This window comes from Platichthys flesus, chromosome 3, assembly GCF_949316205.1.
Source record: "Platichthys flesus chromosome 3, fPlaFle2.1, whole genome shotgun sequence".
Taxonomy (NCBI): domain Eukaryota; kingdom Metazoa; phylum Chordata; class Actinopteri; order Pleuronectiformes; family Pleuronectidae; genus Platichthys; species Platichthys flesus.
In genome coordinates, this window is record NC_084947.1 from 24,297,807 (window position 1) to 24,369,895 (window position 72,089).

Consider the following 72,089-nt stretch of genomic DNA (forward strand, 5'->3'; position numbering starts at 1 on the left):
TGGTGCCAGCTGCTGTGTTTTGCACTTTGCTAGAGGTGTTTCTGTTTTTCAGCATTCACTCTTCGATATAAACGGGATGGAGAGAATGATAGAATCACCTGTAAAGAGTCAACACTGGCAAAAAATACCTTCTCCAAACACAAAATAACTCATGAACCTAGGATTTAGTGTCCGGCTGTTGAATTAAACTGTATTAGCTTTAGATGGTGGGGCACTTGATAATCCGACATATGAGTGTAAATAAAAGAGGAAAATTAAACTGTGGATGCTTTTGTTACTTCTTTGCTAATTTTAACTAGACAACTGAGGGACAGGATAATAGGTGACAGAGACTGTCACCTGGACAAAGATCTGACTCTGCTTGAGGTAAAAGAGATGGCTGGACAAGGCAAGGAGATCAAATGACAGCAGAGCAGTTTCAAATGTGACAGAAGATAAAACACATCATGAAAAGAAAAGCTGCTGACTGTCAAAAGCAATGTTAAAGTCATACTTCAGTTGAATGTGTTCCTCTGGTAGGTCAGAGGAAAAGTACACAGGGTATGACTACATATTTCTGGGATCAGGCTGATGATGATCCACTGACGACTGACAAAACATTAAAGATTCGACACATACTGAACATGTTCAAAATCAAAACTGATGCAGATACCACTGTGAGCTCCAACTATCTGTTCAACTCTGTGCACAAGACCAAATTGCATGAATTGGAAAATTGTCTGCAAGGACCAGGAAGTGCCCCTCTGTAGTAAATGGGCATGACAGTATTGTTTCAGAGATGAGAAACCTGCATGCACCTTATTAAGCAGGTTGATCAGTGTAAGTGGGTAGAGATTGAAGAGCTGCTGCCACTGATGTACAGACTTTAAACATAGCCAAAACCTGTATAGTCTGCTTTGTCTCATGCACACATGTTCCCAAGGGTTCTTCAGCTGCTCCCAAGAGACGCTTCAAACTCATTTATCTGGAGGAGCGGAAATGCCATGTGTGCCACTGCTGACGAGTGCTGACTCAGCTCATGAAACACATGTTTGTCGATAACATTAATGCAAAGCTCTGTATGAATACCACCTGTCCAAAACAGATGACCCCAACATAAATACTTGCATAGCACCACTGAAAAAGAACTGACGATAGTCTTTTATTCATTCCTTCAACGATTGTCCCCTTCAGACTGGACAAAACACTCGCTAACAACTGGATTTGGTCTTGAGTTAGAAATGGTAAATTGTGTTAGTTCCCAGGTCGAATGACTGTGCAGAAGTGTCAGGTATTCATCAGCTGCGGGTTCGAATGGCCATGATGTGACAGTGATAGACACCAGACACACAGAGACAATAAAGTTTTCACTATTTCAACAATTATTTGACATGTCAGTCACACATTCAATTCAGGCAGCCTTTCAACATCATTCTGTCATTGTTCAGTTTGAACAGACTGAAATAAAAGACATAAAAAAGGAGCCGTTATGGCCAGGACAAATTTAGAAAAGGAATAATTTTTCAAAATGTGGGAATGAGCAATATTATAAGTCAAAATGTTTTTTTCACTGAGATAATATTGTGAGAATGTGAGACCATGAATCTGTTGTGAGACAGAAAACATTTTGCCAACATTTTTATTTTGTGTGGCTGTGGATATGGTCCTCACCCCTGCTAAAAGTTCAACCTAAAAGCAAAAATAATGTTGTGCTTATGGATTATAATTGTTAGAGAAATATTGACTTTTTTAAGATTCAGGTATAAAGTCTCTGTTTACCACAAGGTGCCCGGAATGCTCATTCTTCATTTCACAGTTCTCTGGAGCACCATTCAGGGGCTTTGCTTCCACACATTCTGTCCGAAGTCTCAGCAGAGCAATAGAGAGGCTGAGCAAGACGGATTGATACTGACAAGCTTTAAGACAGAGGACCCTTGCTAGTGACCACTACATCATAATTATACTCAAATACACATCAGAGGTTTATTTACTTTTTACTCCACCTCGTTCATTTAAAAGCTGTTTACTAGCTGCCATATGCGCCTCATGGATTCACTGTAACAGACTTATCGAGCTGCTATCCCTAAATAATGACTGTGCAATTATAAAGCTAGTCAACTCAACAATAGACCTGTAGAATTGCATTTTTCCTTATTATGCTAGCACAAGCTACTTTTTGTATTTCTTTGCATATGGTCATTTTCCTGACATGAAACTGCCAGAGGTCTAACCGTTACACGTATGGGAGAGATATTAAGATAAAACTACACCAGAAGAATAGCAATAATATAAAAACAACTCTAGAATGACCCTCAGTAAGCAGACTTACCATCAAGCCCCTCGGCTGTGGAATAATCTACCACTTTCAGTTCGGGAGGCAGTCACCATCTGTTCGTTTAAAAGTAGGCTCAAAACCTTCCTTTTTGATAAAGCTTATAGTTAGAGCTAATTAGTGCGCCAGAACGTTACTTGGTGTATTTTATGACACATGACACACGGAGCTTCTCTTTCCAGCTTCTCCTTCCTCTTCTCCATCCCTATCCCCCTTCCCCGGAATCCCTTTGCTTTATCACCCGCAGATCCAGGGCCTCTGTGGCCGCACCATGGATTACGGTTTGTGGATCGCGCACCGGGGTCGCGGTGTTGGATCCAGTGTGGCGGATTCTGAGTCATGTGGGCTGATCGTGGTGCTGGTGGCGGACCCTGTGTCGCGTTGGCATTGGGCACGGGCGGTGGACCAGGACCGCGGTGGTGGCTTGTGATGGGTCCTCCTGGTGGGCGGCGGTGGACGGTGACTGAGGACTGGAGTGGCGTCTGGTCTGGATGGTGGATCGTGGTCTAGATGGTTGCTGAGCATGGACTGTGCTTCATCAATGCTGAGACTTTGATTATTGATGATGTTCTCCTGCACGTGGCATCTATTGCACTTCTGTCCGTCCTTGGAGAGGGATCCCTCACATGTGGCTCTCTCTGAGGTTTCTACATATTTTTACCCTGTTAAAAGGGTTTTTTGTAGTTTTTCCTTACTCTTGCTGAGGGTTAAGGACAGAGGATGTCACACCCTGTTAAAGCCCTATGAGATGAATTGTAATTTGTGAATATGGGCTATACAAATAAAATTTGATTGATTGATTGATTGATTACAAAAGGGGCAAACATTTCTTCACATATCTGTCAAGCTGTCCTTAATAGAAAAATGAGGGAAGGAAAGTGGAAGTCAGATCATCTAAACAAAATTTTAAACATTTTAAATCAGCACAATTGTAAACATTTTACAGGGAAAATGATTTCCTGAAAAAATGGCACAAACGACCAGTTCTAGGAACATGACTTATTTCGCTATCCGTCGACCAATTTTAGGGCAAATCAGTTCAATACATTTTGTGTAATCATCCTGACGCATACAAGCAGACCTTACTCATGAGTAATTATCAGCCTATAACCATATATTTACCACATATTGGATAGATAAACATCCAGCATTAGATCCATTAGCGATAAGAGCTTTCTGCATAACCAGTGAATTAATCAGCTATTGACAAATAATAAACCACACAGCATCACATCAGAAGGGTCAGCATTAGCCACCACAGAACTATGCTTGGTCAATGTTGTAGATTTTAATGAGATTTCTTTTCAGAATTCGTAAATCAGTTTTAGATTATACTATATTAAAAAAATTACATATTTTATTTAATTGTGATTGTCGCTGGTAATGCTCAGGTCATTCGAGACATTCTTACAGTTCCTTAATCACATTCCTGCAGACCTTAGATTCCTGTGTCCTTCTCCATTACCAGACTGCAGGACAAGATCAACGGTTGCTTTAGATCTTTCGCAGTCTCCTTGGAGAGGACATGGGTGAGTCACACACTATTAGTATATCACAACTTTAAAGAAAGAGCATCAAATGGTTTCCATCTACGGATCAAACGCAAGCACAGCCCCCCAACAGGTGTGATTTAATGGGGAGAGATACGAGCCTCTGATCAATACATTGCTTTTCTCTGTCGTGATGGAGCAGACAGTTAATTATAGTATCTAAAAGCCCAAACAGAGATCAAAAGCCCAAACAAAAATCTTTGAACTTGGGTCCTCTTTCAAAAATAGTGTCTGAAAAATGGTTTGAATACTGACTTGTTGCTATAAACCCCATTCACAGACTCAGCTTACCATTTCCATGCTCCAGCATAATGGAGCTAAAAGAAGGGTGACTATCAGGTGGATGGATCCAAATCTGTGAATTAAGCCTACTTTGCATATATCTGATACATGTCTAGGCATATTGTTCACTAATACTATGATAACATCGTTCTGCTACCCCCAAATGGCCATAAAGATAAATCAGTCCTCCTTTAAAGAACCATCTGGTAGCCTACTTTATATAATCATTTTTGTTTGGTGAGTAGAAAGTCTGTCACTTCAGACACGAGGGCACCAAGCACTACAAATTAATGCAAGGCTGAATACTGATGACACAAGCATCTTCTTTACCCAGCTTCCCTGTGTCATCCATTACAGCTGTACATGCTGCTTCAGCTCTGACCCTTCACTAACTCCAGCTGTTGGCTGTTTGAGCAACAATGTTGGTAACAGCCAGATGTTAAAGGCACAGTGTATGAGACCAAGGTACATGAGCAGAGGTCTACTGTCACAATGCTGACAGATATTTCAAAACACAGAATAACCTGATTAAAAAATTCCTTCGTCTTTTAAACAAATCCTAGTCTCATTCCGCTCAAATTTATTGCAACAAAGTTCTTAAAAGGATAATGAATTTGGAATAAGTCGTTTCTTTTCCAGTAAACTTTAATGAATATCACATCTGAAGCATGACCAATTGCTGGACCCTGGGCATTAGAGAACCATTTAACCCCCATTCACCACTGCTTTTTTCCCGCAGCCTCACATGAAAAAAAAAGATCTATGATTTTGACATTAAAGAATCTTTTTCTTTTTCTTTTTTCCATCCATTCTGATGCGGATGAAAATGCTTTCAAAGGGGGTTTCTGTGCGCAACAAAAACTTTCAATTCATCCAGATAATCAAATTAAACAGAGGATAAGGTGTAGCTTAATATTTCGTGACCAAAATAAGATCCAGTCCATTTGCTGCTTTCAGGATCTCTCCGGCAAATCCTGTTTCATGAGAAGCCCTGAACACAGACTCCCCTCTCTGCTTTATCGACTTTATTCTACATTTGTGTGATTTTGTTCCCTATGCACATTTAAAAAAATTTTTAGGCCTTCGATGTAGGTTAATTCCTGTGCATGTTGCATGCTCACGTTTCTTCCCTCTCCTTTGCAGAGGTGCAGAAGCTGTCCAGTCTGGTGCATCCCAGCGAGGTGATCATTGCGCAGAGCTCCATCCCCGGAGATGGTCTGGGCATCTTCTCAAAGAACTGGATCAAGGCCGGGATAGAGATGGCTCCTTTCAATGGGAGAGTCCTAGCCCCTGAGCATGTGGACCTGCTCAAGAACAACGACCTAATGTTGGAGGTGAGCTGCGAAAAAAGACCTGACAGACAGAAATTTGATTCATCAGATCAGATGTCTATTTTATCGTATGTTTTTTATATGAAAGTATCATTTTTTACACTTGTGCGCTCAGGTGTTCAATGAAGATGGCATGGTGCGTTATATCATCGATGCCAGTCCTACTGACCTACTTCAAGTGCGCCTGGAACGAGCAGGAGCAAAATCTGGAGGTGGTGCAGATCGGCAGCAGCATTTTCTACAAGGCAGCACCGATACTTCACTGTGGCTTGTAGAGCTTGTAGCTGATTATTATTTGAGGCCTGGCAAGGATTTACATGTCCTTTAGAAAAGCGCCACCTGCTGATGAGCAAGGAGAATTCAGAATCAGAATCAGAATCAGAATTCTTTTTATTGCCTTGTATATTTTCACATACAGGAAATTGCCTTGGTGTGGTTGGTGCACTTTACAAACAACAATATAAAAAACAACAATATAGAGCAATATAAACATCAATATAAAAAACAACAATATCGAAAAAATAATATATACAGTAAATGTGTTGTGTTCGGTTTTAAGGTGCAAAGATTGGTGGTAGTGCCAATAATGTAGTGTTATAAATTATGTGCGAGGGTGGGGGGGGGGGGGGGTCAGCAGAGTCAGTGTGATGGGGGGGGCTTGTTTGTGAGCCCCACTGCCATGGGGAAAAAACTGTTCAGGTGACGCGAGGTTTTAGTCCTGACGGCCCGGAACCTTTTCCCAGATGGAAGTCTCTGGAACAGGTGGTGACCGGGATGGGAAGGATCAGCGATGATCTTGCCTGCTCTCTTTCTGGTCCTGGAGTGGAACAGGTCTAGGAGAGCCGGCAGGTCACAGCCGATGACCTTCTCAGCTGACCGAATGATCCGCTGCAGTCTGCCCTTGTCCTTGGCAGTGGAGGCAGCGAACCAAACGGTGATGGATGAGGTGAGGATGGACTCAATGATGGCTGTGTAGAACTCAACCATCACTTTCCGCGGCATGCTGAATTTCCTCAGTTGCCGCAGGAAGAACATCCTCTGCTGGGCCTTCTTGGTGATGGAGGTGATGTTCTCCGTCCACCTCAGGTCCTGTGCTATGATCGTCCCCAGGAATCTGAATGACTCCACTGTTTTAACTGGGGAGTCGCACATGGTGAGGGGGGCGGTTTGGGCTGGGCTCCTCCTGAAGTCTGCCACCATCTCTACAGTTTTTGAAGCGTTCAGCTCCAGGTGGTTCTGGCTGCACCAGGAAGCCAGGCTGTTAACTTCCTCTCTGTAGGCGGCCTCGTCCCCATTGGAAATTAATCCAATAAGGGTGGTGTCGTCGGCAAACTTCAGGAGTTTGACAGAGGGATGGCTGGAGGTGCAGTTGTTGGTGTAGAGGGAGAAGAGGAGAGGAGAGAGCACACAACCTTGAGGGGCTCCAGAGCTGATGGTCCGGGTGTCAGAGACAAGCTTCCCCAGCCTCACGCGCTGCTTCCTGTCGGTCAGGAAGTTGGTGATCCACCTGCAGGTGGGGTCAGGCACGCTCAGCTGGGTCAGCTTGTCCCGGAGAAGAGCTGGAGAGATGGTGTTGAATGCGGAGCTGAAGTCCACAAACAAGATCCTGGCGTAGGTGCTGGGGGAGTCGAGGTGCTGGAGGATGAAGTGGAGTCCCATGTTGACTGCATCGTCTACGGACCTGTTGGCTCTGTAGGCAAACTGCAGCGGGTCGAGGAGGTGGTTGGTTATAGTTTTGAGGTGGGTCAGCACGAGTCGCTCGAAGGTCTTCATTACTACAGAGGTCAGGGCGACTGGTCTGTAGTCATTAAGGCCTGTGATCCTCTGCTTCTTGGGAACGGGGATGATGGTGGATGTTTTCAGGCAGGCGGGTACAACACATTCAGCCAGTGAGGTGTTGAAAATGTCCGTGAACAATGGAGAAAGCTGATCCGCACAGTGCCTCAGTGTAGAGGGGGAGACAGCGTCTGGTCCAGCTGCCTTGCGGGGGTTCAGTTTCTTCAGGAGCTTATTTACATCTCTCTCCTGAATTGAGAGAGGTGTGAAGGGGGGGATGGAGGTGATGGGGCAGTCTGGGGCCATTTTGTGGGGGGGGCTAGTGTCTTTGTCCAGGCTGGGGAGAAGAGGTGTGATAGATGCGGGGGGGGTTTGAGAGGGTCTATCGAATCTACAATAAAAGTCATTCAGATCGTTGGCAAGTCTCAAGTCTTCCACAGAGTGGGGGGATTTGGTCTTGCAGCCAGTGATCACACGAAGGCCCTTCCAGACAGACGAGGAGTCGTTGGCTGCAAACTGTTGTTCCAGCTTCTTTGAATACAGTCGTTTGGCCTCCTTAATCTCCTTGCCAAACGAGTATTTAATTAGTCTGAACCTATCCATGTCCCCACTCTTGAAGGCCACCTCTTTCTCCAAACGAAGCTGTTTGAGTTTTGCTGTGAACCAGGGCTTGTCGTTGTTATAACACACCCTGGTGCGTGTTGGAATACATCGGTCTTCACAGAAGCTGATGTAGGACGTCACAGCATCTGTATATTCGTCCAGGCTGTAAGTGGCAGTTCTAAAAATGTCCCAGTCTGTGTTTTCAAGGCAGTCACGCAGCTCCTCCACAGCTTCTCTGCTGCTCCAGTTCTTTGATCTCAGCACAGCAGGTTTAGAAATCTTGAGTTTCTGTCTGTAAGCCGGGATCAGGTGAATGAGAGCGTGGTCGGACAGACCCAGGGCAGCGCGGGAGACTGCATGATAAGCCTTGCTGATGGTGCTGTAGCAGTGATCCAGGGTGTTCTCCCCCCTGGTCGGGCATTTAATTAACTGTTTATATTTTGGGAGCTCCTGAGATAAGTTCCCCTTATTAAAGTCCCCAAGGACAATAACGGGGGAATATGTGTTCTCTCTCCTTCTCTCCACTCCCAGTATCTGCTCAGCGAGTTGTCGTTGAGCCTCGCGCACGTCAGCTTGCGGGGGGATGTAGACTCCAGCCAGGATGAAAGAGGTGAATTCCCGGGGAGAGTAGAACGGTCTGCAGGTGATGAAAAAAGTTTCCAGGTCCGGAGAACAGGACTGTAAAATGACTTTCACGTCGCTGCACCAGCCCTGGTTTATATAAAAACAAATCCCTCCGCCTTTTGCCTTGCGTGAGAGGATCGGGTCGCGGTCCGCGCGTAACAGCTGAAAGCCGGTCAGCTGTGCGGCGGAGTCCGGTGTGGCTTCGGTCAGCCACGATTCAGTAAAACAGAATACAGAAGAGAGGGAGAAGTCTCTATTTGTCCGGATGAGAAGGCGCAGTTCGTCCATCTTATTGCACAGCGAGCGGACATTAGAGAGGAGAATGCACGGGAGTGATGAGCGAAATCCTCTCTCCCTGAAGCGCACCAGAGCCCCAGCGCGCTTTCCTCTCCGTCTCCGCCTCAGTCTCGCTGCGTGGCCGAGGAGCACCGCACCTTTGACCAGTAAATCAACTAAATCCACGGAAGATGCGAGAAAGTTGGGACATAAATCAGATGGTGTTGTGTCCCTGATGTTAAGAAGCTCGTCCATCGTGAAAGTAATCCGAGTTGGGTCGCAATTAACAGAATTAAATACTAAAAACAAACACAGCAGTGCGCACCAACACACCGTGGCAGCCGTTCGTGGCGCCATCTTTATTCGCCACGAATTGCGTTTGTTCGTAATGCAATTTGAAGTTGATTGTCAGGTTATCTGGCATTGTTATTTACTGAGCTTGACCCTCTTCTCCTCCTCCTCTCAGACCATCCCTCCAGACCAGGAGCTTCTCGTCTGGTATGGAAACACACACAACACGTTCCTGGGAATCCCTGGAGTTCCTGGAATAGACTCAGCATTTATTCGTCCCAAACACATGCACAGACATGCAAAGGCACATTCATGCAGGTAGGGAAATTTAGTCTCTGCTTTTGACCCATTTGGTGCAGAACGAGCGACCATGTACGGCGCTCGGGGAGCAGATGTTGGGGGAGTAAGGTGCCTTGCTCAGGGGCACTAGACAGGATAGGAAGACTCTTGGATTTTTGGACAGATCAATCCAGGTTCGTCTTTTGTTGTCTCTCCGTGGAGTCGAACCAGAGATGAACCAGAGACCTTCTCTGCCCATAGTCCAAGTTTCTGCCACTAGACAACCGCCTCTCCTGAAGAGCACCTGAAGAAAAGCAGGAATCGTGAGTAGCTTTTACGCATCAACTCAATTTTAAATAGTGTGTAGATCCTCCTCTGTGCAGCAGCACACACCTGAGACATTTAAATAACCCCACTCCTTGTTTTCTCTTCCAGATGAATCCCACTCCTGTGCGGGCCCTATCTCATGCTCTCCCACTTCCTCCTCCTGGTCCTCCTCATCCTCCTCATCCTCCTCCTCCTCTGCGGGTCGCATGCGCTGCGTCATCTGCCACCGCGGGTTCAACTCCCGCAGCAACCTGCGCTCTCACATGCGCATCCACAGCCTGGGCAAGCCCTTCGTGTGCCGCCTCTGCAACCGCCGTTTCAGCCAGTCGTCCACGCTGCGCAACCACGTCCGGCTGCACACCGGCGAGCGGCACTACAAGAGCCGCTTGCAGTGTTGCCAACTCCTCAGTAAGGAAAGTAGCTATTGGCTGTTCTTAAAGTCGCTAGATGTCGCTAAATATTGCATCGCCTAATTTGCATAATGTATTGGTCGCTATAGGACGTACAGAAAGTGAGAAAAAAACACCCTAAATATGTTTAGAACTTAAAAAAAGCTTTCTTCTACAGAAGCGTATTACATTTACTTAAAAAAAAATTATTCTGTTTTTCTGGGATAATTATCTCGGAAATTCCGAGACAAATGCCCAACAATATAAAAAATAAAAGTGAATGCAATTCGCTTCTGTATTCTTGTGCTGTTTTTTTTTATCTTGCCATTGAAATAGGCCATCACTTCTCAAATAACTTCATGACTTTAATGCTGTATCTAAACCCACATACATGAATCGATTTTGTCCTGTATTGTTAAATGTTAGCATATCAAATTTAATCAAAAGGCTGCAATGTGGGGTGGAACTTCTAGCTCTAGGTCCAACCCTCCTCCTTTGATGTGCGCAGCAGGATGATGTGCGCAGCAGGATGATGTGCGCAGCAGGATGATGTTCCCCGCAGAATGAAGTGCGCGGCAGGACGATATGCGCCGCAGGACTAAGTGCGCTGCACCATGATGTGCGCCGAGGACGATGAGCGCCGCAAGACGATGTGCGCCAATATGCGCCCCAGGATGATGTTTCCCTCACAGGATGATGTCCGCCACACGATGATGTGCGCTGCAGGATGATGTGCGCCACACGATGATGTGCGCTGCAGGATGATGTCTGCCGCAGGATGATGTGCGCTGCAGGATGATGTGCGCCAGGTTGATGTGCACCGCAGGATGATGTGCGCCGCAGGATGATGTGCTCTGTTAGACTATGTGCGCTGTATGATGATGTGCGGTGATGATGATGTGAGCCGCAGGATGATGTGCGTGGGGGGGCGCGCCAGGAGTGAAGCTTGCCTAGAGGCTCACGGCAGCACCCGCTGCTCGTTGAGGACAGTAACTGCAGAACGATACGTGCTTTCATGTCAGTCTCCAAAACACCAGAAAAAGTCGCTAGATTTGTCGCTAGTAAGTTTTGACAAAAAAGTCGCTGTGAGGGTTTGGAAAGTCGCCAGATTTAGCAACAAAGTCGCTAAATTGGCAACACTGGCCACGTTTGCCAGTGCGCGTACTCGCAGCTGGCGGGCCTCAGGGCGCACCAGAAGAGCGCTCGGCACAAGCCGGTGCTGTCCAATGCCGACGTGCCCTTGCGTGTCACCCCTCCTCCCACACAGATGACGGCCATGGTCCACCAGCACCAGATGCCCCTGGTGCACCACATCCCCTCCATGGTGCTATGATGACACCACCACAGAGGGACAGTCGCTCAGAACAGCGTTACACTTTGGATTAGAGCTGTTGTGGAGAAGAGGGGGGGGGGGGAGGGGGGTAAAACGTCACACAGACATTTCATTTGTTTTCTTATTCCAGCAGAAAGACGTTTTAAAGGGGTTTTATTGGTAAACTGAAATTTACAGAAGAAACACCACTGTCCAGATTTTAATAATAATTATCAATGTCTGGTCTTATGAAGATGTGTCAAATATAAAATGAGAGATGAGATATTTTCTACACTTTTACATCATGTTTCTGATCCTCACCAGCTCAGGTGAACAGTTCCTTCAGTCAGAGGTTTGTACAGTTTCCACCTCGTCTTCATCGATCCACAGTGTAAATTCAACATTTGTCACTTTAACCCTGTACAGACTTTGGAGAACGCCGTTATTGTAAAGTTGTCTTGTATTGTATGCCACTGTACATGTCAATGCAGATACACTTGTGCTTTTTTCTATTTTAAATAAACGATATGACGTGATATTACACAGAGTGTTATATTGGTTTGTGATTTATAATCGCCTTAACTGCTGCATCCTGTAATTATGAAGGAAGAGAAGGAAACATAACCAATCCCAAAAACAGAGTGATATTCATACACTTTCTGATAGTGCAGCTCCAAGTTGAGTTAATCTGATCATGTTGTCCACTTCATTCGTTTCCTTAAGAACTAACTAGAAGCCTTCTTTAAGATATATGCTTAAACTCTTTATATAAAACTTCTATCCACTTTATAAATCTGTATTTATACAGTTGTTATTACGATGTCTTACTTGCAAGGGAAAAATCTGAATAATATTTCCATACATTTTCTAAACTGTCTTTCCCATTTAACATCTCAGTGGATGGAGCACCAGAATCAAATCAAAACTTTTTTTTTATTTGTATAGTCCATATTCACAAATCACAATTTGCCTCATAGTAATGTAAAACACTTTACAGAACAGTAGAGTTCAGTTTATTTACATGTGTTAAAACTTTAATAAGAAGAATCACAGCATTGTGAAGTTTGAATTTGTTGTTATTCTATGCAAATTACTGTGTAAACAACTGACGATTTATATGATCAAATTAATAATTATATTCAATTTATTATATTATATATATTTTGTATTCCTTGTATTTTATGTAGTTTAGTATGTAGGTTTATTGGGGAGCTGTTCCATGCACTTCCATGCACCTCCCATGCACTGATGCATTAGGAGGCTGTTGCAGAAAGGAGACGGGCCGTCTCTTGAGAGCCTCTGTGAGCTCCTCCAGCAGGACCTGGAGGTTGTTACGTCAAAGGAAGTGATAGACACCTACTATAACCAGCTGGACTTTATCGCAGAGAAAGGGAAGAGGGCACCAAGACTCTCCCTTTTGTTGAAGCACACAGCTGACTAAAGGAAGTGAACAGGCTCCACCCCCACTAAGATTTCAATGGAAACTCATGTGGGAAATATTACAATTATTATTAGTCATTTAGCTGACACTTTTGTCCAAAGCGACTAACATTTTTTTAGTACACTCAACATTCAGAGGGGCCATTTAGGGGTTCAGTATCTTGCCAAGGAAACTTAGGCATGCAGATGGGAAAGAGTGGGATTCAAACCTGCAACCTTCTTGTTGCAGAGCACCCGCTCTATCCCCTAGGCCACGCATTCCCCTATTAGAACCTGGACCCCTTTCTTGTCATAATATATTACTTGAAATTAATAAAATATTCATATTTAATTTGGGTTCTTCCTCACATTTCAATTATTAAAACATACATGGGTACTATAACTTTACATTTCCCCTTTTCCCAAGAATCAACAAAAAGCACGAGGACTGCAGAGTTCCTAGGACAATATTTGACAAAAGTACAATACTGAACTGTTTTAGATCGAATCTAAATGAGAATTCAAGTAAAACAAGAGTAAATTTCACTGTCACGATTACCTGTCCTATTTGAAGCAGTAGTAAGACTATAGTGATGCAGCCCCTATAGCCCAGACAAGCACTCACATGCTTATACACAAAACCACAAGGGGTCAAAGTCAATTGATAGGTCATCAGTGTTCATCAAGTTTAAGGTTTAGATAAAGAAAAATCAAATTAAATAAAACAACTCTGGCTCCAAATGATGGCAAAAGCGCAAGATAAGATAAGATAACATTTACCACTCAATTACAGCCGATGGATAATGTGGAGAAAACATTTGCAGCAATCTAGAGGTGGCACCATTTCTAGTTACAATGAGCATTAAATTAATATACCATCTACTATAAGAAGTTAATGTGGGTTGAGAAAGAACCATTATTGAATAATAAATAAATATAAATACAATTTCTAAAAATGTTAGGACTGCAAAGCAGCACTGAGCGGGCCCGAGCTGAATCCAGCTTTTAACAATTTCCACTGCTGGTCAAGTCATTAATCTTGTTATATACCTTAGTTTAAATATACTAATTTGACTCTTTAAGTGTTCAACACACATCAATGAAAAATCCTCAATTGACTATAACGGAAATCCTTGTTGTAACTGAACTGTAAAACATATCCCTATTAAAAAAAATATATATATATATATATATTAAAGATCTACACTCTGCCTTACCTTATGAGGCATCAGGTCAGCTTTGGGGGTTACTGCCAAACAGTGCATGACAGCATTATTCCAATTAACAAAAGCTGTGTTGTCTAGTATTTACACATCCAGCTCAAGCATCTTGACTACTGTATAATGTTGATACCTCCTTTCTGTGTGTGTGTGTGTGTGTGTGTGTGTGTGTGTGTGTGTGTGTGTGTGTGTGTTTGTGTCTGTGTGTGTGTGTGAGTGAGTGTTACAAATATGTCCCTCAAAGATTTCAAATACATATTGGTGGATAGAATGTGCGCTTTAAAGGGGTCAATATTCTTTAATTGGGGGCGGATGTCCCGGGAAGGACAGGTGGGTCTGGTTGGTCTGTATGTTTGACCGTCAACTCGCAGCGGATGAAACTCAGTGACAGTGGATGTACCTGAGAAGGCGAAGAGGGTCGACCAATCACATTAGATAAAAAATCAATACCAATTCACTGTAAATAAAAGAGAAGTGTCTCGGGTCAGAAAGCAGTGTTCCTAGGAAAATCTGCAGAACCAAATTAAAGAGCAGCCTATGGTCCGATGACATAAACCTTTTATTATCTAATTAACTTATGTTTAAATAGGCTTTTTTTCTCAGGATGTTGGAGGGGCGGTGCCCCAGCGCCCTGTCTTAACAAGCTACCACTGCCCCATCTCCACTTTTCTTGCACCAATCTAAAATTTCTGCCACATTTGCAACATTTGGAATGTCTTCCAGCAGAAATGCCAAGTATTTCCTAAGCTTTCTGAATATTAAAATGATTGGCGTGTTACCACTCACTGTGACAGCATGCTTCACCCTTTCTGACCTTGACTGCGGCCTTTATGTTTAACACTTTTTTATTGGTTTTCTTTGGGTAATCAATACAATTATACAATTACACATCTCATATCTAATGGTTATACCCCTACCCACAGAAAGACCCACCCACCCCCAGCCAGCCTACCCCATAAGTACATACATTAGGAGAGACTTTAGAATGTATATATATGTATATAGGAATATTAGTTTATTACAATAGAATTACATACATCAATGCTGCAAGACAAAGCAGAGAGAATAAACAAAGAAGGAAATAAAATTAAGATAATAAAAAAAAAAAAATTTTAATTATAAAAAATAAATAATTAGGTAATGAAAATGAAAATATAAATAAAAGAGGGGGGGGGTGGTTGCCATCTAATCTGTATCTTGTAGTGGGTTTTGTATGCTCTCATATTACCACAAGAAAAGGGTCCAGGTTCTCTCAAAGCTCTGTATGGAACCTTTCAGAGTATATCTGATTTTCCCAAGTTTCAAGAAAGACATGGTGTCTCTAATCCATCTACTGAATGTGGGAGGTGTTTGTTCCTTCCGTGAGAGTAGTATCAGACGTCTGGCAAGCAGAGAGGTGAAAGCTATGACAACATGGGCCCTGCCCTTAAGAGGACGAGTTGCATTAGTAAAGCCGCAAATGGCACAGAATGGATTTGGAGGGATGACCACACCAAAAATTGTAGAGTAAGCATGAAAGATGTCTGCCCAAAGTTTTCTGAGGGGAGGGGATCGAGCTGCCGACCTTCCGGTTGGAGGACGACCACTCTACACCTCATCCACATCCAGCCCCCCCCCCCTCCATTAAGCTGTGTCTAGCGCAGGGGCATGACGTATGTACTAAGTTTAGCGCAGCCTGCCACTGTGATTGCGGCCTTTAGAGACAACTATGCTAACCCGGCCGATTGTATGTCGTTTTTTCCTGCCTGACTCCTACCACCTTCTCTTTGATTCGAAAAGAACCTCAGGAGCTATTCACACAAGCTTAAGCTGCTCAAAGTGTTAAATGTGACATGAATGTCAATTCCAAAAAAATCCCTTTGGCAAAGAAAAGCAACATTTAATGCAATGGAACCCAACGATCAATTATAGTATCTCAAAATCGGACAGTTCAGATGTGGTCCTCAGGTGCATTGCTGCAATAAATTCTTCTGCTTTGATTACAAACTGCAAAATGAAAAGAAAGCCTGTTGCTCCACATATCAACACATGCAAATATCTCCAAGAGTGGGAGGCAGAAACACGCGCACATCGCCTTTGGGTTACCACAAAACACACACGCAGGGCCAACCATACATGCTTATATGCAGCGTGCTGCTACTTGAAGAGAATTACTGGCCCTCATCCAGAACTGTAGGCTATGAAAAGAGCTGCAATGAGAGGACTTTGTTTCATGGTATAAGTCTGGATGTACTTCATCAGCGGATGTACTTTGGACCCACAAAGAAGTAAGGAAGGAAGGAAGTTAGAAAGTTAGAAAGTTAGGAAGTTAGGAAGGAAGGCTGTTGTGAGTAGATTTCAGGTCATGGCGAAGTTTGTCGCGTACTTCACCCTCCTCATCTCTGCAGGTCATGCAGGTCTGCTGAGACGGAGACAAACGTGTCCGCAGGTGTGTGATGCCTCTCGGTGCCCGGTGCAGCTCCAGGCCTGTTACTACGGCCAGGTGACGGACGGGTGCGGCTGCTGCGCGCTGTGCGCCCCCGGTGAGGGAGATTGGTGCGGGCAGCGGAGCGGAGGCGGCCTGACCTGCGGTGAAGGACTGCGGTGCGACTCTGTGCCGGGAACTGGGACCGGCGAGGGGCCCCGCAGCTCCTGTGTGTGCGGCTCCCCCGGGCCGGTGTGCGGCAGCGACGGCAGGACGTACCCCAGCATCTGCCGCCTGGACGCGGAGATCAGGAGAGCCGAGTTCGATAGGACCCCTCCGGTCATATTGATCAGGAGGGGTCGGTGCGATTCAGGTGAGCTTTCTTTCTTTCTTTCTTTCCTTTCCTCTTCTTTCTCTAAACTAGTTAGGTCTGGCTCTAACTCTAAACAAATCAATTATAGCAGCTCTTTTTACACAGACAGTACATACAATTAGATATTACACATCTCTGTTTCTGGACATGAGCCATTTGTTGTTTGCAAGCTTTTGGCCAGCAGGTTATGTTTTATTTCTTTTTTAAATTAAAAAGTGAACGCAACCCTTGCAGAAAAGATACATTATAAATTAACCCTAAACCTAACCCTAACCCTTCAGTCTGTGTCTCTTGAAGTGGCTCATTAACAAAACATAAATTTATGAAGGAATTTTTTTGTGGTCTTCTACCTGTACTGATTCAAAGAAAATGGAGTCATTACCTCACGTTTAAGTCTGAACACATGTATTGGTTAAAAGCTGCATATGGTCCTCAGTGACTGGTTTAGTTCACTGTCTACAACTAAATTAGGGGTTTGTGGAATTATTAGTATACTATTTATCTGAGATCATATCAGAAAACAATGTTTTCCATAACAATACACCATCAGTATACAAGCTGCTGCTCTGGGAGGCAGTGCAGTGGTGCTTCGAGATAATTGTTGTCAGCAGTCTAACATCCTCACAGTGAGATGCTGTTGTAAAAACACCAACTTAGTGTATACACAACACAGTTAAAGCTGATGGGAGTGTCATTACTCACCTAAACAAAAACTGTACCTGATTAATAAGGGAAAAAAACAATTTAGAGGACTAACAGACATTAGGGATTCATCACCTGGGAACCATTGAATCCTATCACAACAAAATCATTGACATCAAAGTGGATGCTTGCCCAAACAACCAACTGTCATGTGTAGAAACTGGTGAGGACCCAAATGCAAACATTTTTATACCAACTTTATTGATACTACAAAAGCAGCCTGTAGCTACTTTGTGCTGTGAACCTGGTAAGCTTCTTGTTTCAAACAGAATGACATGAAAATATTATTTATTTATTTATTTGATCAAGTTCATTCCACAATCGGGGGGTTGGAGTATCTTTTATATTTGTATTTAATTCTCATCATGATATAGTAAACTATAAGTTCCCTAAGCTTGTTGTTCACTGAGACTTCTGACAGATGTGAGGATTTAAATCAGTTGTGGATCATGTCATGAGAAATAAACCATAGTGTTTTCTGTCCAGGTGACACGACAGCGTTGTGTCGCTTCAAATGTTGCTGCCACTATAAATTGTGGGATTGCATTTTCTTTTTTTCTTTCATAAAGGAAGGGGATAAGTTACTGAGCAGCCCCTATACTTATAATTTAGAAGATTAAAACAACAATTATTATGGTGGCCACTGAAATACCTCTGTGTCATTTCACTCAGTTAGGAAAGTTCCTAAGCCAAATTGACTATTTGAACACAGCCTCTATAGACAAGCGATGCAGCGATAACTTCAACTCCAAATGCAACCAGAAGAGCAACCAAAATGGAGCCCCACACTAGTGGTCAAAAACAAGTTAAAAAAAAAATATATAGCTTTTTCCATGATTTAGAACATCATTTTAATGTGATCATACAACACAGATCCGTAAAGCAAACTTGAATTTCGTGTGTGAGCTGCAAGTCGGGCTATGAGCACATTTACATTTGTTCTGTGACACATTGTGTCCGAGTGGTTTTCATCTGATGGATGATCTACCTCTTAAATGTTGGCATGGCCACACAGTGGGATGGAGAGGACAGTCAAAGCTGCAGGTTACCAGGTCACATCCTGGTGATTTTTTAGTAGAGCTCTCTGACAGGCAAAGAAAAGCCTGGTGTACTGCCAAAGTAGCTCTTGGCAATGGACACACTGTTATTTGAATTTAAGGCTGTTTCTGCAGAGTCCATTTGGGAAACTCGATAAACACAAAATCTGTCCGAGAAGGTGTTGACATTTGGAGAGAACCTCTGTCATTGCACGGCCTCAAATGTGCTGCTGGTTTTTAAAAGAATCTTGGAGGCACTCAAGCCTCTATGTCAGATAGAAAACTAAAGCTAGGCAAAGTGGAGGAAGGGCAGAGGAGACGGATTGTGGCTATGGTGTGTACAGACCTATAATCTGATCTTTTCTTTTAAAGATATTTTGTTCATGCTTACAGTTCCAGGACTCAAGTGAAAGAAACACTTATCGTAGTAGCTCCCTGCCGGCAATGATGCCAATATCCTGCCTGTAGTTTTGTATCTCTTTTCCATCATACATTTAAAAATGTTCATGTCTTCTGTTTATTATACTGTCAGCATTTTTTGTACAGCTAATATGGTTATAGGTGTCCATGTCACTTAGAGACTCACATCAAATGATATGACCCCATTTAAGTCCAGTTAGTGTTTCCAAATAGAGCAGATCTAATCTAGCTCAGTTGTTCCTGCTAAAACCAGAGAAAACTTTATATATATATAAAGGCTAGATGTCTCGGCCAACCGCGTTGAACGTCCGCACATGGCGGCCATTTTGCCACAGTCAGTTCGCTCACCCATAACATTGTGTTGTAGTGGTACGTACTTTTTAAATAACCAGAACTTGCTCAATTTTCTCGATTTTTAAACAGTTTGGTTTGTTATAAACGTCAGAGATGTAGTTATGACACTGCATACTTATGAATAATTATGTTATTTTCTAAAGAATAGAATAATGTTCTATATAGGTACAAGATTTCCCTTTACAAATATATATCAAGAATTATTTTATTTTATTTTATTTAAAAAGTACATGTTCCACTACCAACACAATGTTATGGGTGGGCGAGCCACCTGTGGCAAGATGGCCGCCATGTGCGGACGCTCGTTTCCGTTGGCCCGCAATGTGGACGAGACATCTAGCATTTATATATTTCTATGCACGTGAAAGGTAGGGGGAGTAAAGTGGCAGATACTCACCACTGTCACAACGTTCTTGATATAAGGACCCCACATACCATCTACGATAATGCTGTTACCGCTTTTTCTGCAGTGATCTCAGGAGTAATCGTAGGTAAACCTCCGTTATTTTTTTATTTACAGGATGTTCTTTATGGTCCAAGTTCTGTTGTGTACTATCTAGTGGACTGCATCAGTAATGTGTGTTGTAAAGGGTAGAACATGCATAGAATGTGGAGAGTTATGCTTACCACATAAAGTTTTGCCTACCTGACCCAGCATAACTACAGCTCCTTGTGCTGTTCACTACAGAGCAGCGAGTCATTCAGAAGCTGGATTCACTCACATGCTACCTACATTAAACCTGGCTCTTTCACACATGAATTAACATTGTTATTTAATTATTTAAACCAGTTTCTTAACAGATAACGTTACTTAGGAACACATAACTTTGCAAGGTATTTCTCAGTACTATTAGTGCAACAGATCGATTTTGATAATCAGGAGCTATAGTGTATGGTTCTGTCATATATCTTTTTTGTTTCCACAAGTAAAATATTGTGTGAGTGGTCAAGATTTTATTTATATCACAGTGTGTTTGTGAATGGAACTACACCTGAAAGCGAACGTGCAAAGAAACTGAACTAATTGACTAATTGATATGTTTTGCTGGCCAATGATCTCCTTTGCTCCATTCATTACTAGAACAGACAATTCGGCAAGCAAAAAATGACGCTGTCCATGGTTCTGAAACAACAGCTGAGCAATAGTCAGGTGACTTGGCGAATAATTTAGTTGACGATTGACCCCAGAGCAGACTATTACTGCATATATCATACCAACAACAATTATACTTACTCACCAGCCTCTCTAAATGTTATCGCTAATTTAAACATTCATTATTTAGTTAAAGGGGGTGGTGCTGCACGGGTTTCTCACAGCGCAGAGGTTCCCAGTTTGGCCGGGGTCGTTCTGGGTGATGTTATTCATGTCTGTGTGGGTTTTTCTCCGGGAACTCTGTAACTGTGAGATTGACAGGTTGTTGCTCTCTGTATGTTAGCTCTGCGATATGCTAATGACCTGTCCAGGGTGTACCTTCCTTTAAATTGCAATGCCCCGTGTTTGCTGAGATTGGCTCCAGCTTCCCCCAACACCCTCAAAGGATAAGCGGTATAGCAAGCCGATGGATGGATATTTAGTAAGTAGTAAGTAAATTGGTTAAGTAAGTGTGTTTATTAAGTGTACATTTTTGGTTCACAATATCCTATAGGTATATACTGTTTTCTCACCTGCAGAATTTGTTGATTTCCATGTTTTATCAATTTAACATGAATTATTAAAAGATACACAAATTGACACCTTTAGTATAATAATGCCGCTGATCCTCAGTGTAAATGTTTTAGGAGTTGCAGCCCTGCAGGGGAGGGAAACAAAAATTGGTGTAATGTTTGTCATATTTTCAAAATGTATTAAACTTTTCACTGCAGCATATTAAACCATTGAAGGATCATTAGTAATAGTACGTGGCAGGACTGAAAATATATAAAAGAAAGTCTGGATGATGTAAAAATGTGAATTAGAGTCTGAGCATCTGCCATCGATAGAAAAGACCAACGTCCATCTAAACAGAGGGTAGGATCAAATAGAATACATTCTTCATACTTTGAGAAATCACACAGTTGTGAAAAGTTACTGTTAGGCTGGGCCAATGACCAGCATTTCAGTTTTATATGAATTAAGGAGCAGGATGTATTATTTTAGAAAGAGAAAAACATTGTGTTCTTTCATATAAATAAGTATTAACTAAATATTGAAAAATGTGTAAGATACAGCATGTTAACAGAAAGCTGTGAAGATTTACTGATAAATGAACAATGTTTATGCAAAAATCTGAGGCTTTTTTGGTAAAGTTTTGTTGGTAGAGGGTCGAGGAGATAAATATGGCTGTTTTTGGTAAAATTTGGCTACAGCGTCAAAAAGAAATGTAGGATTTTGTTTATTGTTACTTATTAAGCTGGTTTTCTATGCTGTAGCAGAAAACAGAGCTATCTTGCAATTCTCCAATTTCTTCTTAAAGCTTTATTTGGTCTATAGAGCCAGTTGTCTTAGTCCCGGAACAAATAACTTATAGCCGATGGATATAGTTTAATAAAAAGCCTCAAAAGATTTAAAAGTAATATCCCCTTTGAAGGGTAAATTAAAAATAGAATTGTAGCTTTTTTAATTGCCTGGGCAACATGGGCATTGGTGTACTCAGCTAGGGAAACTTCATCTAATGGCATGAAAACATAAAAGCCATGTCACAAAAAACAATCACCCCCAGATTATTCTCGAGAATCAATCATGTCAGTAGGTAACAATCAATAATTGTTTAGACATTTCAGTATGGAGAGAAAATAACACGCTGATGCTGACATTCCCTCATTTGTTCTACTTGCGTGTCTGTTATCTTAATCTTTTATCTAATGTTTTGAATCCTCAAAGGAGTGCAACATCCAGGAAGTATACGCTACAAGTTCAACTTCATCGCAGATGTAGTCGATAAGATTGTCCCCGCTGTGGTGCATCTGGAGCTTTTCCAAAGGTAAAACTACGTGATGAAAGACTTGGATGAATGTGTCACCTTTACAGCTTATGCTCCTGCAGTTACCGTCATCTTTTGCCTTTTCTCATACCAGAGGGCCATTTTCTGGCGAGGAGGTCTCTGTGTCGAGTGCCTCTGGGTTCTTGGTGTCAGAGGATGGCTGGATCATTACCAATGCTCACGTGCTCACCAACAAGCAGAAGATAAAAGTCCAGCTGAAAAGCGGTGTACAGTACGACGCCACAGTCAAAGACATGGACCAGAAGATGGACATCGCACTTATCAAAATTGAACCAGATGTGAGTGCTTGCTGTTTCCTCTCAGCCTCCCGAGGGCCTTAGATTAGAGTTCTGTCCTGTGTTTTTCTCTGGCCTGGCAGCCAACGGCTAACATCAAAGAGTATTAATCCTGCACACTAAATCGGGTGCAAATTCGCTCTCATCACAGGGTATTTGTCCTCCAAAATTAGATTTTTTTCACATGGACAGTTTGTCATCATAATTCCTCTGGGTGGTATTTGGTCATGTCTTGTAAATTCAAATCTTGAAATAAATTGTCTGAGGAGAGCAAGTGCTGTTCTAAATAAAACATTTCTCTGCTCTGACATGGGGGTCTCTGCTCCCGAACACTATCATCACACTCTGTTTAGCATGAAGCACGGTAAACATTTTCAGTACTGATCTGAATACAAGAATATGTCGAGATGACGAGGAGTAAGAGGAGACTCTATATTTGACTGTTATAAAGGTGAAGAAATGTGTCTTTTAACAACCAAGAAGCAGTGACAAGCTGTGCAATGTCATGTATCTCTGGAGAAGTTTTAAAAGATGCCCAAAAGGCAGATTTCGTCATGTAAGAAAGCTCCATGCCCTGAGGGAATTGGCTATAAATTCAGCTGAGCATTGCAATCCACCCCAGAGATAAATGGCCTCAGCCTATAATGGGAGGAAGCAGGCACAGACAAGCTAAGACGTAGTTTAGATTGCTCTATACTAACCACGGCCCATGTTGAAACTACCCAGTCTGGAAGCTTATGAAAGAAACAAACACTTATTTCTAGTGGAGATCCTGGTTTGAGGAATGTAGTATAGATTATACTGAGCCCCTGTTATCACCATTGACATAAATTTGGCTTGATTGGGAATAATCAAGAGTAAGGTAATTATTACCTAATAATAATTTTGAAAACTACTAACTAAGTACAGGTTCTACCGAGTGCAACCATTCACTCACACATTTGAGGTCGAATTGTAGTCAGAGATAATTTTACTGATGGAATCTTATCTTAAACATTACTAAAGTACATAAATATGAGATTTTAAGAATAAAGTGGTGATTTTCAAGTATAAAGATACAAATTTACAAGCAAAACTGAAGAAATAATATAAGGAGGTTATATAACATACATTAAATTTAGAAAAGTTGAGGAAAAAAAAATCTATAGAGAATTCTGTCAGCTTTTACATGTTAACTGATTTATGACCCAAAGGTAAGATCTTATCATTTATGACCCTATAACCAGATGTGTTCTAAAGCAGCAGCTGCAGCTCTCCAGGGACTTCAGTAAACTGAGCTGCAGAACATATTGATGGCATCGTGAAGTGATTAGCTCGTAGTGGGCTTTTTACAAATTATAAGAAAGACAGAGAGAATCAAGTGTCACAATGCATCAAGAAAAATTGTCTGCAACCCACAGTCAAATGAGCATATATATATACTATCATACATTGCTTTCTGAGCTCACTATATAGAGCTCTATAAAGAACACCCTAGTGCATTGATTCTCAAATGGGGGTACTCGTACCCCTGGGGGTACTTGAAGGTACTCCAGGGGGTACTTGAGATTTTTTTTAAATATATTTAAAATTAGCATCCATTCAAAAATCCTTGAAAAATTGTTATTTAACAAATATTCAATAAAATATAAGTGTAAGTTCATGAACTAAATTTTATATTCAGTAGGCTTTTCAATTTAATTATCCTAAAAACACAGAGTCTCCCCCATACCGATGGTTTGACCCAACCTGGCACACGCCACCTGTCATCACCTGTCATCACCTGCCTTGAAAACTTCAACAATGGAGTCGAGTTGAAGTGCAGCAGCAATGCTGCTGAAACACGGAGGGACAAGTACCAAAGATGGCGAAACCAGAGTAGAGAGCCTTCCCTAAACAACACCTTGAGAGCTTGTGCCTCTTCGGAGGGGCGCTAAAATGGAAAAGTTTTCCGTTGTGAAGTTAATGATTCATAACAATAAGTCCGCGTATCTACCGGTACCCTTTCAAAATAAAAGCATGTAATACAAAAGCGGAAATGAAATTGTATGACCCTAAAGCGAGCAAATATGTCACAATAAAATAACAGAGACACTTCAATAATATTAACAATAACATAGATTGGGTTATTTACACTTTTTGTTTTTTCTGTGGGGAGAGATTAGCCAGCAGTGGCATTAAGCCACCACATCTTCAGCGGTATCTCCAGACAAAACATGAAAGTCATGTTGGTAAGCCACCTGAGTTTTTTAAGAGGAAACTTTCTGAATTCAGGTCATCTCAAGACACGATGTGAAAAGCCTCACCGAAGCCAATGGAAACAAGCTACCTGTCAGTATTCTTTTCAATCCTTAAAGAAGATATTTTAAGATGATGAATATTAAAAAAATGTTTTGAGCTAATCTTTTATTTAAAACTAAGTTAATGATTTATTTTTTGGGAAGAAGTGTTTAGCTATAATTAAGTTAATAATAAAAGTCTTTAGTTATTTTATATCTTTTTATTTCGTAATAGTTCAAGTGAGACCACTACAAATGAGCAATGTTATGGACATTGATGGAGTTTTAAATTTGAATGTGTCTAGTTACAAGGCTTAATAAATCACATTACATCTTTCTTTGAACCAAAAATGCTTTGCGCTGGTTAGGGGGTACTCGGCAGAATTTTTTCTTCGAAGGGGGTACTTCACTGAAAAAAGGTTGAGAACCACTGCCCTAGTGAATAAGTTGGTGATTTGAGACACAGCCAGAGATTCTTTACACTCGGAACATTAGGAGCGTAATTTCAAAATAAGATGATTGATAGCTCAGAGTGAACCACCGATCTAAACACAAATTAGAACACAAGGTAAATGTCTATTAACTAAAAAGGCGCTGCAAATGTAATCAGGTCCAAAAACAGTCTATCAATCTGTCCTTGGGTTCAGGGCCCAGAGTCATGACATTTCCATATAAAACTGAGCTCTTATTTATCAAAGCAACATTGGAAAAAATTCGATTGGAACTGCGAGTAAACTGTGAAGAGCTACAGGGCAACACTTTGGTTTGTCCAAATAGCACAGCTTGTAAATCAAGCTTTATTTACCAGAGGGCGAGCCGCCTCAGTGACCATGGAATTAGAGAGAAGCTAGTTAGCCTGCTGACCTCACAGTTCACAGGTCAGATGATGAAATAATGAATGGCATGTGTTCCATTAACAATATGAACCTTCTCTGTGGGTCATCCTGTCTTTGTGCCCCGGTGCAGACGCCCCTGCCTGTGCTGCATCTCGGCCAGTCCTCAGACCTGCGTCCTGGTGAGTTTGTGGTGGCGGTGGGAAGCCCCTTCTCCCTGCAGAGCACCGTCACCACCGGCATCGTGAGCACTGTCCAGCGCACCGGCCAGGAGCTGGGCTTCAAGGACTCCGACATGGAGTACATCCAAACTGACGCCATGATTAATGTCAGTGGGATCAGAAAATGACTCATCGTGGTTCTGTTTTTGATGCATGTTTTTGTTCTGCATTCACGATGAGTAAGAACATGTTTCTGTTGCTGTGTTGATTCACAGTACGGCAACTCTGGCGGACCACTTGTCAACTTGGTAAGAAGATTTATAGTGCGGCATCATGTGTATAGGAATAATATCCTAATATTTGCATACTAGTTAAGCTTTCTGCTACGTAAGAGGTTTTTCTTGTTTTATTTATGACAGTGAGGACTAAGGTCATGATTTCCTTTTATTTAATACACAAAATCTCAGGTCTACCCCCTCAGGTTCATGATTCAGCCTCCCTCACAGTATTTTAGGACAGGACCTGATTATAGAGGCCTTTGCTTTGTGGCTACAGCATGACATCATGCAGATGATGCATTCATCAATCAAGGCTGCTGCCTCTAGAAGTTCTTACTAACAGACAGTCCCAGTCACCAATGGTACACTTTATTAAATGTTTAATTTAATAGACAATGAGCTATATTATGTGAATTAGAAGGAAAATAGCCAAAATATTACCTCTGTTCTGTTTCTCCATTTTGCAAAGCTATCATATCAGTGACACCATCACTGCCCTCCAATGGCTGTCCTTCTACTCTGTGTCTGACAGGACGGAGATGTAATCGGCATCAACACTCTGAAAGTGACGGCAGGAATCTCTTTTGCCGTCCCTGTGGACAAAATCTGCCAGTTCCTCTCTGAATCCCACAGCAGACGAGTCAATGGTGGGCCGGATCCCACGCAGCTGTTACAGATTAGAGAATTACACCTTGACCGCTTTCAATTTCTTTTTCTGTCAGTCATCTCTAATTTTAATATTCATTCGTTTTTTTAGGACACACGATGCAAAAAAGGAAATACATCGGTGTCCGGATGCTGCAGCTCTCACCATCGTAAGTTAACATCACAACTCACAATTGACTGAATTCCAACATAGCACATATTCATTAGAAAAGCCAAGCAGCTCTGTGAGGCTGCAGCATGGACGTGTCTTTAAAAACTTGACACCAGACGCCCAGAGAGCGTCTATGTTTACACTTGATTATATACTATACACCAGATTTGATGTATAGTATATAAGGTCAGATCATTTATCACTGTCAATATTGCAGTTAGAAGTACATGTCGTGTATAATATGTTACGTGCATTTCCGTGAATGAAAATGATTCGTTGCTGTGATTACACAGCAATTCTTAAGAGTCATACAAGTCTGTAGCCATATAACATGGCATACTGTTGAATAGTGTTTCTGTGTCTTCTGTGTGTTTCTCCCGTTTGAGGTTGCTCTGTTGGAAAATGCTGTTTATGTTTGTGTCATCCATTGTAATGTTTTCTTTTTGTGTCCAGTTTGATCGAGGATCTCAAGGAGCGTGAAGACCAATTTCCAGATGTGAGCGCTGGAGTTTATGTTTATGAGGTGATGCCTGGAACAGCTGCATCCACGTAAGTGTCTGGTTAAATACTCCAGTAATATGTGCTGTGCAACATTTCATTGAATTTCATTAAGCAAAAAAGGCTGAAAAAAACCACACTGATTGGCATTTACAACAACAGCACTGAGTGTGTGAGATGCACCCCCAGCAGAGTTGACAGTGTCCAGCTCTGTTATCATGGACTTCTCCAGGACAGTGTAGGTCAGTGCACAGGTTTCTAACTGGCAGAATTTATATTCACAAGGAGGGAATAACTTATTCCTGAAAGCATCATTGGATCCAGAACGAGACACACCTGAGTGCAGGGGGAGTTACCAAACAGTTGAAACCCTTTCACAAGAAGATGGTCACACATTCAGAAGACAAAGAGCAGCATGAGCATTCATTTGGAGTTAAGTGTCTGTGGTCATCTGATGAAAATTCTCTCTGGGTTCATTACTACAACTGCTTTTAGTTCACAAATTAGTTATTTATCTATCCCTAATAAAAAAACAAATTGGGTTTTTACATTGGATTAAATTAGTTTACATTTTACATATATTGAGACCTCCCCAGCCTATAAAAATAATTTAGGTATGACAAATTAATGTGATCAAGTTTATGGATTTCTTTAATTTGCAGTTTCATTTGTGAACATATCAGCAAAATGAGTAGTCTTCGAAAAACACAGGTCACAGTACTGGTAAATATGAGAGAGGTTTTAAAGCTACAGTGAGAATAACATACAAATCCAGACTCTCTCCACTGTTGCTATCACCAGAAAATATAATGATAATTTAAAATAACTTTGTCAACATAAAATGAAAGTTTTTACCTCATGAAATGTTTTTATATTTTGTTTGTTCCCACTAGTGTGGGATTCAAAGCAAGGCAACCACACTGCTGAGTTGTTTTTGTTGGAAAATGTTACTTGAGCTAATCTGTATGATACACAGTCTGAGCTTGCCGAGGCACTGGGTTTTACTAAATGCAACAGCGGTGAATTGCACCTGCTTGTGGAGGCTTCTGGATCTTTTCTGAGGTGTTGAATAAGAGCATCCCTGCAGTTCTCAAGGCTGCACTCTACAACTTTGGTCCTGGCTGCTCATTATAATCGTGCTTCCCACAGGCACAGTTCTGACATCTGGGTGACGACCAGGCGAAACGATGTATCTGTTCGGACTCTCAATGTTCTTAATAGTCCGGCATCGTCTCCTGTGACAGTGAAGCCTGAAGCTTTGAACAGCAAACAGCAGCAGTCTAACATACAGCAGAGTTTTTCATGACTGTGTTGAATTGTCTGCTGTGCTGCTTCTTGTGCTCCTCAATATTGTCTGGGAAGATCTGATTGACTGGCTCTACAGACCTGCACATTTTGTTAATCAGTCTCCAGAAGATCATCAGTCAGAATAATGGCCTCATATATAAATGTCAAGCAGTGCAGTGAATTACGCCGTGAGCCCACCGCCTGTTTACTCTGTGTTGGAGGAAGAAAACTGACACAGGAGCAGACTTGTCGAAAAGGTCAATGATATTTTCCTGAAGGTATAGGATCCACCCTGCCGGGTTGGGTCTGTTCTAGTTAGGCTTTCCGTGTCACTCAGGTATGGCATTCTTTTCTCTGCAGCGCTGGCATGTTCGACCACGACGTCATCATCTGGATCAACGGGCAGCCTGTTCGTGCCATGGAGGAAGTGAGCGAAGCCGTCCAGAGCAGCGGCGTCCTTTCAGTGGTGGTGAGGAGAAAGGATGGCGATGTAACACTGACTGTTGTTCCCAGGGAGGTGGACTAGTTTCAGTGACTAAATATCAAACATAAAATATGAATGTACCCCAACATACTGCACTGTACAGTACTAAGTGGGAAAACAGCTGTGGGTGATGTGCACTGTATTTCTTGTTCTATTTTTATTTATTTTATTTTTTTTTTTGACATTGTAAAAAATCCAAGGGCAGACACAAAGATGTCCTCAATGAACTGGTGGTGAATGACTACAATTATATACACCTGCTTCTCTGGGGGAAAAGGGACAAATATATAATTGTTATCCATCAGTTTAGAAATGTGACAGGACACTCTTCCTCGATGGCACTCAGAGTTTAGTCAAAGGGAAATTTTGAAATTGAGAATGACCATCTAAAAGAAGACACAGGGCGTTGCTATTGCTGAAATGTAATGCTTAGTGCTTGATTGATGGTTAAAACCTAAATGGTCAATGTTATTAAGTGTTCACAAATACTTAAAATATATATTTCACTTTGGTAGAAAAGGTGAAAATCTAATATTGTGTTACTGCATCTGTTGTTTTTATGTCTTTGATATAAGGTGCCCATATAAAAACAATATACAAAAATAATTTGTTTTTACCCAACGGGGCTAAAGCTCCTTAGGCCATTCACTCATTCTGCCTCACTATCGCCCCCTACATTACCAAGAAGTAGTGTGGAAGTGGAACTCCTCCCTATGTTAGAAACTCTCTTGTGTGAAGACATTTTGTCAATTTCTCTTTATTTATAGCTTCTCTGTACGGCTGTCATTTTCAGCAAATGAAAACAATAACAACACCAGTGATCACAAACCACTGTACTTAACTTGACTACTCTTTCTTTTGTAGAACATGGAGGACATTAGGGAAATTAATGATGGAAATGAAACCAGAGAACTGCAGGAATGCTCTGTGCTTCACAAACCGGTGGTTAAGTGGCTTGTTTGACTCCAATTGATGCTTGTTGATGTTTTATTATCTCAGGTTTTTAGAGATCCATATCTGCCCTAATGCAACAGAGATGAATGAGTTCCATGTGTGCTGCTCAATCCATTGAAAAAACTGATTCCTGCATCAACTTGTAGGTCCAGAGACAATTTACCGACAACTCAGAAGTATTATTATCACTCAACTGTGAAGTATTATATAAGCTGTTGAATGCTTGTCCTGTGGATTATCCATTTAAACTTGAGTTTACAGGGCAAAACAATGGCAACAAAGTTGTTAGTACTTCAAGTCAGTTTCACCAAATCCTCAGCCTGATAAATCCCAACCCGTTTATGAATGATGTAAATATATACTAATATAATATAAAATAAATAAATAAAGTTCTAGAGTGATGTGTTTCTCACCATAAAGTCCCTGCTCGATGGAGGAGGAAAGAGAGCATACTAAAGACAACAGAAGGTCATATGACAGAGTCCTGCACTAAGATCCCGAAACAGTGACGAGAGTTGGAGGCTTTTTTCTCCATTAACAACTAATATGTATTTGCTTTATCAAATTATAATGAAGATCTAAGGATCCCCAGTTCAATCAAGAGGTACATATTTCTGAAATGTTTTGTCATGCAGGACAATACATTTGCGTATAGGAAAGGATCGCAGAAAGGTTAAGGATCTGAATAAGAGGATATAAGTGGACTGAACCAGGGCTCTGGATATGGAGCCCGGGGAGGAGGAGGGTTCGCAGTGTGTCACTGAAATGACACCTGACAGCAGCTGAGAGGAGCGCAGATTCAAACTTTGACAGCAACGACAACATCGGGTGATTGACATCATGGCAAAATCGGATTGGATTTAAATTAAACATCCAACAGTCAGCTGATTGGAAGAGGCGGGGAGAGTGAAATAGGGTTAATAATGAACAAGACATAGAGAAAGCATTCCTGAGTGAAATTAGACCGATCCTAATTAAATTGGCAAGACATGGTGGTTACGACGATATTATAAAGGCCTTTTGAGTTTTTATGACAACTGCAGGCTACCCAGGTTCTCTCTCATGTTGGAAGGAGAGGGTGAGGTTAGGGGTATTCAGCTGCAAAATGCAACCTCACCACTAGATGTCACTAAATTCTACACACTGAACCTTTAAGTAAGAACTTGTTTCTAATGTAGGGGAAACGATCCCTCAAAAGTGAACTGTGTGCTCAACATTATGTGCTGATCTTACTGAGGACTGACTGAAACCCATGAGCTGGATGTTTATTGTTATTACGAATGATCAGAATGAGTTTGGTTGAAATATTGAGAGCACAGGTCAGTGCACTGAGCCTCTGACATCAGCACGTGTGAGACTTCATGTTTTTATGAAGTTCATGCATATTTACTCTCCCATAAAATATTCCATTCACTCTTTTTACCACAAGAGAGATTATGATTAAGGCTGTGTTATAGCCCTTATAATACTTATGTAAATAAATATTATATATGGCCAATCCTTGTTCTTCAGTCTTTCATTGACATTCTACACCTCACTGAGCACAGCCCATTAAATCCAGTCAGAGAATGAAGAGGACACACTGTACCTGATACTTTTTATTGAGTCATAATGACAGTTTTAATACAACACTCCTTCCTCTGCATTGTTACAGGGGAGATACTCTTCCTGGAGCATGTGTGTAGTTTTAATAAAAAAGTTAAGGACAAAGCTTAGCCTATTTTTATTTTAGCAGAAGTTGAAAAAAATTACACAAATTTACCAGAGGACAAAAAAAAACTCTATGCTCCCAGGAACATGTATGCCTCAACACAAAAACATAAGGCAATGATAAATAGTACAGTGGATTAAAGTTAAAGAATATAAAACAAAGCTTCTGCTGGGCAGGTCGATATTATATACAGTATTTTACAAAGCACAACATTAAGGGTTCACCACACACCATGTTTTATACAAATGCAGGGCGACTCAGCGGATCTGGGTTTGGATTTAACAAAGAAAAAACAATACATTCAGATTGAAGACAAGACCTCGGACATGGAAAAACTCTATAACTATAAACTATATTTGTTTCAGCTTGCATTAACACTTTGTGAATTAAATGGAAAATTGCAATATGGAAAGCTGCAATTTACTGCTCCCCCTCTCCAAAAGATGTTTAGTCGCCTGAAAATATATTGCCTGCTAAAAGCAAATTGCTGCTGCAGGATGACAGCGGTCGACACGTTGACGATCATGTCTCCTTCAACCTTTTATGACAACACCTCAAAGGGTTTTTATGGATCCTTGGGTAATGAAACCTGCTCCAAGTGGAAGGTTTATGAAAAGCACATAAACCTTCCACTTGGGTTAAAACGAGGAATTTAACAAAGCAGGATAAAAGGTGAGGATTTTAATATTTAACGCGAGATCTGAGCTTAGCTGGAATAAGCTGATGAAAATCTGAATTTGATAAAGTTTCAGACATTTGGACAGGGCCAAGCTCAACTCCTGAATGCTAAGGAGAGAAGTGCTTCCACACAGCTCAGAAGTAAGGTTTTTGTTTTTTCGATAGAGGAAGATTCTGCTTTCCACGTCTCAAAACTACTAAATCAGCACCTCAGTTATGTGATCACCATCCATTTGTAGTTCTGCGTTCTAACTTGCTCGATGCTGAAAAGTGATCAGTCTAAATACAGTTGAAGGCAGGAGATCAACAGAGAAGTTCAAAAATGTGATCGCCTCCAGCAGCAGAAGACCGTGAAGAGCCGAAGCCGTGCTACTTGGGAAAGGAGGAGGAAAGCACGGATAATGAGTCTTGTAGGATGTTGCCCTCAGGCTGTACAATGGTTCTATAATCACTGCTCCAAGTTCAAGTGGAGAGGAGGATTTTCGGTTGACATGCATAATCCTGAAAATGATCAGACGATGTCAGCTATGTTATGTGAACTTTGCAGAATAAGGAGTTTATCAAGACAAAATTGTGTTTTTTTACCCAAAACTCTCCAAGATGTGGAAAACAAAGCAGGACATGCTTAACTATCTGCCGTAAAAATGTTCTGAGAGATTATAGGTCAGGTCAACACTCAATCTAGGAAAAACTATTCTCGTTAAATACAACAAACCAAGAGAAGTGAACATGATTGATAGATTATTTGTTGATTGGACAGTCATCATCATCAGCACTACCACATTGTTTTTTTTATATATGCTGCTTAAACAGGATAACTTGATAACAGTTGGCAGCATTCCAGGAATTGCTGCTAAGATAACACAATGCCTCCTCTAAAAAAAAAACTACTCACCTCATCTTAATAACTTTCCTGAGGCATCTATGAGTTTCTGACTCTGGCAATGTGTGAAAAGACACATAAAAAAACGCTCTCTCTTTGACCAGATTACTTCCATTCCCAGAGCCTCCCCTGAAACTGTGGGGTGGCCCTCCTCCCACTTTAAAACCTCTGACATGGCGTCTACGATAACAAAGTCCTCTGGTTGGTCATCTTGCCTCTGTACCGCACCAGTCACCTAGAGTCCAGCTACGTCCACACAATCTTTCACACTACTTAGAATTAGTCACACCTAAGCAGGGGCTCTGTGGACTGTACAGTGTTTGCAGTTAGTTTGTGGTTTTATGAGTTTATAAATGCAGATATGTGATTTTAGCATTGATATAAACACTAAACACAATTATAATTCAGCAGTTCTACAGACCTTGAACTTTTCAGAAAGTATTCTCATGCGCAGCGTATACATTAATGTTAGAAGGTGAACTCTGCTTGTGTCCTCATCATGAATTACAGAATGAATCACAGCAGCCACACAGGAAGTACAGACATAAGCTCAGCCGTCATGTTTTTTTTTTCAATTTAATTTTCCATGTGGGTCACCGCATTCCTGATGATGCAGGATGACAGATGCCAAAACTGTCCAATCAATAAGCTATCTGTCAGTCCATGTGACTTCCTGTTGATATGTAGGTTTGTTTGTAATAAATCAATGTGAAGAAACCAAACAGATCAGAACTAAAAGGCGACGATAAATCACTTTTTTCTGTGGCTCAGGCTAATTGAACAAACCAAGGTGACCTTATTTTTACGATTTAGTACTAAAAAGAATGGACTGAGAATCTGCCTGGAGAGTCATTCGGAGGTCTTTTCTTTTTAAGGTCGTAAATTTCAAGTGAATTCAATTTGAATAAGATAATTTTTCCCCGGACTACTCAGCAGGTCCTCGGACTCAATATTAAATTGATCGAACCGGGAGGTGGTCAGAGTCCTTGGTAACACCATTCTTTTGGTGTCAGTAGTATGTGCACCAGTTGCTGTAATCACTAGGCATCAGGCCGCCGGTGATGAGCAGAATCAAGTCGACAAACCACCAGATCCCCAGGCCTCCCAGGGTGAGCAGCTTCCCCACAGCGGTGCCGGTGTGACCAAGGCAGAAGCGATCAACCCCGAAACAACCCAGGAAGAAGGAGTACAGCAGCGTGGTGATGAAGTAGTGTCCAGTGTATCTGTGGAAAACCAGCGGCCAAACACATATAGGGGAGAGAGTGAGAAAGAGGGAAAAATCAACATTAGTGTTTAGAGTAAAATAATAAATATCCTAATATTCACGTAGAAATTATGGAAATCAATTATGATAATTTCTCCAGTATTAGCATCGCTACACTGGCTTCCAGTTAAATCTGGAATAGAATTTAAAATTCTCATCCTCACCTTCAAGGCCCTTAATAATATAGCGCTCCCAGAATTCAGGATTACAAAGTCTCTAAAAGTAGAGTAGGAGCCAGAGCTTTTAGCCACCAAGCTCCTCTGCTGTGGAAAAATCTACCACTTTCAGTTTGGGAGGTAGACACTATCTGTTCGTTTAAGAGTAGGCTCAAAACCTTCCTTTTTGATAAAGCTTATAGTTAGAGCTAATTAGTGCGGCAGAACGTAAAGGCTCAAGGTAAATCTGACTGGCTACTGGTTTGTATGGTAGTACGATGAAAACCATGTGGCCCACTCAGTAGAGGTAATGGGCGGATCCTGTGTCGCGTTGGCATCAGATAGGGGCGGTGGACCAGTAGCGTGGCAGCGGCTCATGATGGATCCTAATAAGCGGCAGTGGACTATGAGTGGCATCCGATCTGGATGGTGGATCATGATCCTGCTGGTTGCTGACCATAGACTATGATTGCAGCAGGACTGCTTGATATATAGTATTGAAGTTATCCTTCAAAATGTTTACCCTCATCAATGCTGCTAAAAACTATAATCTTGATGTTTTCCTGCACCTGACATCTATTGCACTTCTGTCCGTCCTGGGAGAGGGATCCCTCACATCTGGCTCTCTCTGAGGTTTCAACATATTTTTACCCTGTAAAAGGGTTTTTAATAGTTTTTCCTTACTCTTGCTGAGAGTTAAGGACAGAGGATGTCACAACATGTTAAAGCCCTATGAGACGAATTGTGATTTGTGATTATGGGCTATACAAATACAATTTGATTGATTGATTGATAATGAGTTTAAAGATGCAAATACAGACTCAATCAAAATAATATCTGTTGCGTACAGTATAAGGATGTGGATGCGATACAGAAAGCAAACAGGACATTACAGACTCTACTAAGGCAGTATGCAACCCACAGCTGGATTTTCTTTGTACAGATGTTGCTTTGATAGTGTCCAGCTGCTGCATATCTCTGATCTGGGTGCAGTTTATATAGAGATTACCCTCAAGTGCTGGTGAAGGAGAGACGCTGAGTGAACATGGGGTGCTGTGGATAAAGGTTGAGGTGGTGGTTCTACACGTTAGTAAACATTGCCCTCTAGTGGTCAACATGACACTACAGTATTTTTATGTCATCAAACTGAATGACAGTTTCAAATATAAGTACTGAGTTAATTTGCACATCTGGAAACATCCAGTTTAGCTACAGTCCATAATAAATGGAAGGAAAGCATTACTTACAGTCAATACTAAACATATTTTTGATTTACGTCTACATGCGCGTCACTCTGTCACTCTTCTCATTCTTTTCTGTATTTATTGTATTGAATATCTGTTGCTGTCATGATTACCACATACAACTCGATGATGTTACGAAGATTTTCTTATGATAATCGAGGGGTTAAAATTAAGAGGGTGTAGCACCTTTTAAAAATTGTGCCCTATTAGGCAAGTTGTGATTTGTGCATAGAAAATTTAATTTGATCATGAAGTACATGCAAACAAACTCATTTAAAAGAAAATGTTAATTAGTACTCAGCTCTGCCACCTTGTCCTTAGCCTCACATACATGCATCCACATATTATAACCAGCACTTCTTCAGGATAAGGACAGATGCACATTAAAAGTCTTTCACCGTGTCAGGGTCTCTTGTCTGAGTGTCGTCCCTCGGCACCCCCTCTTAACACCAACACTAATCAGAAATTATTAGGACCTGAACAGCAGAGTTCATGACACATGTATTTAAACACGAACCGTGCACAGTCAGGACATCAGAGCTTAAGCGCCTGGAACAATCCAGATTCATGATCTTTCATCAATGATAGATAACTAAATACATGTGGTCAGTTTTTGTGAGTGACAGAGACACACACAGGCTGCAGACCGGAGAGAAGTACCTCCCGCAGATTATCACACAACACAGAGTTTTTGTTTAACTTCATTGTTGTAGAAGAAGTTACGTCCCATTTATCCAGGAACATAAAAATGAATTCAAAAGGTATTTATAAAGATCGGATCTAAGTGTGAGGGATTATAAAACATCAAAGGAGCAGAATGTCTTGTTGACCAGCAGAGTAATGCACCTCCATGCTGCCGAGGGGGACAGGCGGGGACACCCTGATTCACTAAAGGCTACAAACGTAGCTCACAAGTCTTAAACTGAATGGGTGTCAAATAAGTGTGGAGAGCACTGACCACTGTTACAGACTGATGTAGTCAGATTTTTTTATTGAAAAGCTCTCTTTGTGAATTACAACACACATTAACAGTCTAAAATACTTAATCAAAGCACAGATCATGAGGCTGGTGAAGATGCATCTTTAGTGGTCACACAGTGAAAAAAAAAAAAAAGGTCCAGAAGCAAAAAACTTTGATCCAGATGATCGATAATTAGATAAAATTCCCTCCCCTAGGATTGAATATATAATGTGAATGCCTCTGCTGCACATGTTTCATTAGGAGTCTAACAAAGTAGCACAATGCAGTATTATTTTATCCTTATTAATATTAACATTAACATTAATATCTATATGTTCTCCTTTACTCTGATATACTGTGTGCTTACAATTACATGATCTTAATAACCTTGCATATTCCCAACTGTATATGCAAATAAATAAGTAGAACTAATGTTTGCGAAGACCATATTAAGTTGTTGCAGACGTGTCTGATGACAATGCTTGTGTAGGTGTGTGTGTGTTTGTGTGTGCGTGCGTGTGTTGGTGCGAGCAAGAGAGGGAGAGCTGAGTCGGGAGGGGCTGAATGAATGATTATGCACAGCTAGAGTACAGCAGTTGTCCTCCAACCAGAAGGTCAGCAGCTCGAATCCCAGCCCATGCTGAAGCGTCCTTGGTTAAGCTGCGGATTCCCCCCCCCCACAAAAAATTGCCCCTCATAAAATGTTGAATGTATTAATTGTAAGTTGCTTAGGATAAAAGCTTCAGCTAAGTGACATGTAAGGATGAATGTTAACACCAGGTCTGAATGGGGTCTCAGTCTTCCTCAAAAGTTCATATAGTTTTTTTTAAATTGAATTGGGTGTGACAGTTCTGTTATCACTTACTTGATGCAGGGCACTTCTCCTCTCAGGAACTCTCTGGATCCGGCACACTCTATATCATCGAGTGCAGTGCATATCACACGAGTGAGGTTCACTTCTTTCTGAGTCTGGCCGCCCCACTGATGATACAAACAAACAAAGAACCTGTAAGGGAAGTGCTTTGTCATTGACAACATGACACCAGCCTCACAAACAACACTTACCCCGACACAACCGTGGCCCAAATCCTGCAGAGCACTGTAGTTTCCTGCGTGATCCACAGGGTCCTGACAGTAGACAAACTCATCAGGTCTTCATCGTCAAACGGAACAAAGAGATGAGAGAGTGAGGGATGTGGAATGTCTCTGTATTGGGAAAGTCTGATCATCTGTAACAGCATATTCACGCCAAGCTCTGTACATAAAACCTGACAACCTAACAATTCCCCTCATTTTTTTGTCAAATGTAGAACAACGCTAACGACCAGCATTTGATTATTAAGTTCTAGCAGTAGGTTCGGGATACAATGTATAACAGTTCTAATACTTATTATGGGTGCCGCCTAGTGGCTGCCACTAGGCGGCACATATTACATATTACTATTCCGTGGTGCTTATTATTATTATATCTTCTTCCGTCTTTATTTCTGCGTGCTTCTCCTCCCACAAATTTTGACACACATTCACGAGACCTGGAAATAAACCTGCGGAATTACGTCGAATAGCGTGCTATTACTTTTATAAGAAATTCGTCCAACAGTTGGCTCAAAGATCGCGATAACGCGGAAAAAAACGACGAATGGGACTCAAGGTCTCTCGCCCTAAAGAGCAAGAGTGTGAAAATGACCTGTTTTGAGGTACCCCGGGTGCACTAAAACTGCTCTCAAATCCCCAAACGGAGGTCCTCAGACATGATTTTTAGATATTTGAGGTGGTGAGATTGTTTCCTTCGCAGACATGTCACTCTCAAATCTCTCAGAACTTTGCTTATATACGCATCGAAAAATCAAGGAATTATTTCCGGATCCTTCTCCCATTGGAGCCCCATGTTAATTCTGAAGATTTTTCTGAAAAGATTAAAACTGAAAAATAAAAAGTAAATCGCCCCCAGGGCTCCATTTCTCAGCTCTCACGAATAAAAAATATATCTGGTTTTAGTGTAAACTCTTGTGATTCTCAAAATGTTTTCATTTTCCATGTAGGACTTATAGTTTTTGAGTAACAAGTATTTGTTTGATGACGGTGCTAGAGTGTGAAAAAATGTCTCTTCCATTAAAAGTAATGATAAGTCTCAGAGGAGAATTTATGAAATGAGAAGTACGTTTCTAAACTGCTCACACGGGCTCACGCCTTGTGATTCTCACGGTGTTTTCATTTGTCGGATAGGAGTTATAGTTTTTGAATTAGAGCATTTTGTTCGGGACGTTCTCCTGAGGTCTGATGTCTCCCTCTCTCACGCCGCACCTGGCGTAATCAGCGAGCCACACACGCAGAGGGAGGGGGGCCAAAGGGGGAACAGGGGACAGTCAGATCTATTTTTAGACTTCACAGGTGTTAATCAACACTGCAGGTAGTGCATTCAGAGGAGCAGAGGGACAGTAACTCAAAATGGCGTGTTCCAGTACCAATGTGGGAAAGATACAAAACATTGAGTTTTTTTCCTTGTCTTTCAGGGGGGAACTGTTGAATTCTTTAAATAATCAACTGTCAATGGCTCTAAACAATAATATAGATATGTACTTGTTCGTCCAAGCCTTGTAATTCTTACGGTGTTTTCAATTCACGGATAGGAGTTATAGATTTTGTATTAGAGCATTTTGTTCGGGACGTTCTCCTGAGGTCTGATGTCTCCCTCTCATTTCCCACACCTGGTGTAATCAGGGACTCACACACGCAGAGGGAGGGGGGACAGTCAGATCTATTTATAGAATACTTCACAGGTGTTGATCAACACTGTAGGTGCTGCAGTCAGTAGAGCAGAGGGACAGTGACCCAGAGGTGGCCAGTTGAAGTCCCAGTGTGGGCGGGGCTTAAATTGTTTTTTTTATTTTCATTGTCTTTCAGGGGGGAACTGTTGTAGTGCAATGTGATTGGCTCTTGATCAGATTCCTGTATTAGTGTGTATGAAGTGATAGTGTTACCGCCACCTGGTGGTCGTTGTGAAAATGAAGTTTTAGCAATCGCCCCCAAAATCCTGTCACATGATCAGAGCCCTGACCTGATCAAGTCAGGACTATTACTGCATACACATTATTAGTGATAGCGCCACCTAGTGGTCCGTCTGAAAATGAAGTTTGTGCAATCGGTCCCAAATTGAACAACCTTCATTAGATTCAAGACCTGAACAGAGATATAAGTGCGTATGCAGCGATAGTGATAGCGCCACCTAGTGGTTGGTGTGAAAATTAAGTTATAGCAATCGCCCCCAAAATCCCGTCACATGATCAGAGCCCTGTCCTGAAGAGGCCAATGAGTGTGTATGCAGTGTTAGCGATAGCGGTAGCTACTGATCAAGTCTGTCGCTCTCTCTTTTATACCAGCCAGTTTTTTCTCTCTCTCTCTCTCTCTCTCTCTCTCTCTCTCTCTCTCTCTCTCTCTCTCTCTCTCTCTCTCTCTCTCTCTCTCTCTCTCTCTCTCTCTCTCTCTCTCTCTCTCTCTCTCTCTCTCTCTCTCTCTCTCTCTCTCTCTCTCTCTCTCTCTCTCTCTCTCTCTCTCTCTCTCTCTCTCTCTCTCTCTCTCTGAAATTGACACAGTCTGTCTCTCTTCCCAAAAAAATAAAAATATTTAGTCTGGAACCGGCAAATTCTAGGCACCCATTCGAAATTTCTCGGCAGGAGGAATTTTCTAGTTTAGGTAGCTAGCGTGCTAATGCATCAGCACGAGATTGGTGCTTGACCACAGACTGTTTATAAGGGACACTGGCACACAGACTGTTTATAAGGGACACTGGACCACAGACTGTATATAATGGACGCTGGACCATAGACTGTATATAAAGGACAGGTTACTCACAGATAGCTGCAGAGGACCACGGGGGACAGGGGTCTGTACTCGTACGTCTCGGTGTCGTTCTCAGTGTCCACCGGGATCTCGTACTTCACCGGGTCGGGCGGCTGCTCGCTGAACGGGAACCCGGTGGCTCCCCGGGCCGGAGAGGAAGCAGGGGTCTCGGTGGTGGAGGAGTTGTGGGAATGAATTCCACCCAGACATTGTAACAGAATGACGGTCAGCAGCAGGAGGAACTGTCCGCACAGCAGAATGTAACTCACCGAGATCATCGTTGTTCTCAAAACGAAACATTCATTCTTATCAACATCCACGGGCGCAGCGACAGGACTGTTTGTTTGGGGCACTATCTTCTTCACATGTATTGGCGGTTGGCAAATAATGGTTCAGCGCACTACCGCCACCAAGTGGTGTGAAGTGTAGATTACAAGTCTTAGTATTTAAATGCTCTTGAAACGACACATTCAATATTGAATATATACACTTTTGATGTACATATGTTCCAGCATCAAAAGATGTAACTTTAAAATAAAGATGTGCAATTATAAAAAGAATGATGCAGGCCAGCACAATGCTAATACATTGATATCACTTCAAGAGAAAAGCTCAGAATTTCTGACCCCCGAGTCAAAACCTGCAACTCGAGTCAGAAAGTCAGGGGAACCTCACCACTGTAGTAGAAGCTGTAGGTTTTACATTATAATCTTACTTCTGTCTTTAAAAAGGGTTGTACAGTTCAAATACTGTCTTTGGACGTGTTACTACGGAGTTAATATGTGTAAAAGGCTGCGTAATGCATTATTATGAACTAGTCCCTTTCCGCTCCCTTTACTGGTTATAAGTGGCTTCCCCCATTCGCCTAAAAACATTAGTACTTGTGTATCGTGCTGCGTATGGATCGGGTCCAGTTGACATCCAGGACATGGTCAAACCTCACACCCCATCCCGTCCACTCTGCTCTACATCTACCAATAGGCTTGCTGTTCCCTCACTGCGAGAAAAACAATCAACAAAATCACGACTGTCTGCTGTCCTGGCTCCTAATTCATTATTCTTGTGCAAGTCGCTCCCAGCCACACATATATACAAACACACTCACAAGACCACGACGTTGCAATTACAACTTTATTAACATCACACACAGTGTGTCAGCAAACAAACACAACCATGGACAAGTTTCTGATTCGTAAAAGTCAGGCAACTGATGCGCCAGTTGCGAAGAAGCAAAAGCTTTGCAAATATGACGAGAGCTATTTGCAGCTTGGTTTCACCGTCACTGGCACGACTGAGCAACGTCCTCAGTGTGTTTTGCGTACCGAGGTGCTGGCAAATGACAGCACCTCATGAGTCATTGAGTTCAGTCTCTTCATCGATGCAGAGTCCACATCGTGATGCATCTAAGAATCTAGACATTTCCAGACATCTAGTGTGGAACTGAACCCTTTCAGGACCCTGAAAAAAAACAAAAACGTATGAAAAACAAAACTTGCTCTGCCAGAGTGTCTCTTTTGGCTCATTTTGCTGGTCCCAAGCCCGGATACACACATCATCGTGCGGCGCACATCATCCTGCAGAACACATCATCCTGCAGTGCATATCATCATCACTGCACATCATCGTGCAGTGCACATCATCGTGTGGTGCATATCATCATCGGCTCACATCATCCTGCGGGCCCACATCATTGTGCGGCGCACATCATCCTGCAGCCACATCTTCCTGTAGCGCACATCATCGTGCGGCACACTTTTCCTGCTGTGCACAGTGCACAGCATCGTGCGGTGTACATCATCACAGCATATCATCTAGCAGCGCACATCATCCTGCGGCGCATATCATCATCAACTCACATCATCCTGGGGGCGCACATTATCATGCCACGCACATCATCCTGCGGCGCCGATCATCCTATGGCGCACATCATCCTGCAGCGCACATCATCCTGGGGCGCATATCATCATCACCGCACATCATCCTGCGGCTCATATCATCATCACTTCACATCATCCTGGGGGCGCACATCATCATGCCACGCACATCATCCTGCGGCGCCGATCATCCTATGGCGCACATCATCCTGCAGGGCACATCATCCTGGGGCGCATATCATCATCACCGCACATCATCCTGCTGCTCATATCATCATCACCTCACATCATCCTGCGGGCACACATCATCGTGCCACTCACATCATCCGCACTTCAGCCTGCTGCGCACATCATCCTGCAGCGCACATCATCCCGCTGCGCACATCATCCTTCAGCACACATCATCCTGCAGTGCATATCATCATCACCGCACATCATCCCGCTGCTCACATCATCCTTCAGGACACATCATCCTGCGGTGCATATCATCATCACCGCACATCATCCTGTAGCGAACATCATCGTGTGGCGCACATCATCCTGCGGCGTACATCAAAGGAGGAGGGTTGGACCTAGAGCTAGGAGTTCCACCCCATATAACAGCCTTTTGATTAAATTTGATATGAATTTCCGAGATAATTATCCCACTTTTTGTGAAGTGAATGTAATATGCTTCTGTAGAAGAAAGCTTATTTTAAGTTCTAAACAGATTTAGGGTGTTTTTTTCTCACTTTCTGTACGTCCTAAAGGGACCATTAAATTATGCAAATTAGGCGATCACGTCATTTAGCGACATTTAGCGACTTTTAGGACAGCCAATAGCTACTTTCCTTACTGAGGAGTTGGCAACACTGCTCCTAATTGGTGGAAAGAGCTACGCATTGACATCGACAGCAGAAAGTCTGCACATCTCCCGCCGCAGACTAAAGACACATCTCCTCCTTTAGTTGCACTTACATGTAGCACTTGTGGTTGGGCATTTGAAGTTAATATACTTACACGATTCTTCCTGTTCTGGGTTTTGAACACATACCTGACTGCCTACAAGTCATCATGAATCACACACTGACTTTTTAAATATCTGTGTATGCATACATGGCATAATTGCTTTATTTTACAAAATCATCCAAGGAAAAAGGGCACTGTTTCTAGTGATGAGTGATGTGATGATAGAAGCCTGTAGGTCATTTCCAAGAATTTTTGTTCACATATGATCCTCATGGTACTGATGATGCATAGAAGCTGGATTTCTGACTGCTGACCCATTTAATTAAAGTACCTGATATATATTTAATTCACATAATTGATCTTTCTTTATTCTATGACAATATTCAAATTGAGGGCAGCATGTTTCCAGTGAGGATCCGGGTTCTTCTGCATTTGCTTCCTCCAGGTACTCCTCCAGTGCAACATGGATGTTAAGTAGTATAACTAATGGATGGATATTTAAAAATGTATAAAAATAGATAGTAGACAATATTTTAAGGACCAGTAACACAAACAAACTCTTTGAAACATAAGTTTTCATTATTTATTGTTTCAGTCTTTGAGGAAAAAGAATTGTATTGACCAATACACCAATACAGTGATGTATGCATGCATTCATGCATTCTTCAAATGCCAAGAAAGTAAATGTATTTGAGGCATTTACTTAAATTTGGGTTGTGTGTGTTTAAATCCTTGGACTTTGCATTTCTTAAGTCAATTTCGACAATTTAAAGGCCAAACTCTGTTCAGAAAATTGTTTCAGTTTGTAGGATGTAGTGGCTTCTGGAGGTGAAGATGCATATTGCAACCAACTGCCTCCCCTCACCCCTCCCGTTCTGAGGGCACGATCAAACAAGTAAATGTAGCAGTGGCCACGCTCTGCCCACTGCCCACCTCCAATCGGTGCAAGCAAAGGGGCAAATGAAAGATAAGTTTCCTGTAGCGAAGCAAATCCGCGGTATAGCTTCAAGCGGATTCAAACTTTGACCCTTGACATTTGACTGCATGTGACTGTGTTTGATTGGTCTGTTGGAGTCTGGAGGGAGGTGCATCATGGCGGACTCAGTGAAGCAGTTAGCCAGGCTAACGAAAAAAAAACAACAATTCTCAGGTTCACCGAGATCATCGTTGTTCTCAAAACGAAACATTCATTCTTGTCAACATCCACGGGCGCAGCGACAGGACTGTTTGTTTGGGGCACTATCTTCTTCACATGTATTGGCGGTTGGCAAATAATGGTTCAGCGCACTACCGCCACCAAGTGGTGTGAAGTGTAGATTACAAGTCTTAGTATTTAAATGCTCTTGAAACGACACATTCAATATTGAATATATACACTTTTGATGTACATATGTTCCAGCATCAAAAGATGTAACTTTAAAATAAAGATGTGCAATTATAAAAAGAATGATGCAGGCCAGCACAATGCTAATACATTGATATCACTTCAAGAGAAAAGCTCAGAATTTCTGACCCCCGAGTCAAAACCTGCAACTCGAGTCAGAAAGTCAGGGGAACCTCACCACTGTAGTAGAAGCTGTAGGTTTTACATTATAATCTTACTTCTGTCTTTAAAAAGGGTTGTACAGTTCAAATACTGTCTTTGGACGTGTTACTACGGAGTTAATATGTGTAAAAGGCTGCGTAATGCATTATTATGAACTAGTCCCTTTCCGCTCCCTTTACTGGTTATAAGTGGCTTCCCCCATTCGCCTAAAAATATTAGTACTTGTGTATCGTGCTGCGTATGGATCGGGTCCAGTTGACATCCAGGACATGGTCAAACCTCACACCCCATCCCGTCCACTCTGCTCTACATCTACCAATAGGCTTGCTGTTCCCTCACTGCGAGAAAAACAATCAACAAAATCACGACTGTCTGCTGTCCTGGCTCCTAATTCATTATTCTTGTGCAAGTCGCTCCCAGCCACACATATATACAAACACACTCACAAGACCACGACGTTGCAATTACAACTTTATTAACATCACACACAGTGTGTCAGCAAACAAACACAACCATGGACAAGTTTCTGATTCGTAAAAGTCAGGCAACTGATGCGCCAGTTGCGAAGAAGCAAAAGCTTTGCAAATATGACGAGAGCTATTTGCAGCTTGGTTTCACCGTCACTGGCACGACTGAGCAACGTCCTCAGTGTGTTTTGCGTACCGAGGTGCTGGCAAATGACAGCACCTCATGAGTCATTGAGTTCAGTCTCTTCATCGATGCAGAGTCCACATCGTGATGCATCTAAGAATCTAGACATTTCCAGACATCTAGTGTGGAACTGAACCCTTTCAGGACCCTGAAAAAAAACAAAAACGTATGAAAAACAAAACTTGCTCTGCCAGAGTGTCTCTTTTGGCTCATTTTGCTGGTCCCAAGCCCGGATACACACATCATCGTGTGGCGCACATCATCCTGCAGAACACATCATCCTGCAGTGCATATCATGATCACTGCACATCATCGTGCAGTGCACATCATCGTGTGGTGCATATCATCATCGGCTCACATCATCCTGCGGGCCCACATCATTGTGCGGCGCACATCATCCTGCAGCCACATCTTCCTGTAGCGCACATCATCGTGCGGCACACTTTTCCTGCTGTGCACAGTGCACAGCATCGTGCGGTGTACATCATCACAGCATATCATCTAGCAGCGCACATCATCCTGCGGCGCATATCATCATCAACTCACATCATCCTGGGGGCGCACATTATCATGCCACGCACATCATCCTGCGGCGCCGATCATCCTATGGCGCACATCATCCTGCAGCGCACATCATCCTGGGGCGCATATCATCATCACCGCACATCATCCTGCGGCTCATATCATCATCACTTCACATCATCCTGGGGGCGCACATCATCATGCCACGCACATCATCCTGCGGCGCCGATCATCCTATGGCGCACATCATCCTGCAGGGCACATCATCCTGGGGCGCATATCATCATCACCGCACATCATCCTGCTGCTCATATCATCATCACCTCACATCATCCTGCGGGCACACATCATCGTGCCACTCACATCATCCGCACTTCAGCCTGCTGCGCACATCATCCTGCAGCGCACATCATCCCGCTGCGCACATCATCCTTCAGCACACATCATCCTGCAGTGCATATCATCATCACCGCACATCATCCCGCTGCGCACATCATCCTTCAGCACACATCATCCTGCAGTGCATATCATCATCACCGCACATCATCCCGCTGCTCACATCATCCTTCAGGACACATCATCCTGCGGTGCATATCATCATCACCGCACATCATCCTGTAGCGAACATCATCGTGTGGCGCACATCATCCTGCGGCGTACATCAAAGGAGGAGGGTTGGACCTAGAGCTAGGAGTTCCACCCCATATAACAGCCTTTTGATTAAATTTGATATGAATTTCCGAGATAATTATCCCACTTTTTGTGAAGTGAATGTAATATGCTTCTGTAGAAGAAAGCTTATTTTAAGTTCTAAACAGATTTAGGGTGTTTTTTTCTCACTTTCTGTACGTCCTAAAGGGACCATTAAATTATACAAATTAGGCGATCACGTCATTTAGCGACATTTAGCGACTTTTAGGACAGCCAATAGCTACTTTCCTTACTGAGGAGTTGGCAACACTGCTCCTAATTGGTGGAAAGAGCTACGCATTGACATCGACAGCAGAAAGTCTGCACATCTTCCGCCGCAGACTAAAGACACATCTCCTCCTTTAGTTGCACTTACATGTAGCACTTGTGGTTGGGCATTTGAAGTTAATATACTTACACGATTCCTCCTGTTCTGGGTTTTGAACACATACCTGACTGCCTACAAGTCATCATGAATCACACACTGACTTTTTAAATATCTGTGTATGCATACATGGCATAATTGCTTTATTTTACAAAATCATCCAAGGAAAAAGGGCACTGTTTCTAGTGATGAGTGATGTGATGATAGAAGCCTGTAGGTCATTTCCAAGAATTTTTGTTCACATATGATCCTCATGGTACTGATGATGCATAGAAGCTGGATTTCTGACTGCTGACCCATTTAATTAAAGTACCTGATATATATTTAATTCACATAATTGATCTTTCTTTATTCTATGACAATATTCAAATTGAGGGCAGCATGTTTCCAGTGAGGATCCGGGTTCTTCTGCATTTGCTTCCTCCAGGTACTCCTCCAGTGCAACATGGATGTTAAGTAGTATAACTAATGGATGGATATTTAAAAATGTATAAAAATAGATAGTAGACAATATTTTAAGGACCAGTAACACAAACAAACTCTTTGAAACATAAGTTTTCATTATTTATTGTTTCAGTCTTTGAGGAAAAAGAATTGTATTGACCAATACACCAATACAGTGATGTATGCATGCATTCATGCATTCTTCAAATGCCAAGAAAGTAAATGTATTTGAGGCATTTACTTAAATTTGGGTTGTGTGTGTTTAAATCCTTGGACTTTGCATTTCTTAAGTCAATTTCGACAATTTAAAGGCCAAACTCTGTTCAGAAAATTGTTTCAGTTTGTAGGATGTAGTGGCTTCTGGAGGTGAAGATGCATATTGCAACCAACTGCCTCCCCTCACCCCTCCCGTTCTGAGGGCACGATCAAACAAGTAAATGTAGCAGTGGCCACGCTCTGCCCACTGCCCACCTCCAATCGGTGCAAGCAAAGGGGCAAATGAAAGATAAGTTTCCTGTAGCGAAGCAAATCCGCGGTATAGCTTCAAGCGGATTCAAACTTTGACCCTTGACATTTGACTGCATGTGACTGTGTTTGATTGGTCTGTTGGAGTCTGGAGGGAGGTGCATCATGGCGGACTCAGTGAAGCAGTTAGCCAGGCTAACGAAAAAAAAACAACAATTCTCAGGTTCAGGAATAATGAAAGCATCATTATTAATATTGTATTTCTAATTCAGACACACTGGACCTTTTTAAAGGTGTGACATTTTCTGACTCTAGAAAATACATAAATTCAGCTTGCATGTCATCCACCAAGTGGCATTTTAATTATATAATAATTTAGGATATTATTTACAAACTCAGCTACATTTTGTTGAAATAAAGCTAATTTCATCAAAACAGTGATTCAACCTTGGGTCACATTTTCAGGAAGATACAGACTTTACCAAAATGCAAGCTGACCCTCAATTTTAATTTTGACATTCACAGAAGAGCCTTTCAAGTGTGTTGCTGGGAGTGGGTCCAACTCATGCAGGGACATTTCAGAGCAGCAGTAACTCCATTTAAGATTAGATCAGAATTGTCTCCCTATTTGTGACTCGTCCTCACTGCAGTCAATGTCCGCATCATCAACCAAGTTCTCCTGCTCTGTTGTGGGAAGCATTAGCAGATCAGGGATGAGATATTTCAATCCGCCGCCAATCACACGAGGAACAGATGAAGATAACATCGGATAGGTGAAGTAGTCCCGGCTGTGGACACTCGGGCAGGCTCTGAAATCTTCTTTGGACCGTAGAGACAAGCTGGTGTGAGGATAAAACACAAGGCCTCCAAAGTGGGAAAGACCCAACAGGTCCTGTTAACGAGAAGGAAACACATACAACATATAAGGAATTAAAGATACAGCTCAGGTCCAATCATGAGTCCTGACAGGCTTAAAGAGCAGTTTATACCAATATGCTGCGAGCAGTATAATGTGTTCCATAACACTTTTATTTGCATAATGACATCCCATGAAGTCCTTTAATTATCTTGAATTTCACAAAAAGATCAATGCTGATTCCCAGTAGGTTATTTACAAAAATACTTGATTTGTTCCTCCTTCCCTAAAATAAAAATTGTCAAGCTCTCATTCTCATCATCAAATACATTCCAAAGTTGAGCCAATGCCAATGAGTCTTAACCAAACTGAGTTGAGCAAAATATATCCAGCTTGAACCAAATGTTGGAATAACATTTTTCCAAGACTGAAGACTGTGGATTTTGACCCCATTACTTTTACTGAATGTTCATCAAGAAATAACTTTTGTGCTACTTTGATGTTGAAAATCAAGAATTTAAAACACCTCCATTATAAGATTTTCATGTGCAGCTCAGGAAGCAAAGCCCTGTTTACACCTACAAGAATGCCTCAGACATCACAATAATATTATAATATACAATGAACATATAATAGATATCATAATATAAACCTAAAATTATAATATATTATTAGTTTATATAGAAAAAAAAAATTCCGTCACTCATTATATTTTATATATAGAAACCCTTTAAAATGCTGGCGATGATGAGTAATTTCACTTTGGATACTTGTAAGAGAGGGATATTTTATTCATGAATTTATTATTATTGTATTTGTATATATTAAGACTCTGAATGCTCAGTTCTGTTAAATTACTCTTCCAGTGTTGTATTGAAACTTGTGTAAGGATCTTAATCTTCTTTTCCACCATGGTAGATCAGCGAGTCAGAGTTCTTCAGATTGATCCATCTAATAGTGAAATGCATGTGTCCTGTAAGTAATTTATGTGTTTGATCAGCAGTTCATTGGGTCTGTGTTTACCTGCACCAGTGCGTGTTGTTGGAGGCTGAAGGGAAACCCTGCAGCTGATGGCGTCCTGAAGGCTGCTGCCGGGTTCAGTCCACATGATGCCGCTCTGTCCACAGCGCTGCAGCTGTTCCAGGTGTTCACCTGAGCAGAGCTGTATACACTGATGGGGTTGCTCGGATCCCACAGGTGGCTGTTTGATTCCAGTGGATAAACACAACTCTGAGCAACGTTACTGTGCAATTTGCACATTTGTTCCTTCTCGGAGTCTTGAGGCTCAGATCCACTCGCTCCATCAGCTGTTGTACTGAGAACGCGGCTGCTTCTTGAGTCGGTTTCTCTCTGAGTTCTTTCTAGAGTCTGTACCCTGCTGCCTGTGATGGAACTCTTTGGCCCTGGTTTCGTTTCTTTCTTCTCTTGAAGAATGTCCACAAAATGATCATTTTCATCAACATCACTTTCATCTGCATCTTGAAAAACAAAAACAGGATTATTGATTTTGTGTTCTTGTTTGTAGCATCACTGAAGTTGACGCATTAAAAAAAACATGTAATAAACATGTTGAGTCTGTGTTTCTGCACCTGGAGATTCAGGATTACCGGGATATTGTGGAGGTGAATCTTGAATAGGTTCAGGTTTCAGGTTGGTCATCCGCATCTCTTTAGGTTTTTGTGATGAATGTTGTAGTTTCCTGACAATAATACAAATTATTGCTTATTTTTAGGATAAAACATTAACAACTGAGTAAGAATGATGTGAGAATCCTGGTAACAGCAGCGTTTTACTGGCTAAGACACTGTGTTTTATATATGAGGGCTATGGTTGAAACTGTTCACACTGGGATGGTTCTCCCAACACAGTGGTGACAACTCCAGTGTGAGGCTTTGATTATTTTTACCTCTTTCATATCATTTTTAATCGATCATGTAACTGTTTTGTTGTCTTTGTCCTGTCACTTTGTGGTTTAGGAAACCATGGTGTACATGTCTCTGGTATATTACAGACACAATTAAATGGTCAATCGGGTAATTCAGCGATCTTGAAAAAAATTAAAATTTTTATAATTTCATACAAAATATTTTTAGACATTATTATGATTATCAATATTTTTATTTCTGGTGATTAGGCCCAGACTTTGTATTACAAAAAAGGTATGATTTGTTCTATTCCCCGGCAGCATTTTAACCCTGTCCCAACAGTCAAACCATATCCTAAAATTTCCAGGGTCAGGACCATTGGTTAGAAAACATTTTCTCAGAGTGCCATTGTTGCTCAGAGGGAAAAGTTATGAATATCTTTTTGAGTTCAGTCCACAGCTTTCCAGTTGGGTTAAGATCTGAGCCTTGACTCCACAGTGTGGATTTTTAGATTTAAAATGATAATATATAGATTTACTTTGATGTTTAGGGTCACTGGCCTGTTGCATCATCAACTTCTCCTGATCTTCAGCTGTGGGACAGACACTGATGTTATATTATAAAATACATAACCTTTGAAACCATGATCATTATAGATTCCAATGATTCCTTTAACGAACTCAAAATTGTATACAATCTATTTTCAGCGACAAGACTGCAGGTTTACTAAATCCTTACTACAGCTATAGCTTTAGTTGATGTCATAAACTGAGAGGTTCACATATTGGGCCTGATGTATCCAGTATGGACAAGAACAACCCAGAGATTTTTGTGTTATAATTTCAATTAAATTGTGATTGCTCAATATTGTAACTTAAACCTGACCATGCACAAAGCCCAAAACAAGACTCTTTGTAGCCACTGTGCCTCAAACACTGTAGTTCATAACACTTTACTTGAGCCACTTTACTTTTTACTTCTTAATGCATGACTTGATGATTTTATTAGAGCTGATACCTTGTTCTAGATTAAACTACTAAACAATATTAAAAGTGTACCATGACCCAGCTGTGATATTTAAATCCAGTCTAGTTAAATAATAAGTCAGTAATAACAATAGAAAACAATGCTAATACTACTTAAATAATACTAGTTATAATAATTATTTGTATAATAATAATAATAATAATAACAATAATAATACTTATACATTTAATGAATCAATAACTCAAATAATGAACTTGCCTCTTTTCTCTTCTCCCGTTGCCCATTTCTCTGAATCCCTTGGCGAAAGGATTGTTGTCTATTTTCAGCTGCGTGATCTAACAAGAGAAATGTCTTTACTGACTGAAATAGCTGCCAATGATGAAAATTACGAACATGATGAAACGTTGAGCTCTTCTTTGTATCGACAGAGTCCAGACCAAATGAATCCTTTCCAGAGTGAACAAGTCCAACTCTCACCTTGTCGTTCTGATACGCTGTCACTGCGATGAACTCAGTCTCAGAGAAGACATACGTCCTGAAGGTGCTGTACGGCAGCTTGAGGGTGTCATTCACCTTCACTATGTGGAACCTCGGCTGGTATTTGTGCATCGAGTTGAGGATTGTCTGCAGATAATAAGAATAAGAATAAGAATAAGAATAAGAATAAGAATAAGAATAAGAACAGGTTTTTGAAAGAAGAGAAAAATCTGGAAATCTTGGGAAATAATCTCTCATTCGTCTCGTTTAATGATCATTTTTATGCTTATAATAAAGAACGACTTCATTACGTGTAGATCAGATATATATATATATTTATACATTATACATCATACATCACAGAAAATCTGTATGCCTTAGAAACACAGAGTTCGCATAGGTACCTGAAAAGCCCTGTATGGCAGCATCTTGGTTATTATAAAAAAATGATACATAAAATTCGAACTTACAAATCCGTGTTTGTCCGACATGTTGTTGGTCAGTTTGAGTTTGTGGAAGTTGACCACTTTGGACATCCACTGCTCCCCCGTGGCCGGACTGTCCGGGTGGAGGTACATGCGTTTGGGCATCTCCGGGTCCGCCTTCCCTGCCACCATCCAGCGGGAGTTATGAAACTTGTACCTGCAGTCATCGGCCGCCACGATGTCCATCAGGAGAATGTATTTGGCCTTTCTATCCATCCCGACGCACCTGGTCCTGAGCGGCGGGAACATGCGCCTGCAGAGTGGGGAGATGACGGCGTGAAGCATGCACTCATTAAAACACGGTAGCGTTTCATCCATGCGTAAATATTCTGCATTTAATCTACCTCCCGGACTTGGTAATGATCATTTCAGTGCCGCGTTTGTGGAATTGTCTCCAAAGGTCGCCGGCCTCCAAATAAACTTTGGGCTGATCATCTTGCATCTCCCCTCCCTCCAGAATTTCGTGAGGCCGACACAAAATCTCAGACTGACCCGGAGGAGATGTGTGAATCATCGGATCCAAGCGGGGCTCTGGAGACCCTCGAGGGGATAAAGTCATGGCTGAGATCAGCGGGTGTCCGGCCAGGACAGTCCCTCGAAGGGGCGAATCTCCGGCTCTTGTTGGAAAAGCGTGTGGGGCTGCGCCTGGGACGCACGGCTCAGAGAAACTGCGCATGGTCGTCAAAGGAAAAACTAAATTTTACGCACGACTATAATTTTACGCCACGTTGATACCCGCTGGAGAAACATATCCTAACAACCCCATAACATATCTAAAAATCACAAAAACGCATTAAAGTAAAAACGTCAATACTTTTTCAGCTGGATGTTTTGTCTCCTGTCCACGGTCAGTGCGCTGCCTCGCAGCCGCTGTGTCCGATTTGATTTGCTCCTTGACACTTCTGGACTGAGTGTGACACCCTGCAGTGGGTGGAGTTTCTCTGGTATTGTACTTTATGTGAAGGAAAATGCTGCCTCAACTTCCCTCACAGGCTGATGAAGCTCTTATCAACTATTTGAGGGGGTGAAAATCCAGCTTTATTACCCCCAAAGCAACCCACAAAAACCTGAGCCAATTAGACACTTAAATCACTTCACATCGATGACATCCGACAACATATATCCTGATGTGTTTCCCCTATCGGACCAGTGCCCCGTTGTTAGAGGAACTCCACTGATGTGGTCTCTCCTCCCATGGAAAGCCGCCTGGGGACACAGTCTGCCGGGATCCAGTTCTTTGGAGGTGCAGCCTCTGCCAGCGATTATCCCGGTCGGATTAGAGTCTGGGTTCGGTTACTCGTTTTTATTTCTCAATGGTCCATGACAGCGCCGTAACGTTCCAGCAAAAGCTTTCTGTGAGTGAGGGCGGCAGGTTCAGGATACATGTGTGCCACGCGTAATCTGCCACACTGGCGCTCAATGTGTCACCATAAAGCTCCATAGTCACACTAAATTATATTGTAAGAAGATTTTTCTTTATAATATTTAAATGAAACAGAAATATAAGTTCAGGAAATGCTAAACCTATATGCACATACTGTGTTTAATCAAAGAAATATGTTTAAACTAGTGTCACATTTGTATATATACATATTATCATTGAATTTACATAAGTATATGATATATATTTAAGTTAGCAAATTACAAACAAAATCATAAGTCAGAGACTGCTTTTATTGATCAGCAATAATAACCTTCCAATGTGTATGGTTGGTCATTTATGAGAAGAGTGGATATCCCACTTGCATCAATGGTTATATCAAAGAGAAAACAAGCCTGGCAGCCCTTTAGCATTAGCACAACATCATACACATCAGTACAACGTTCAGAGGGTTGACGGAAGAAATTAGAATAATCAGAGAATAATGGAAATGGAAACATCAGTGTTGAAGGTGAGAGGACAAGTGGAGGAAAGTGCAGGGGAATGCTACTAAATGACAGATATTATCTGTTTATGAGCAACAGACAGGAAGTGGGCCTTGTTTCTACAAAATCCCACAGATAGCAAGTTAAAAGCTGAAAATCTGGGTCTTTATTGGCTTTTACACTCTACCTCCACATCTGGGCTGATTCTAGCTGTTAACCTTTCACTTTTGGTGGAGGATCTTGTGTGTCTACCAGAATAGGTCCAGAGGGGGAAGTTGCATTTTACAGGGCATACGATTGAATAACAAGAAATTTGTTAACCAAGTATTCGGCAGAGTAATTGTGCTGTCTGGGTCTAAAAATAAAGTCCATTCATTCCTTTAATGTGGCCTTCTTTTTCTCAAATCCGTTGAAAATGTTGGACCTTTTCCCTGGAGTTTTGACATGATAAACTTTGCACTGTGTACCACAGGATGTTAGTGTGAAGTGAAACGTTTGCCATTTAGCTAACTTTGGTAGCATGCTAGTTTTGAAAAATATACAGTGTCCATATATAAAGTCTTCTGACCAAATTTTTGAAAAAAAGCCTCCTCATACGTTAACCTACTCATTCATTTGTCTCTGTGCATTATTTGTGCCTTTTCTTTCCAAGCTCGTTTTACATAAGACTGGACGATAAAAGCAGTAGCCTCTCTCCCATGGCTCTGGCCTCATCCATCTGTCAAGAAATACATTTTCTTTTATTGAACACAGGGCACATGCCTTGTATAGCATTGTGCGATATTATGCAAACACAAAAAAGCTCCATGGAAATGAGACATTATTGTCAAACAGGAAATTGCAATAGCGCAAACTTCAGCTCGACACGGGTCAATATCAGAGGAATCCTCTGTGAGTGATTTCTGTATTAAAAAAGGGCAAAAACATGAATCAGCTACAGAGTCCTGATTCATCTAATTTTGGCCCCAGAACTCACAGTAAAATTTGTATCCAATGTTTTCATTTATTGTTTGCTATTCTCTTAATGGATAACATCTTTGACATGACTCAAAGAACACATCTGTAGTTACAACAACTACATCCCCTAGAGCGTGGCCTAGGGGATAGAGCGGGTGCTCTGCAACAAGAAGGTTGCCGGTTCGAATCCCACTCTATCCCATCTGCATGTCTATGTGTCCTTGGCAAGATACTGAACCCCTAGATGGCCCCTCATAAATTGATGAGTGTTCTAAAAATGTAAGTCGCTTTGGATAAAAGCGTCAGCTAAATGACATGTAATGTAAAAAAGTCAGATTTTCGAACAAAAGCTTTATACAATCGAGTTTCATTTTTCCTGAGAAAGTATGACGGTTTTCACCACTGTGCTTGAAGCTCAGATATTTATAGCTTGTTACAGTGTCTGAGTTGTGGCTTTTGATGAAACAATGGTGCAGGGTGACAGCAGTTTTCCTAAAAGCAACACACTGTGGCTTGTGTTTCAGCAGGGACTTCGCTGTGAAATCAGGAAATACCTCACACTGGACCTTTTGTTACAGCCCCTCTGATCAGATGCCTAAGTAAGCACACGTCTTATTCGGAGGTCATTCACAATATGTGGGTGGGTGGCAGAGCTATGGATGACCCAATCTTTTTCTGGCAGAGATGCAGGGGAAAACCCTGCTTGTCCGTCAGATGACTTCAAAGAGCCAGTGAGTAATCTGAAACAGGCCCCAGAATCATGGCAAACAAGACGCCTGGCTGTTATTTGTGGGCTTGGCCCACAAGCTGCGTGTGAAACCTGTCACTGAGGATAAACCCGTAGATCTGCCCATGGTCACTGCCCAGTAACACACTCTCCGTAAGTTTTACCCCAGTATCCATCCCTGTTCCTGCCACCTGCTGATTGGTGGGTGTTTACTGGGAAAACAAAAAGTGATAGGTTTTAAATTGCCCTTTTTATTTGGAAGACGCAAAACATCTCTCCATGATGGTAAACAGCACGGTGAGTGATCACAGAGTCACACCATCTCCTTTGGTTTGGCTGAACAGGTTTTGTCAGTTTAAAAGAAAAAAAAAATTGTTAAAGGATTTACCATATTCAGATGAAACATTTGTAAGTTATATATAAAAGCTGAACGCAGATATTCAACAGAGGCCAAAAGAAGGAGTGCAGAAACTGGAAAATAGAAATCATCATCTCCATGTTATCAGCACTCAGAATGCTGCAACACGTGATGGAAAAAACGGCAAATCTTTCTGTTTTTCTACTAGTCTTAGTGATAAGCACAGTTTCATAACTGCAAACAGCTGCAGAGAAGCAGACAAGAGGAAGTCTAGTCCTCTGAGGTCACATGAGAGTTATGATATAGATGCAGAGAAGTTGCTAAACCACAAATGTTTCGGTAGCACATCATATCCTCTTGCAACTGTCTGCAAGATTATGTCAATAGGTCCATCCCCATGCTGTGTGTCTGGTTGTAACAGCCCCACCATTACAGTCTCACATTTGTGTATAAGAATGAGACACAAATAATTTGTCACTCTCGCTGGTGGAGACCCATTGATCTCTCTGTAGTCCAATGCAATCACTTGTTCTGCAGAATAAAGATAGAATCATGGTTGACTGTGTCTTAAATTTCATTTTAATTGTTCTTAATCTTTAAAAATGTTTGTCTCTATATCTGTGTCTCAATTCAGGTACTGTGTCCTTCGGAAGACACGGTCTACCCAGACCACGAAGAGGGCCTTCTTAAACTGCGTAGGCAGAACCAAAATTAAATGAGGGTCTAGTTTAATGCTCCTTGGTGTTTTGTAATGGCCTCATTTGTCGGCCGCATTTAAAGGGTCTATAAAATAGGACAATCTAGTCACACTGCTGTAAAACAAGTGTTGGTTTTCAAATGCAGCCTCTGAATACTGCAAATCCTGAATTGAGACACAGCTTGTGTCGCCTGCTCTGTATTTATTATCAGTTTTGTATCAAGCCTTTTTGTTCTTGATTAAATATTTTCTCTGCACTTTGCTTTTCTACATTTGGGTCCAGCTCTGCAGAGGACATAACAGTAACTTGATGCATTAAATATGATTACACTGTGAATTTTGGACTGTAATTAAGTATTAGTAAAAAGTCATTTTTCACACATGATTCACAAGACAAACTAAAGTCAGTTTCAGAATTCATGAACCCATGAGCTATTTTAAAAACATTTTACATCACAGATGTTGTGCCGTGCACACGTCAGCCAGCTATTTGTTTACCACAGCCTCACTGAGGACAGCAGCTGATTCGCTCATCAGACAAAAGTGGAACCTGCAGTTTTCATTGGAGTTCCCAGAATAAAGAACTTAACACAAGCCTGTGTTGTCTCTTTTCACACGCTACTGTAATCTTGCTTGAACTTGAGAAGAAATAAAAGAGACTGAGACAACAAAGGGTCGATGAAGGGAAAGGTGCAACAGCTACCAGATGTATTTTTATATCTAGAGGTGCATATGAAATATATGCCTATATATTAGAAGCCTATGAATTTAAACTGTTTATAATATGACCAAATAATATTATTCAATCAAGTTTGACAACACCAAAAAAATGGGCATCTAGATTGATAGGATTTTACCAAACATACACCAGTGCACAATTACACCAGGCTATACACACAGGCCAACCCACTTTCACCAAACACACCCACTGCATACACACACAAGTGGCAGTCAATTTCCAACCACATCCAAGGCACAGACACCGTCATGAGCTCATTCACCAAAGCTATCTCCTCACCTGGGCTGCAGGTGTGAAATGACCTGAAACTTCACTTCAACTTCTGACACTGTGTCAAATCAGTGAGGGCTGGGGATGCAATGTGTGTCACTGCCATTGCCTCAGATGGAAAAAGTGTTTGGTTTAACAAGCTGTCCCTGGCGCCCTTGGGTCAGAGGGCACATTCATATTAAACCACCATAAGTAATAACCTACAGAGGTCCAAGTTCCTGACAATTTCCCCCCATATTTGACACCTATGGCCTCAAGCCCTTATTAAAGACAGAAGCCTTCAAATCTTCTATTTTTAAATGGCTCTAATACATCTTAAAATTTTAGGTTTTCAGCAAACGTTATACTTCAATAATAATGTGCATTTGTTTTGGGACTATTTTCAGCCGTGGATTAATCCACATTTTATTGCTCTTGTGAGTATTTTGGGAAGCAGGTGCAGAAGCCTACGAAGCCTTTGCTGTACCTCTACGGCTGTGAGTCACTGCATCTGAACTAAGCTGCAGCAATAGTGATCATATCTCTGACAAGAATATTAAACTCCGTAACATCTCAGATCAGATTTTCCAGCCGACTACGGCCTCTGACTGGAAATCTTCTCGGAAGCCGGGGTCACTGGAAAGCTTCCAAACCTCCCCTGGCCGCGCTGTCTCCCTAACACCTCTCGTGTTTGGACAGTTGAACGTTGATGAATGGCCCAGTGGTAACAGGTTAGTGCGAGTGAACATATTTGGGCTTCGGAGGTGGGAGGAATGTAGTTTAACAGCAGCGCAGAGGTGCTAAAGGAGACGGGGCCTGGGTTGGTATCAAACAAACACACACACACACACGTGTCTCGAGGTGGGGCAGACTGGAAGAGGAGCCATGAGAAAGTCAAGTGAAGGCAGCCCCCACCAGAATACACTGTGTTGTATCCTTACTCTGCTCATGTCAAGTTCAATACATAAAATATTAAACCTTATTAAGAATATTTATAATCTACATTTATTTTGTAGCAATATGTTCCTATTCCTATTTTCAATCATGTGAGGAACAGAGGAAAATATGAATTACAATAGGTAAATACTCACTTGCTGTATTATGTCAGAATAATGTGCTGTATTGCCATCTGCCTCTAAATGGCACATTTACACTAAACTCTGTCTCGATGAAAACATATCTACCTCTTGGATTATGTTAAGTCTATTTTTCATGTATAGAGAAGTAGACAGGCTGATGGTGAAGATGGTTAACTAAGCATCTTCACCATCAGGGTAAAACCCTTTTAATATGAGATACAATCAACTTTATTCACATTTAGCTTAAAGCATGACTGTGGAGGTAGCTGGGAGAGCATCTTCACCTCCACCGCAGGATCCATCAGCGCAGGTAAGAGCTGTTAGCTGATTGATCCTCAGGTTTAAAAGGCAGCAGCAGAGCTCCCTCACGAAGTCACTCTCAAGACACTCAGAGAACTCTCAGAGACTCAGAGACACTGAGCTACAAAGCTGCAGAGCTGCAAAGCTTCAAAGCTTCAAAGCTCGTCCCTTTGGGTCCCATTATTTGTGTTTGTTCATGTGTGTGGTGGGTTAATAAAGTATGCTAAAAAGCAACAGTTCGATCTCTGGCTGTGTATGGGGGAGCACAGTTGCAAGGTCAACTGCCACAATGATATAACACTATATTTGCTTATACGAATCTGCACTCAACCTCTCAAAACACACTGAAGAAGACGACTTACAATAATCTTCTATCTCAAAAGTAAAGTTGAGGATGTTCCCCATTTCTTCTCTTCATTTTTGTCATACATATCTTTTTTTGACTCAAACAATCAAAACAATCATCTAATAGTATTGTTTATAACACAGGTCTGACCTATTTGTTCAGTCATTCAGTATTCATTATTATTATTATTTATTTGCTGTATTTTTAGGCCTATTCAATACCGGACTTATATGATCATACAAATATTATGTATATATTAGGTTCTCTGACTGAATTCTTTTATATACAGTATGCAGCTCCAGAGAAAACTAAGAAAACCCTCCTGATTGATCCTACATCTGCATCTCTACATGTGGCAGCCATTTAATTCCAGTGGTTGTTTAATTGGGAGGTTGAAAAACATATTATCAGTACACTAAAGAATGAAACAACAATGTATTTTATTTGAATACATAGTAAAACCAGAGAAACTGATAATCTTGCAGTGGTCTTCAAAGCTGTACAGCTGATTCTCTCTCAGAGGCAGATCATATATTTTCTGCATTAGAATAAGTTGTATTCCTTTATTGCCTCCGCTACAAGCAGCCAGTGGTCAGGAATGTGGACACCAGAGCCACATACCTCAGTATATTTCAGATGCTTGTGTTGAACATGATGCACACCAGCGTGGCATTTTTGTATCTTCTTGATTCTTGTTGTTACCTAAATACACTTATTGTAAGTCGCTTTGGATAAAGCGGCAGCCAAATGAAATGTAATGTACTGTGTACTTTGTTTAATTTTTTATATTTACATCAGGAGTGGGTCCTCTCTACATGAGCCCAGCCTGGACAAACTAACCACCTTTTGAGTTTTTATGACAACCGAAGGCTACCACAGGTTCTCTTTCATGTTTATAGGGGGAGAGGGAGGTGAGGGGTATTCAGCTTCACAATTTCTAAAAGACAGTGTTATATTGATGCACATCATAAAGTCTGGTGTCAGGCTACTAGCTAAGGAGTGTCCGGTCCTGATGCCAGCGCTACACTGTGACAATATAAAGTATTTTCCTAACCTAACCCATAAAAAGTACCTGTGAATAAGTACAATTCACCGTACACAGAGTTTTGTTGAAATGTAAAATCAGAAAAGAAAGGTTTTATGCAAAAAGAAAAATCAATATTCTTTTTTCTAGCACCCACAACACATAAATCAGTTGTATTGGAAGGTGTCTGCAGAAAGGGGATGAGAGAAAGCTGTGAGAGGGTCTGTAGAAATCAATTTTGACACATTAGAACTATTAGCTTATTGACACGGAGAGAGATGGATTGAGGGCTGGACGTTAAAGAGAGCTGGAACTGTAAAGCAGCCTCTCCACTGATGAGCTCTCTGGGAAGTGATGCTTCACTCAGATATCCCGCCATCGTTGCTCCACGCCCACCAGCAAAAAGAAGACAAGTCCAATGCACAACAATCGCTAACATTTGGATTTCAGGCCACGATGAGACACTTTGCTGTTATTAAACATTATAAGCGATAAGCGATAGGAACTAAGCAAACCATATTCTTTCTTAATATGATTAAAGTTCTCAGGTACTCCTTGATTTATGAATGTCTCTTTCCCTCCAGACACACCAGGCTCTCTTTAGAGTTTGGAGCTCTGAAATCCATCAGTCTATGTTTATTATAAAAAGGTTAGATGTCAAATAACCCTCAAGAAATTATAATTTTCTCTGTGAACTGCATGAATTACTACCTGAGCACTGGGAAAAGTTGAGCCTACACTGCTATTAAAAATGTATTGTTTCCTGAGAGCAATTATCAAATAGAAATGCTGAAATGTACAACTCGTGTTTTGGATTTTGACTCTTGATTATTACAAAACAAGTTTTCCATTTATTTTGATGGTTAAAGCAGAGGAAGAGAGAAAGAGGCACAGCAACAAGTGTAAACAACATAATCTCTGAAAAAATAATCACATACCCTCTGAAAGGTTTGACCACGCAAAAGGATTTGTGATTTCTGAGTCAAGAATGAGAAGAGTAAACCTTTGACTTATCACATGAAGATAATGTTCTAGACGTCAAGTTAATTCCTACATATTTAACCATTTTTTGTGGTTAGCTCCAGATACAGTAAAACATCATCAATATGGTGCATATAAGATGCACTGCATGTACATGATATGTATTTTGTACAAAAAACACCAACTAGTATAGCTTTAAGACATTGCTGAGACTTTTTTCGGGGGTGCACTAGGGTGTTTTCCCAGAAAGCATCCCATCAGAACAATGGTAAGGAAAGACAAAACAAGGGTTATCTGATTTTGGATAAAAGTTAGGCTGCTATAATACTCATCAAAATTCAATGGCTTCACCAGCTCAAGATTTGAAATGGAAAAACATTAAAATAAATCTTTGATTGTAAAGTAACATACGTGAATGAAGGAGTGAATCATTTTCCCACAAAATTTAAATCCACAATCCATCAAAGCAAATTACTGAGTTATTTACTATCCTTTGTGTGTTTCTTGTTTGTGTCTTGTGTGTATTTTATGAAATATATGTTATTTATCTGCAGAGATGACTCACAAAGTGCACTATGTAGTAAACTGAACTTTATCACAACAAGTCATCGAGTTTAAAGACAAAAAGAAAATGGTGATGACTGTTAAATGGTTACCTCAAGTAAAGAGACTTTCAAACCAACCTCGTGGACAGAGATGATGAAGCTGAACATGTGATGAAGAAGTGATGAAAAGGGGATTCGACATGGTTCTCAAAGTCATGTGACACATTAAAACGCTGCTTTTTCCAAATATTGTGTGATAGTTGAAACCCGAATTGTAGATGACTCTTAAATTAAGTGACGAAAACACATTGTTACATGTCTACAGATAACAAATGATGGTTTAAAAAGCTATTTGTGGCAAAATAATGATCAATTGTTAAATTTGTCATTGTGACATGGAACAGTGTGACTTATATAAGAGTCCTCTTAAGAAATTTGATTCAGCCATCTGGCTATCCTTATAAATATAACATATACTGGGCTGGATCGATGAACACCTCTCAGCACTTCACCTCCCATATCATTTCTCTCACCTGTCTTTCCGTCCTTAAACTGAACACCACTGCACTTTACAAGATAATTTACAGAAGCTGGCAGACTGGCGCTAATTTTCCGAAGTAGCCTTTTTCTTGTTTGAGGGAGTCAATCTCTCTGCATTTACAAAATTACCCAAAACCCTGAAGACAATGAGTTGCATCTCACACAGTCCGGCAGCTGTGTCCAAAGCTACGAAACCTGCGTGTAAACTGTGCCACAAACAATAGAACATAACTTCCTTATTTTGTTCTAAAAAGCAATATGTATCATAGATCAGTGTGTCATACATGAAACAATGTGATGGGACCCCCTTGGCATGAAATACTGAGGGACAGCACATCAGGGTAACAAATGTTTAAGACAAAATAGCGAGGAAATGAGCGTTTCAATTAAGAAGATGTGTTTTCCCCCTGGTCAGCACAAAGAGCAGGGCGAATGAAAAGTCCATTAAAGAGCGCCTGAAATGTGCGGAGACTATATTTCACCCTGCTTACTGCTCTGACAATATTCTCCCAGGCCCGCTGATTTGAATAGTGTGAATATTTATGTCCAGAGGTGTTTGCCTGCTCTTAATGTCTCTGCTCTGTAAGCACACAAAGAGGACAGTAACTGTCTGCCGGCTGTGGTGATGGCGTATTAACCGAGGCGATGTGTGCTGCCAGAAGATGCATTAACGTCGGCTCATTGTTGATTCATTCCCTGCTCCACACTGAGGGTCTGTCACCGGGTTAGCTGTATACTGTATGTAACTCACTGAAACCGCTGTATGATCAATATAGATCACACCGAGGTGATGTCATGGTAACTAAACATCAAGACACTCATTAATAGACCTTCTCGCCTTTAAAACAAAAATCAATTTGAAGTAAGTGTTTACCACTATAGCAAAACATTTATAACGATATTTAATGAATAGGGTTTGTGACTAATTCTAAATCCGAATGGAACCACTGCAACCAGGGTTATAGCATCTTTTTATTTATTCTGTTTTTATCTTATTATTTTACACATTGCTATCTATTTTATTTGTATTATTTTACTCCTTCTACTTACATTTGTATGAATGTAGATATTTTTTCCTTTAATTCCATCTACATCTTTTAATGTCTTTAGATCTTTTATTCTCGTTTTACTTTAACACAGTTTTACCTGAGGAATGTTTTAACTGTGCCTTCTAATTTTAATCTTGTCCCTGTATGTTAGTTTTTTATGTCCCTATTTTATTTGCCCCTTAAATCTACCTCTGTGTGTGAAATGTGCTTTTTACATAAAACTGCCTTGCCTTACCTTGCCGAAATTTAATTAAATATCACTGTGTATATCACCCCTGCTCCTGCTTTTATACAGTGGTGTGAGGTTAATGAGTTTCTAAAGAACATCTCCTATCTAAAGGAGAGTATGGTGCCAGGCAAACGGAAAAAACAGTGAAAGAGGAAACAAAAACAGTGGTTGAAAATGACTTCAGACCTTTATCTGATCCACAGTCTCAGTCATAAGCGGGCAATGACACAGGGTAGAGAACCAGGTTAACCAGCCTGTTAACCCAGTTATCATTATCATGACACAGACATTCCCACCCATGCCATGATCACAACCGTAAAAGATACAATATGCATTTCAACATATTATAACTCAACTTGAGCTTCCTCAGCAATGTTAAAGCAATGAGAATGCATTTTGACCTTGGACAGATCCCTGGGGCTTTTCCCTGCTCAACCTGAGAATCCGTTCTATTGTCATTCAGGATAGAGGAACAGTGACACCATTTTATAGTGAACTATATTGTTGCTGTACCACATTGTGCCCTCACTCATTGGCTGCATTGCTGAAATGATACCACATCTACGCAACATCCACTCCCAATTAGTCACACTCCAACAGGTGTGGACGGATTTTATAAAGATGGGCGCTGAATTTGAATGGACATTAATATCACTTGACCTTGCAAACAGGGATTACAGTGCAAGTCTGCCCCAGCGGGAGATGACTGCATGCAGCATGCCCTGCGGTCTTCTCCACTCAGTAAGCTGGGGCAGAATTTATGGCCCCGCAGACAGCCCTGTGCTGCATGTGTCGGTCTCCGCTGCGGATTACGGGCTACACAAATGGTGATGTGTGGGTGTCAGGAGAGGTGCTAGACACTGATGTTTCAGGTTTCAAGGTTCAGCTGGAATTCGGCAGCTTACTCTAAGTGAATAATACCTTCCCGGGGGATACATACAGGAAATACTGAGGGCCCCAAGTCACTGCTGGATCATAAACACCTTCATGTTTCCTCTCTTATTCCCACTCTTTGTCTTTGTTTGTCTCCGAAGAGCAATAAGATCGTCCAAAACTTTATCGCATTTACGTCCACCACCATCACATGTCAGTAAAGGCTCCGTCCATTACTCGAACTGAGCACCATTCTTTTATGGGGCACGATAATGCAGAAGATTCTACAAACAGCTGAGTCTCATATAAATCACTGCTGGTTCAGAAGTCATCGCTAGATGCTTTCTGTGATGAGGCAAATCAAATAATAAAATGCAGGGTTGATAAATAAGTGATTATCTACCACTCTCACAATGCTGCTGGTATCTGGTGTTTGAATACATGAGATACTCTACTCCCACACTGCTTGTAGCCAACTATGAACTGTCAGTCCATAGACCTTTAAGCTGCTCTTATCATATGTTTGTATGGTTTTCCCTTACAATAGGGTACTAGAAGATATGAGTGGACCTGAGTATTACTGAATGAGTAGTTCCTTAATCCAAAGTAAACAACAATGATTTACTAGAGAGCAGACTGTTAGATGAAATATAACATCAGATAAAGTTTCAAATATCTGTAAACTACAGTAATGACCAATTCTTTCAATACACTTCACTGAACCAGCCACTGACCAGCACAAAGTATCAGCTCATTTAATACAAACATAAAACTCATTCGTAACTCTCACCGTGATAATATGAGATGAGATAAGATAAGATATTTGAATATGAGTAAGTCTACAAAAAAAGATAATTGACTAGTTGTTGCCAGTCTACAAGTTTGCCTTTATGTGTGAACGGTAATAAACAGCATGGGGGTCTGTGAATACGTTTGATATCTTTTACGTCCGTCTCTTCAATGCAGATCGGACGATGCCCAAGCGCTTCTTGAAAGTAGACAGATGGAGTTTGTGGCTGAGATGGATGGAGGGAACAGGTCTATACCTCCCTTACCATCCATAATTATTCCATTAATAACTCTCTGACTGGTTGATCTGGAAAAGGGGTTAAAATTAGCATTACTACCCCAGTCATTTGACGTACGATGAATGTGGATTGTATCCTTTCACATTGAAGTCAAAAACTGCTTGTTATAGAGCATTAGAGGTTTTTTTTGTTAAGCATGAAAGGAGCTCAAGACTCTTTGTGCTAACAATGACATTGCAGTTATCTTGTTGTGGGCTCTTCTGTGGTGATTGTAATTGGTTGAAGGGTTTGTTAAGGGACTGTTAATCGTAAACTCCTAGTATATATATAGCAGCAGTGGGTGAACATTTACATTGACACACAATTTATTTTCTGTGCAATGTTCCCCTACAGTCAGATGGAAACCTACCTGTGTCCAGATGATGAGTGGTCAAAAAGTCCAATTGGAGGGGTCTCATCATTATAATGAATTAAAGTGTCCTGCTCGAGTAGGATTTTCCTTAGTGGTTAGTCCAATGAATAATACAGCGTACATCAACGATTAAAATCAAACAGTAAGATCTTTAAATGAAAATATTCTATGAATGTTGAGTTTAGTCACTTTTTGCATTTAAAGAATAGTTTGATTCAAAAACTTTTATTCAAATAAAAGATCTGAATACTTTTTCCACCACAATAAGTCAAATAACATAAGATTCATTTTATCACACCGTGAGAAAAGAATATACATTTCACCCCAATATTAATCACAGACAGCAAAACAATTAGATTATAAAAACATGCACTGATACAATTAAGATGTAAAATTTTTACATTAATACTGATAAATACATCTTGCATAAATAAGTGTTACATTATATTGGCTGAGAACAAGTTTGAGGTATATGGTGCGTAAGTGACAAACTTTAGAACTTATTTTTAGTTTTATTTTTTTCTATTTAAATGTCACAGTTAAATATAATTTTTTTCAAACATGGCAGTGAAAGCACAAATGTATTCAGATGCAGTTATACAGTATATAATAATATCATAAGTGAACTGGAGATATTGTGATGGCTCTCTGTGATACTTTAATTACATCTGTGCGCTACTCTCGAACAGTGGTTCCCAAACTATGTTGCAACTGATTCTGTCACCAATCTGACATGATCACCTGTAGGAGCCATGTGGAGAAAAGAGAATCTGAAGGCTGATGATTATTCTTTTTTGGATATTTTTAGAATCTACCCTTATACACCCACCGTATCTCATGAGGAACCCTAGTTTGGGAACTACTGCTCACAATAAAGTAACATATACATAAATTCCAGGTTTGACGATTTATCAACCATTTGAGACATTATTATTATCATCAGTGCTCCTTTTGAAGAACATTTTCAGTTTAATATCTTCAGTTTAATCTCTTCAGATTTCCTGACTGAAAATACAATCAGATCATACTCCACTCTTTTTTCTAATATGAGGATCCAGCTTTTTAAATTAAAGCAGTTTAATCCAGAGGCTCCATCCATCCAGCCATCCAGAGGAGGAAGGGTGAGAAAGATTATCCAGGGTGCGCAAGAGCTAATCCCAGTTGACATTGTGCGAGAGGCAGGGTACACCCTTGACAGACCGCCACCAGATCACTGGAACAAACAACCATTCACATTCACACACATGGCAGAAACGCCCCCAGACCAGAGCAAAACATAGTATGACCCCGGCTGGGGACCAATGCCCCTGAATGCTCCACATATCTGCAGTCAACAGCACAGCCGCTGGTGGTGGGTGTAACAGTTTCTGATTTCTGGAGGACATGGCACACTATCATTTCTGGATTATTTTACTACATGTGCACTCTCTATTTCTTCATATTTAAGAGAGTGGTAAGTTTAATTTACAAAAAATCCCCAAAACCTTCTCTGATAATCAATGAGCACTACCCAGTGTGTTACTATAGAAACAACTTCCTATGAAAACCACGTGGACCAATTATATGGGGCATGATATCAGATTTTGCTTAACATTTCATCAACAATTGAATGCTCTCTCTGGCATTCTTGATTAACAATACTGTCAGATGTGCATTGAATTTAAGATACTTCTCTATTTTATTTCCTTTATATTAACGTGGGGGATACAGTATGACCATGTGAAGTTGGATTCATAGGCGTTAGGCCACAGTCTCCTGCTCTGCAGATGCAGTCACTACAGTTTTAACTCATCGTTACAAAGCTCGATGAGTATCGAGCTTTAGTATTTTAGTATTTTAACCAGCGATGGTGAGATGAAGCTTCAGGAAGCATTGACACTTTCCATCCAATTGGTTGATGACTGCGTCATCAAGTGGACAATAAATGTAAAACAGACCGTACTACACATATTTGACATATTTTCAGCCAACGATACAATGGTATTTAAATTGTTGGTAAAGAATTTATTTTAAACTGGTCTTGCAATAAACAAATTTAACTGGTCCTAGACAGACCGTCAGGCTCAAGCATTGACATGTTGTGAGGCTGTGTAGTCAAAGCTACTGTCAGCACTTGGAGAAATTGGAGAAATGCCCCTTCGCCTAAAAAGAAAACAATTACACTAATGGCCAATTATTGGGCAAATCTGCAGAGCCAGAATGATTCACATCCTATCAAACCGGCCATAAATACAGTAAGTGTTGGGAAAGTAATACAGTAAAAGAAAGGATTGTTTTTTGTGTTGTCAGTTCAGATATCACTAAGGAATTAGGAATCAATAATTAGAACAACATTTAAAGCTGATTTATAGTTAGCTGTCCCACCATTGTTGCTGCCGCAACCATTAATCGATTTTTATTTATCAAATTAAACCAAAAGACGAGATCAATTTGTAGGATTATTTGAAGCCTGTTCCTATATGTTCACTGAGGGCTCTAAAAACACAAACAATACTAATGAAAATCAGAAAAAGGGTGTCTTTACGCCATTTTGGGAGGCTCTTATTTGTTTTTATTAATATTCGAATAAAAGGCATTGCATGCTTCATTCTTCTTTCTGCAGTTTGACACAGCAGTAAAAAGACGAGTCTCCGACCACCTGTCAGTTTATACAGATGGAATACTGGGTACTCTGTTTGCATTGCATTGAGCGGAGGAAGATGGACGGGCCAAAGAGATTGTCATTGCCTTTGACAGCAATTGCCAGTATTAAATAAATCAAATCCTCATGCAGACCAGATATTGTCTAAGGAATTTGTCATGTGTTCCTCAGATTACATCAGAGAGGGTTGAATGTCTCTTTCCTACAGGTTTCTGCTCACATGGGAGTAGAAGGCAACGAGAAGGCAGATATTTTAGCAGTGGACATACAAGAACCATTTAGCAAAGCAAGAATCAAAACCATCATTAATAATTACAGTCACAAAACATGGAAAGAATACTGGGATTCAAATGACACAGGAAGACATTTGTACAGAATTCAAAAAGGATTAAATAATACAATTCATAAAATAGTCAGGCACCAGCGGAAACTGTCACTCATGTATTGATATAGTGTAACAAATGAACAAATTAAAATAATTATATTTGTTTTTTTTTCAGTTTGTTGCCAATATGCTGCTTATCACTCCAGTCCAGAAGGTGGCGGTAATGCACCTGACCGCCAACTAGCCTCAGAGGAACAAGCAGTGATTGAGAAATAGACGAAGAAGAAGAAGTGTGTAAAGATGGTTGCGGCTCTAAAGATGTCCAGTCTGGCTCGAACGAGAAGCTGCTGGTTTTTATTTCCAATGTTTCATTTAAAAAACATCCGAGCGCTTACATGTTTGTTTGCTGCCGCGTGTGTGTGGACGAGCCCGTCGCTGGCGGACGAGCAGGAGTTCATGGAGGACTTTCTGAAGCGGGAGTATTCTCTGACCAAGCCTTACCGTGGTAGGTCCAAACTGTCAGCCTCACATTAGCTGCTGTAACACCGCTACACCCAGGGGACATTAGCCAAGGCTAGCTGCTAATCCCTGCTCACTTTAGATCAGTACTTGTAAAACTACTGAAGGTACTTATCAACTAAAAGGAGCTGTCATAATGTCACAACAAAGGAAATGATAGCTGCTGTAATTCCACAGTGAGTAGTATTAGTAATGAACTCATTAACATGAAGCGGTTAAATGAACTCTGTCCTCGTAGCCAGAACAAAGTGTTTCTCTTCAGTGTGGGCGACTTCTCTCATCATTTTGTGGAATGCGTTGTAGATCAGCTGGTTTCATGGATCACACCCTGTTCACCAGACAATAGTAGTTACTATAATAACTCCACCATCAAGCAGTTCAGTGCTAGTCAGCATAAACATTCACATATCGTCTATTGTGGGGATCACTCATCTCACACACTTAACAGTATAAAAGAGAGATTTATGAAGGTAGTTATGACATCAAGAAGAAGAAACCTGTTCTGTTGCTTCGTCATCAGTCAGAGAAGAGTGGGCGTGGAGGGTTTCCCATTAAGTTACTGTGTGAACTATTCAACCGTTAACAAGTGTTTACTGTTTTGCAGGGTTGGGCTTCTCTAGTTCCGCACAGTGGGATCTGATGGGCACTGCCATGGTAACGCCTGACCATGTGAGGCTGACCCCAGACCTGCAGAGCAGGCAGGGAGCCGTGTGGAGTCGAATTGTAAGTCTACTAAATCCACCTGTGAAGATTGTCATTCATGCAGGTCATCATATCTTCAATAGTAATGGACGTAGGCAACTGGACGTGCTTGCGTTTCTTGACGTCCTTTCACCTCGCATCCAACATGCTTCTTCAGTAACTAAGTGACTAATGGGAGGGTTCAGCTCTGTGGATCATTTTCTATAGCTGTTTTCAGACATGAACTGTGGAGAATGTCCTCACAACTGGATCCAGACTTTCTCTGGAGTTTTCCTTTCACACATGCAACAGGAGATTTTCCACTCACTTGGAACACATTCACAACACAGAAATCTCTGGAGCGCTCCGGTGAGGGGTGGCACAGAGAACAGAGGCAAGCTATAATGGCTGCAGTAACTCCTGAGATTATCTGAAGCCTCTCACTTGAACATTTGCGTTCTCACATCCAGCCCCTCTGGAGAATGTGCAGAGATTGTGTTCATGTGCATGTCTAAAGGCAGCTTATTTGAGAGTTGTTATGTTCAGTAGGCAGGTCGTTGAACCTCCATCAGCTAGTGGGTCTGGGCTCGGCTGTTAAAACTGAAGAAGACTCTTGGATGAGAGGTTAAATGTCTTCAAGAAACAACCAATCCAGTTGCCTGTGTACACGTGTACAAATCCTGAGGTCTACTAAACCCACACATATGCTCAGCCTGCCTGTTGTTAACACTTAAACTTCTCATGTCCTACCTCACTGTTAACGAAAATTGTAAGATTGCTCATTATGTAAGCATTTTACAAAAATAATGCAGACTGTTACAGTCTACATTTACTAGAATATAATTAGACTAATTCAGCCCGTATTAAAATAATAGTATGTTGGCAGA

General features: G+C 41.3%; 4 protein-coding genes and 1 pseudogene across 5 annotated transcripts in view; 3 read left to right on the plus strand and 2 right to left on the minus strand.

Moving 5' to 3' along the window:
* The first annotated feature begins 5,249 nt into the window (after positions 1-5,249).
* On the plus strand, positions 5,250-11,372 carry LOC133934031 (PR domain zinc finger protein 12-like; annotated as a pseudogene).
* A 4,962-nt stretch (positions 11,373-16,334) lies between these two features.
* Positions 16,335-29,194, plus strand: htra4 (HtrA serine peptidase 4). The gene is made up of 9 exons (XM_062381903.1): positions 16,335-16,767; positions 22,141-22,240; positions 22,335-22,539; positions 25,761-25,955; positions 26,064-26,096; positions 26,599-26,713; positions 26,824-26,881; positions 27,337-27,432; positions 29,029-29,194. The coding sequence occupies exons 1-9, from the start codon at positions 16,335-16,337 to the stop codon at positions 29,192-29,194; spliced, it is 1,401 nt and encodes a 466-aa protein (XP_062237887.1).
* Positions 29,195-31,691: 2,497 nt separating this feature from the next.
* tm2d2 (TM2 domain containing 2) lies at positions 31,692-41,199 on the minus strand. Its single transcript, XM_062384780.1, has 4 exons — positions 40,855-41,199; positions 38,068-38,155; positions 37,868-37,983; positions 31,692-34,601 (listed from the first exon to the last, which is right to left on the minus strand). The coding sequence occupies exons 1-4, from the start codon at positions 41,118-41,120 to the stop codon at positions 34,388-34,390; spliced, it is 684 nt and encodes a 227-aa protein (XP_062240764.1). The 5' UTR covers positions 41,121-41,199; the 3' UTR covers positions 31,692-34,387.
* Positions 41,200-48,009: 6,810 nt separating this feature from the next.
* On the minus strand, positions 48,010-53,875 carry LOC133932833 (T-box transcription factor TBX3-like). Of its 2 annotated transcripts, none has more exons than XM_062379710.1 (7): positions 53,382-53,875; positions 53,023-53,290; positions 52,553-52,699; positions 52,334-52,410; positions 50,813-50,922; positions 50,247-50,695; positions 48,010-49,259 (listed from the first exon to the last, which is right to left on the minus strand). In XM_062379710.1, the coding sequence occupies exons 1-7, from the start codon at positions 53,711-53,713 to the stop codon at positions 48,978-48,980; spliced, it is 1,665 nt and encodes a 554-aa protein (XP_062235694.1). In that variant the 5' UTR covers positions 53,714-53,875; the 3' UTR covers positions 48,010-48,977. The 2 variants fall into 2 exon arrangements, with proteins under 2 accessions (XP_062235694.1, XP_062235685.1); XM_062379701.1 differs by having other exon boundaries at positions 50,247-50,701.
* A 16,416-nt stretch (positions 53,876-70,291) lies between these two features.
* Positions 70,292-72,089, plus strand: part of LOC133950692 (VIP36-like protein) — a 9,148-nt gene continuing 7,350 nt past the window's right edge. The window contains exons 1-2 of the mRNA XM_062384783.1: positions 70,292-70,507; positions 71,126-71,244. Coding sequence (XP_062240767.1) covers positions 70,303-70,507; positions 71,126-71,244 — 324 coding nt within the window. The 5' untranslated portion in view covers positions 70,292-70,302. The remainder of the gene's footprint in view (positions 70,508-71,125; positions 71,245-72,089) is intronic.

Excerpts from the sequence above, each read along its gene's own strand:
- htra4 (XM_062381903.1), top strand. The coding sequence starts at position 16,335 with ATGGCGAAGTTTGTCGCGTACTTCACCCTCCTCATCTCTGCAGGTCAT. Across the intron at positions 22,241-22,334 it reads CATCTGGAGCTTTTCCAAAG|AGGGCCATTTTCTGGCGAGG; the intron begins GTAAAACTACGT and ends TTCTCATACCAG. Across the intron at positions 25,956-26,063 it reads AAACTGACGCCATGATTAAT|TACGGCAACTCTGGCGGACC; the intron begins GTCAGTGGGATC and ends GTTGATTCACAG.
- tm2d2 (XM_062384780.1), bottom strand. The coding sequence starts at position 41,120 with ATGATCTCGGTGAGTTACATTCTGCTGTGCGGACAGTTCCTCCTGCTG. Across the intron at positions 38,156-40,854 it reads GTGGTCCTCTGCAGCTATCT|ACCTGATGAGTTTGTCTACT; the intron begins GTGAGTAACCTG and ends TTGACGATGAAG. Across the intron at positions 34,602-37,867 it reads GGAGAAGTGCCCTGCATCAA|ATACACTGGACACTACTTCA; the intron begins GTAAGTGATAAC and ends GGTTTTCCACAG.
- LOC133932833 (XM_062379701.1), bottom strand. The coding sequence starts at position 53,713 with ATGCGCAGTTTCTCTGAGCCGTGCGTCCCAGGCGCAGCCCCACACGCT. Across the intron at positions 52,700-53,022 it reads TGTCGGACAAACACGGATTT|ACAATCCTCAACTCGATGCA; the intron begins GTAAGTTCGAAT and ends TATTATCTGCAG. Across the intron at positions 50,923-52,333 it reads AACGGGAGAAGAGAAAAGAG|GAAACTACAACATTCATCAC; the intron begins GCAAGTTCATTA and ends TATTATTGTCAG.